Genomic DNA, 72,089 nt, shown 5'->3' with positions numbered 1-72,089 from the left:
CACTTTGAGCATTTGGGTCAAAGGAATGAATTATATGGTAACCATATATCAATAGGTTCTTGAATGATGCTTTGCAATCTTTCGATCTATCCAGACATCGGGTATCATTGTTAGATAATCACTTTGATTGGTATAGGAAGATTGCTCTCATACTATCGACTTAGGTTCAAACCTATAGGATCATACTCAAAAGAAGTTTCTGACTGATCGTATGGCTAATCAACGATTAAGAATCATTCAGGGTAAAATAGTCAATTTGATTGATGATTAATCCTGTGCAAAAGTTATAATAAATCAATTTGCTAATTATTGGTGAATTATGAAAAGATTGATTAGTAATTAGATTACTAATTAATTTAATTTGATTGAACATTAAGGTTTGGATCAAATCTAATTGAATTAGATTCAATTTGATTTGACCTGATTAGATTATGAGATAACCTAATCGCTAAGGATGTTCGATTCCTGATATGATCAGAACTTGAGCTTGATTAATTTTTGATTTGATTAAGATTTGATCAAAACTATTTACTACATAATTAGATTAGATTTAATGGTTCAATTGGGTTTAACCTAGTTTGGTTGGGTTAAAAAACTAATTGGATGAGAAAAACAATTCGAATTCGAATCTCTTGCACCACCTTTATCTATGCCTTCTTATTCTTCACATGAGAAATATTTTACGTAATTTTTTCTCATGCCCAAAATTTTTTTTCATATTCTCATCTAAGTTTTTTAAAATTAAAAATTGGTTGGTTTAAATTTGAATTCAAATTGGTTTGAATTTGAATGAAAATCTAGAGTCCAAATTGAGTTGGACTCTCCTCTTCACACCACCACATTCTCCATGCATAAAATACTTTTGTGTGAGATTTTTTACACCATTCTGACGTTGGTCAACTCCTCTCTGAGTTCATAAGATAAAGATAAAGTTTGGTTTAAAATTTAATTCAAATTTGATTTGAATTGGTAATAAGGATTAACCAACACTTGAATTTAAACCGAAACTATCTTATTTTTATCCTTATCTTCTATAGGACATCAACCTTAAAAGAGGATCAGTTTTGTGTGAGATTAAAAGTGATTTTTGATGTGAGAAACCTAAGAGAGGAGACATAAAAAGTTAAGAGTGGGTTGGGCTTTCGTGCATGAGAAACAGAGGAAGTGTTCTTCCTCTCGGGCGTGAGCTGTGGGTTCTAGGATTTCATCTCTAGATTTTGTGAGAAGAAAAATACAAGAGTGAGTCTTGTCCAATCTTTTACACTATCACCTCCTTGTAAAGGTTTATCTTCTGATCTAGAAGAGTTCAAAAGATCTGAAGAAAAGAGCTTGGATCAACCATCCAGAGCCTTCGACGTGAGCTAGCACTCCCGTGAAGGAAGATTCGATCAGAGCTTCGAGTGGATGATCTGTAGAGACCGATGATCTGTGTGGCTGCTCGACATCAGTAAGAGCTTTGTACCATGCTTATCAGTAGTAAAGATCATCAACCCATAAAAAAGTGATGAGTTCTGAACTCTACCGACATAATCTAAAAATTAGATCAGATTTAGGATATCGATGTAATTGATGCAGTTTTCTATTTTATATTAGATTTTATCTGTAAATTTTTTATGTCATAGATGAAGGAAAAACTATCTTTTTCCTGTGTAGGATCTTCCAGATCTCATCAAATCTGGGGTAGAATAAATTAAAATTTTTTATCCTACGCTATTTTAGATCTAATGTCTATTAGATTTAATTTTATTATCTAATATTTAAAATCTAAAATTAAATCTAAAAGTATAAGAAATATAGACATACCTCAAGGGTAATCTAATTACCTTGTAGATGATCGCAGCACTGCCTGAGGTTCTGATGTAGCCACGCAAGCGCCTGGCCTCTACCAATATCCACTTAGGTAGGATCTAGAATGTCTTCTCCTTGTGATTCTACGCTCCAAAAATTAGATCAATATCTAATTTGAAAGTACTTCAGAACTCCTTCTGAAGTTGGAGCAGCAGCCTGTCGAAGATGTCCTGTAGCCTTCTGTTCCAGACGTCACCACGCCTTGTACCTTTGCCAGATGAACATCTAACTTCTTGGACATGAAGAGGGGAGAAAGGAGAGCATGGAGGATGTGGATAAGAGGGGAGGGGGCAGCAGCTAATGGGTTTTTTGCATAAAACAAGTTCTATCTCAAAATCTTAGGTGCAGTAGGGTTTATATAGATCCTGTATGCTGCGCAGTGCCACATCATTCGACCAATCAGAAAATTCCAATAAATTCTAAAAAAATTTTGATTGGTGGAGTGATATCATCTGATCACATCAGATAAGAATCTCCATGCTCTCTCCTATGTTGGTGCCAACATTGGATAAGCACAAATAAAGTGGCACCAAAGAGTCCAAGTTTATCAGGACTCTTTGGTTCTTATCCATTTGGGGCGCCCACTTAAATCCAATTGAGCTCACGCCATAATCTGATTATGGCACCTAATTTGAAGTGGTTTGGACATGTGGACACTCCACAAAAATCTTCCAATAAATTCTCTTCAGTTTAAGATCCATATATCAACTTTTGACAGATATCTTAAAATAAAATTGATAGAGGCTAGAATTAGCAGGTATTGTCTTAAATTCATCTCATGAATTAAGACAAGCCTTTTCTAAGCTGAAAAAGCTTTAATTAGACTAAGAGAAACCTTTTCAAGGTTCTCTGGATGAGCTAGATCACATTTGGCTCAGTAGAGACAGAAAAGATTACACAAGGAGAAAGTTAGGCTCAATCGAGTGCTAGCACGATTTCTTTGAACCTAATTGGATCTTATCCAAATCAATTGGGGTAGCTCAATTGATGACATCCAGATCCTAACCCTTGTTTGTGTGACCCAGTTAGGTTCAATTCTTTATGGTAATGACATGTCATGATCTCATCATCGATATCATCGAAACTCCTTTTGATGAATCAGAACTCTTCTGATTCAAACAATTAGAATGATCGATCATCAAAATCATTCTAATTGCTTCCAAAATCCATCAGTGATACCTAGCAGTATATGGTGACAACCCATCAGAACTGAAGATGAACCTCTTGGTGCAGCTACCTATGTGATTGAGTTTCTCTATCATGAGTCCCGACTGAATTAGGGTTAAGGTGAACTCGTCAAACCCAACATCAGTCATATGAATCAATCGATCGATCCGAGTCTAATGTGAAACCCAATGGAAAACTCTTTTCCATTATTTCACTTTGACATGGCCATGGGCTTAAGGACTCAATCTTTCGATCATTATAGGACTACTCCTCTCATCTACCGAGGTTGATAGATCCCATCTTGGTGCAATCTGGTTCCTACAATGGATATGCTACAGCCAACATACACCTCAGAATTCTGAATGGTTAGGAGATCGAGTTATGATGTAGTTAAACTATAACACACTCAAGGTGAACTGTCGATGCACCTCAGATCAAAGAACTAGACACATAACTGCAGCATCGAGCTAGTCATCGACGAGAAGGTAGACTTCCTTATGACTGCTCGAGCTGGTCATGCTCAGTACTCTCATTCTCAACGAATATCTGTACTCTTACTCTGGTGTCTCCACACCATAGACTCAAGACTCATCTATCCTAAGGAAGCAATCATACATCAACCTTCCAGATCGATCACCATCCTCGTGATGATCCTATGGTCAGGAGAAATTTATGAGTTAGTTATGTAAATTCATGCCTTAAATTTTTAACTCTTAAAAATATGAATTTATATTTTTCACTAACTCAAAAGATATATCACAGACATAATGTACATAATGTGATAGAAGAATAACCCTTTTATTCATTTATAGTCAAAATTACAAATTTGCCCTTAGTTCTGTACAGGAATGTGTCAGCCGATCTGACATCTAGGGCACACATCTAACAATAGATCCTTAATGATAGTTTAAATCTAATCTAAAATATATTTAAAAAATTAAAATATTAATCTTTTATTATTTCACTGTAAAATTTTAAAAATACATGCTTTGAACTGTCTATTTTCTCTTCAGATGGTATCAGAGCAAGGTTTCTTATAACATAAATTTTTTGTATATAATTTAATTTTAATTATTTAGATGAGATCTAAATAATTAATTTTGAATCTGAGTAGTATAATAATTTGATTGGATAGATCCTCATAGTCGTTCGGTCATAGGAGAAATCAGGATTTCACTATCCTATTTATCCATTCGATGGGATCTCCTATAGTATGTAGGAATGCTGCACGAACTTTTTCATGATGATGAATAATAAAAAAAAAATTAAAATTTTATTTTATATTTAAAATAATGTATATTAGATCTAAAATTAGAGTCTTGATCATTAGATGATTGATTGTAAAAATATTTTATAAAATTAAAAATAATTTTCAAACATCAAATCTGAACCCATATCAGCCCAAAATTTAATTAAAAATTAAACTATCTAGATTTGAGAATCAAAGATCTAAGGTATTAATTTTATAACTCATAGGTTAATGGTTAGCTTGAGTCAAGTCCATTTAACTGGGTTAGACCTAGGGCTAGAAATCATTGATAATGGACCATGTTAGTAATTGATCAAATCTAATTAAAAGTTAATTCTGATTCGGTCAATTTTTTCTCTTGATCAATTTCAATAGATGTAGTGAGTCAAGTTCATGTCTTTGATTAGACCAATATGAACTTTGATTGTAGCTCTGTGGTCGACTCCAAATCTATAAGTTGATCAAATTGAAAATGACTAACTAGTTGGTGCCTAAGGTAAGTATGGCAGCTTTAATCGGTGATCATTAATTGAGAGCTACTCGCATAGATTGAGTCTATGTCAAGTTAATGGCATATCCCTCCCATCGATCTCACTTATCTGGCTAACATAGTGAATTATGTTTTGATTAGATCACTTAATGATTGGAGTTAACCCATACTAACTAGAAAATCAGTGTGACTGATTTAGGTGCCCCTAGTTTGACTTGTCTTGAGTCCTCTTCATGACTTGGTAAAGTCAGTGGGAGGATTTATGATTGGTTTGTTGGATCAGTTTTTTTCTAATCTTCTTTAATTTGACTTGGTGAAGTCAGTGAGAGAATTAAGATTAACTGATCAAGTCTTTTTTTATCTCTCAATTTAACTAATTAAATCTTTTAAAATTGTTAGGTCCCTAAAAATGAAATAGTTATGGTGATAACTAGATCCTAGCCTCCCATTAAGTTGGATAATAATGAGTCCAACGATTTAGATGATCATTGGAGGTGCCACACATCTGATGCTCATCTGGCTGTCAAAATTATTATTTATAATATATTATTTTAGTTATGTCTTTCTGATGATGGTCAGGTTGGCCAAGCCACACTCGAACCTGAACACTCATTTGTTAGATACACTAAATTTTGGTATATTAATGGTTGGACCTAACCAAAACTTTCAGTGGAGGCACCACACGCCTGCTGAAGAGGTGTCTAGGACAAAATTGAATACTAAAAATTATTTGATGAAATAATTGGTTAAGAACCTACCCATGGATACACAAGGATTGGCCAAGCCACACTCGAGCCCATGTGCAGTCTATGTGGATTCTAGTACCCACCAAAAAATTAGTGTAATTTTTTGAATTGAAGGTAGAGGCTATAAATTCAAATAAAATAGTGGGAGAACTTTTAGACTAAAATTTATGTCTTTAGGCTTAATCAATTCATATACTAATTAGGTTTTGATTTTTTTTTACAGTTATGACCACTATCTTGTCACTCCGATCACTATTAGATAGTGATAAATTGATGGTACCAAATTTTGATAGTTGGTATCAAAAGTTCAAAATTATCTTAGAGCATGAATGGATCTTGTATGTGTTAACTGATCTGGCACCTGAGGAGCTAGCTCCAAATGCACGTAGCTTGATCAGAGACACTTATCAGAAGTGGCTCAATGATCGGACTACTATTTATTGTATTATGCTGGCGGTGATGAATGATGAGTTTAGCCATCGTTTTGAGAGTGCTCAACTACAGGATATGTTGCAAATATTGAATGAGTCTTTTAGCATATCCGGTGATGTTGAGAGGCACAAGACTAGTTGTGCCATCTTCAACGCTCGAATGAGGGAAGGAGCATCAGTCACTGATCATGTATTATACATGATCGAGATGATTGAGTACCTAAGCAAGCTCGACTTTCTCCTGCATGAGCAGTTGAAGAAAGATGCTATTCTGAACTCTCTACCCAAGTTTTACCTTCCTTTTCTTACTTATTTTTGAATGACAAAGCCTACAGTTAACTACCACAGTTTGCTGGGGTTACTGCAAAACTTTGAGAAGGATTATTAGCTCCAAAAGGAGTCGATGAATGTTATGGGAGGGTCCTCTTCTGGACGTCAATCCATTAAGAAAGGAAAGAAGAATAAGAAGAACAAGAAAAGGATGCAAAGTGTTGGGGCACCCAAGCCCAGTCAAACCAAAAAATCTAAGTCCGACCAGAGTCAGACAGAATGCTTCTACTGCAAGAAGCAAAGGCACTAAAAAAAAAATTATCCTCAATACATTGCCTCTCTGGATCCGAACAGATCGAGAAAGAAGCAAGTTATTGCTTGACAAGATAATTATATGATAAGACCTTGTAATTTCTTAATTTATGATTCTACTATCTGGGTATCAGATATTGAAAGTTCTTTTAATATTTGCAATTCGTTACAGGATCTGCAGGTCGGTAGGAGATTTGAAGAAGACGAAAGGTTCCTTAATATTAGAGATGAAAGATCAGTTTCAGTTCTAGTGTTATGGACTATTAAGCTTGTATTCAAGTCTAATGTAATTATTCTAAGTGAATGTCACTTTTGTCCTTCTTTTTTATTGAATATTATTTCTGTAGGCCTTTTGGCCATGCACGATTATAAAATTTCAATATAAAAAAATAATTTTAATATCATTATGAATGATGTTGATGTGATAAATGGACAGCTGAACAATGGTATTTACATATTATCATAATCTATTAGTGTAATATACACATCTAACAAACATCCTAAAATTAGTGATATCTTCGATATCTATCTTTGGCATTGTAGATTAGGTCATGTTAACAAGAACAAAATAAATAGGTTGATACAAGAGAAAATCTTCGAAGTCAGTGATTGTGAATTACTCTCAACCTGTGAGTCCTATCTTCTTGAAAAAATGATCAAATCACTTTTTACTAAAAAAGATGAGCGAGCTAGTGAAGTTCTAGGTCTGATACATACTGATATATGTAGATCAATAAATACTAGTGCCAGAAGTGGATATTATTATTTTATTATATTTATAGATGATCTATCGAGGTATGAGTACGTCTACTTAATGACACATAAGTCAAAATCATTTGAAATATTCAAACGATTCTGTAATGAAGTAGAGAAATAAACTGAAAAGAGTATTAAAACTCTTCGATCCGATCAAGGAGGAGAATACCTCTCTAATGAGTTTCTGATATACTTAGAAGAGAATGAGATTCTTTTATAATGGACCCCTCTTGAAATACCACAGCATAATGGTGTATCAAAAAGGAGGAATCGAATCCTGTTAGACATGGTTCAGTCCATGATGGGCTTTACAAGTCTATCGATTTTTTTTTGAAGATACGTACTCAAGTCGGCTTGTTATATTTTAAATAAAGTTTTGAGTATGTCTGTAAGTAAAATACCACATAAGATGTGGACAGGACATAAGCCAGCACTCTCTCACCTTAGGATTTGGGAATGCCCGGCTTATGTCAAATGTTTGAAAACTGACAAGTTTGGACCTAGGTCTGACAAATATCTATTTATAAAATATCCAAAAAAAATCAAGAGATATTACTTCTACCTTACTAATGAATAGAAGATGTTCATCAGCAATAGGACAGTCTTTTTAGAAAAGAAGTTCTTTGACGAAGGAACTAATGCCTCAAAGATTGAACTTGATGAAGTTCGATTGGTAGAAGAACTGACACAATCTAGTAAATCCATAGAGTCAGACTTGATTAGATCAAATCCAAAACCTATTGTAAAAATATTTTTAAGAAGATCTGGTAGAGTACCACATCAACCGGATAGATACTACGATTTCTTAGTCTGAAACGAGGATCCAATTAAACTCGATGAGAATAATGAAGATTCTATTGGAAATAGTGTCCCAAAGTCAATCGTCAGCTTGTTGACGGTTGTACTCATTTTTGTATATGTACATGAATTATGAATTAATAAAAATTATTTTGGTATTTTTCATCACAAAATGTTTCATCTTCTAATGAACTCCTATGCTGTGGTGAAGTCCTTAGGACTATTTAGACTCGACAAAGGAGGATTTATCATTTAGTTCTTAAATTTATTCGCGACCAAATGATACGTTGTTACCAAGGATGATAATATTTATCAACCATAGGTCGTTGTGTGCCATATAGGTTGGTTGTCCTCTTAACTAATGAGTGTGGGACACTGGTATGACATACAGGTGAGATGTAAGGGTACATCTGCACTGAACGTGACAGACTCTGGAGCTATTTCTGCTGTCAAAATTTACTCCGATGGAATATGGGTATAAATGTCTCTCCAACCTGAGACCACCACGGTGACTTGCAAGCAACTCACTGCACTTAGGTACTGGACTACCTGAATTTCTAATTCTGTGACGGAAGGCTGCTGGGTGTAGTCAAGTACTTGACTTGTCGGTGCATGTGTCAAGATGGGATTGACCACTCTAGTTTAGGAGCTGTGTACAATCATGTTTCAATTTAGCAAAACCTTAGCCAGGGTATCCTTGTGAGGAGTCACTGGACTGTTTGAGTTGAGCACGATTCGGATGATCTGATCAGGGTTGACAGTTTAACCCTGAGTCATCCTAAACACAGGGGTCAAAAGGATGAATTATACAGTAACCATATTCATGTAGGTTCTGAGTGTTGTGATTGTGACTATTTGACCTATCCAGATGTCGGGTACCATTGCTAGATGGTCACTTCGATTAGTGTAGGAATTGATTCCTGTGCTATCGGCTTAGGTTCGAACCTGTGGGGTCACACACATTAGAGGTTCCTATCTGATCTGATGGCTGGTATAGAATCTTACATGTTTGAGACTCAGTGATCGAGAATCAGGATTCTCTGATCACGAGTTCCACACATTATGGGTACCGGGGTCAAGAGTCCCACTAGTTGGGACTTTTCGATCAGGGTTACATATCGATGAATTCTGATGCCCGATTGCCAATCGGATTTGGACTCAGTATTTATGAGAGGTTTAATTAGTGATTTGATCACTAATTTTTTCAATTTGATTGAGTAATTATTTTTGGATCAAGTCCAATTGAATTGGATTCAGTTGGGTTTGACCCGATTAGGTTAAGAGTTGACCTAATTGTCAAGATGGTTTGGTCTCTGTTTTGATCGGGGGTTGGGCTTAGTCAATTCTTGATTTGATTAGGATTTTATTGAGCCTAATTAAGTCTAATTTAGTTAAATTTAAATTAGTCTAATTGGACCTAACTTATTTGGTTCAATTAGGTTGGTTTAAATAATTAAACCACCTTGACCCAATCTCCATGCGCCACCTCACTTCCATTGCACCCATTTGAATTCATGAGAAGAAACTTCCCATGAATTATTTTCTCACATCAAGCCCTCTCCATGCCCCACTTTAATGTGCCATATGAATGGATAAGGATGATTGGTTGGCCATTCAAATTCAAAATAAAGTTTGAATTTGAATGGGCAATCAATCTTTGCACCTTATCCCTTTTTTTATGCCCCATTTATTACATGAGAAAAGATTTCTCATGAAATCACTTCACACACAATTTAAGCCACGCCTCACACCTTTAGTGGATAAGGGATGAGTTGGTGTCCATTTGAATTCAAAATTTGATTTGAATTCAAATGTGCAATTACTCATCTTTATCCTTTCTTTTGGATAAGACGTTTGACGTTGTTATAAAAGGAGGAGAAGAGTGGGGCATGCAAGAAGAAGATTTTTGGAGAAAAATTTTGGGGCGTGAGGAAGTCTTGTGCGTGAGAAGGAAGTCCATATCCTTCCAAGAGAAAAAGAAAGAAAAGAAAGAAAAGTGGGTGCAAGGTTTCAGGTGAATTCCCTAGAGTTTTAACCTGGGGTTCGGGAAGTGAGAAAGTGAGCTACGAGTGTTGTGAGCCCACAAAATCTCAGAGAGATCTTCAATATCCTCTCAAGCATGTCTGTTGACAATCCAGAGTATCCGAAGAATCGACAGACATCGATCGAAGGAGTTCGATTAGCATCCACCGTCAAAAGGGCTCTACAACGAGCTAGCACTTGTGAGGAGTCGGTCAGATCGGGAGCTTCGTGTGGATGATCCACAGAGGCCAGATGTACTGTGTGACTATATCATAACGATCAGACTCTCCCAACGGTGATCAGATTACGGCGATCTACTACCCGCACAAAGGTATTGTGTTCTGAACATATTACAGTAAAGTGTTTACTGTTCGAATCTGAATTTTAAATTTAAATACATGCATGCTATATATCATATTTAGATCCTAGTATAAGATAAATTTATATTAATTAATTAGATTAATTAATATTTTTCTACTATAAAATCATAATTTAGAAAAAGTTTTAAAATTACCATTTTACCCCTGCACTGAATTTTCCCACAAATGGTATCAGAGTGGGTTCTTAGATATGATATATATATTTGCATGCATAGATTAAGTTGTAATCTAAAAGTTTAAATTTGAAATTTGAAATTCAAAATTCAAAAATTTGAAATTCAAAATTTAAAATTTAGATTTTGAAAATTATTCGAAATTCAAAATTCAAAAATTTAAAATTCAAAATTTGAAATTTGAATTTTAAATTTTAAAATTTAAAATTTAAAATTTAAAATTCAAAATTTGAAATTCAAAATTTGAAATTTGTAATTTGAAATTTAATTGAAATTTCAAATTTGAAATTAAAAATTTAAAATTTAAATTTTGAAATTCAAAATTTGAAATTCAAAATTTTGAAATTTGAAATTTATTTGAAATTTGAAATTCAAAATTTAAAATTTGAAATTTAAAATTTAAAATTTAAATTTTAAAATTGGTATATTTAGATATACTTGATCCAAGTAGCAAGTAATCGAATTGGATTGGTTGCCATGGCCGTCCGATCATAGGAGAAAAGTAGGGTTTAAAGGCCCTCTCCTCCCATTCGATGGGGTCTCCTATGGCGGTAGGGGTGCCGCTGCAATTATATCCCATGTAGATGAAGCAAAGAAAGGAATTAATTGTAAATGTTCAATTGTGAAATTTATCATGAATATGTTAGATTAGATCTAAAAGAATATTCATGATTTATTTTGATTAAGTTATTTTTTGTTATGTAATTAGCAATAAGATTGCTATTTATGAAATGTGCTGATCTATTTGTGAAATGAGTCAACATATTTGGTGAACAAAAAATAAAATCTTTCAAATTTGAAAATTATTTTTGAAATGCCAAACCCTGACCCATCAGCCCAAATACTTAATTAAAAGAATTAAGTGTTGTCTAGTAGATCTAGAATTGTGAATTAAGACCTAAGACAATTGCATAAACTTGTGGGTCAATGAGTTAGATGGATTAGATCCATAATTGGGTTAGACCTAAGGTTAGCTTAAAGAAATAGACTAAATTAGAGTAATTGATCAAATCTAATCAAAAGTTGAATTAGATTAGGTCAAAGATACTCTAGACTCAACTCCAATAGTTGTAGTTGAATGGGTCCATGTCTTTAACTAGATCAAGATGGACTTAATTCATGGCTATGCGGTGGAACCCAATTTACTAAGTTGATCAAATTAAAACTAATGAACTGGTTGGTATCTAAGGTAAGTTTGGCAGTTTGACCAGTGATTTTTAAGTAGGAGCTACTCGCAGTGATTCGATCTCTGACGAGTTAATGGCATATCCCCACCACTGATCTCACTTACCTGGCCAACCTAGTGAATTAGGTTTTGATTAGATCACTTTGTGATTAGGGCTCACCCATGTCATTAGGTAAATCAGTTTGACTGATTTAGGTGCTCCTAATGCTGGCTTAATTAAATCTTTTTTAATCTGACTTGGTGAAGTCAGTGGGAGGATTGAAATTGGCTAGTAATTTATCTTCTCATCCATTCTTTAATAAAATCTTCAAAAATTATTAGGTCCTAAAAATGATTAAGTTATATTGATAACTAAGTCATAGCCTCCCATTAAGTGAGTGATAATAAGTCTATTAGTTTAATAATCATTGGAGGCCCAAAGGCCTGGTGCTTATTGACTAATGGAATTATCATTCATAATATGATAATTTGGTTTGAGTCTTTCTGATGGTGGTCAGATTGGCCGGCCAAAGTCGGGCCTGATCATTTATTGATCTGATTCACCAAATCAAATCATGTTAATGGTTGGACCTAACCAGATCTTTTTAGTGGAGGCCAAAGCCTACAGATTAGGTTTTGGGGCAAAATCAATTATTAGAAGTTGTTTAGAGAAACAATTAGTTATGAACCTACCCATAGATATATATGGGTTGACCAACCAAAGTTGGACTCGTGTGTAGTCTGTGTGGATTCTAGTACCCACTAAGGAATTAAAGTAATTCTTCGAATTAGAGGTTGAGGCTACCAGTTCATAAAAATACTGGGAGAAACTTTAGACTAAAGTCCAAGTCTTTAGTATTTATAATTTATGTACTAATAGAGGTCTGGTTTTCTTTTATCCAGCTATGGCCACTACCCTGTTCTTTCGATCATTATTAGATAATGACAAGCTCATGGGACCTAATTTTGATAGCTGGTATCGAAAATTAAAAATCATCCTTGAGCATGAGCAGATCCTTTATGTAGTAACAGATCCGACACCTGAGGAGCCAGCCCCGAATGTTAGAGGGACGGTCCGAGACACTTATCAGAAGTGGCTCAACGACCGCACCACCGTTCGGTGCATTATGCTGGCGGCAATGAATGATGAGTTCAGTCGCAGGTTCGAGAATGCCCAGCCACAGGAGATGCTTCAAATATTGAATGACTCCTTTGGCACGCCTGACGATGTTGAAAGGTACAAAACTAGTTGTGCTATTTTCAATGCTCGGATGAGGGATGGAGTCTCAGTCACTGATCATGTACTGTACATGATCGAAATGATTGAGCGCCTAAGTAAACTGAGTTTTTTCCTGCACGAGCAGCTCGGTAAGGATGCGATCCTTAATTCTCTGCCCAAGTCCTTCCTTCCCTTCCTTACTCATTTTCGAATGATAAAGCCTGCAGTGAACTACCACGACTTGTTGGGGTTGCTGCAGAACTTTGAGAAGGATCACCAGCTCCATAAGGAATCGGTGAATGTTGTGGGAGGGTCTTCTTCTGGTCGTTGATCCTTTAAGAAAGGGAAGAAGAAGAACAAGAAGAAGAAGAATAAGAAGGTGCAGCTGCATGCTGGGATGTTTGCACAGAGTCGACCAAGAAGTGCAAGCCCGATCAGAGCCAAGTGGAGTGCTTCTTTTGCAAGAAGCAGGGGCACTGAAAGAGGAACTGTCCTCTATACATTGTTTCCCTAGACCCAAACAGGCCGAAGAAGAAGCAAGGTACTTATATGATAACACCTTGCAACTTTTCCATTTGTGATACTACTGCCTGGGTATTGGATACCGGAAGCCCTTATCATATTTGCAATTCGATGCAGGGTCTGTAGGTCAGTAGGAGATTTGATGAAGGCGATAGATTCCTGAATGTTGGAGATAGAAGCAAAGTTCCAGTTCTAGCATTAGAAATCATGAACCTTGTAATCAATTCTCGAAATATAATTCTGAGTGAATGTCACTATTGTCCAAGCTTTTTATTAAATATTATTTCGGTAGGCCTTTTGGCCATGAACGGTTATCAATTTTTAATAAAAAAAAATATTTGCAATATCATTTTGAATGGTGGTACAATATTTGTTGGACAACTTAATGGAATTTACTTTCTATCACAACCTATTAATGTGGTTCAAACCTCCGGTAAACGTTCTAGAATAGATAATGTGTTAGAAGTCTACCTTTGGCACTATAGGCTAGGTCATATCAATAAGAACAGGATAAACAGGTTGGCTCAAGAAGAAATTCTTGAAGTAGGTGATTGTGAATCACTTCCAACCTGTGAGTCCTGTCTTCTTGGTAAAATGACCAAATCATCTTTTACTGAAAAAGGTGAGTGAGCCAGTGAACTCTTGGGTTTGGTACATTCTGATGTATGTGGACCCATGAGCTCAAGTATAAAAGATGCATATTTCTACTTCATAACCTTCATAGACGACCTATCGAGGTATGGGTATGTCTATTTAATAAAGCATAAATTGGAGTCATTTGAAATGTTCAAACTATTCTAAAATGAGGTAGAAAAATAAACTGAAAAGTGTATTAAAACTCTTCGATCTGATCGAGGAGGTGAATACCTTTCCAATAATTTTCTGACATATCTTGGGGAGAATGGGATTCTCTCTCAGTGGACTCCTCCTGGAATACCACAACATAATGGTGTATTTGAAAGGAGGAATCAGACCTTGTTGGACATGGTTCGATCTATGATGGGGTTTGCTGGTCTGCCGATCTTCCTCTAGGGATATGCGCTCGAATCAGCTTGTTACCTTCTAAATAGAGTTCCGAGTGAGTCTGTAACCAAAATGCCATATAAGATATGGATAGGACGTAAGCCAGTACTCTCGCACCTTAGGGTTTGGGGGTGTCCGGCTTATGTTAAACATTTAATTACGGACAAGCTTGGACCTAGGTCTGACAAATGTAATTTTATAGGATACCCAAAAGAGACCAAAGGATATTACTTCTACCTAGCTAATGAGCAAAAAGTGTTTGTCAGCCTTAAGGCAATCTTTTTGGAAAAGGAGTTTCTTGGTGAAGGGACTGTTGCCTCTAAGGTCGAACTTGACGAAGTTCGACAGGTGGAAAAACCGACACAAGTTGCTGAACCTGAACCGAATTTGGTTAGATCAGATCCGGAGTCCATTGTTCAAGCACCCTTAAGGCGATCTGGTAGAGTATCACGTCAATCGGACAGATACTATGGTTTCTTGGTCCGAGACGGCGATCCTATCGAACTTGATGAAAATGATGAAGATTCGATCACCTACATAGATGCAATACAGAGATCCGACTCTGAGAAATGGCTGGAGGCCATGAAATCTGAAATGGAGTCCATGAAGGTCAACGATGTGTGGACATTGGTTGACCCACCCGAAGGAATAAAACCCATAGAGTGTAAGTGGGTCTTCAAGACGAAGAGAGGCATAGACGGAAAGGTGGAAACCTATAAAGCCCATCTGGTTGCCAAGGGATATCATCAATGTTATGGTATAGACTATGACGAGATATTTTCTCCTGTGGCAATGCTCAAATCCATTCGAATTATGCTTGCGATAGCTGCCCATCTGGACTATGAAATCTGGCAGATGGATGTGAAGATAGCTTTTCTAAATGGAGAGCTGGATGAAGAGGTGTATATGATACAACCTGAAGGATTCACATCCACAGATGAGTCTAAGGTGTGTAGGCTATAGTGGTCCATTTATGGACTTAAGCAGGCATCACGGAGTTGGAACATACGTTTTGATAAAATGATCAAGACGTATGGCTTCATTAAGAATGGAGAAGAGCCATGCATTTATAAGTGGGCTAATGGTCCAGTAGTAGTATTTCTTATATTGTATGTGGATGATATTCTCTTAATCGAAAATGATGTCCCTGCATTATAGGGAATAAAGATTTGGCTGTCGTCACAGTTCTCCATGAAGGATCTGGGAGAAGCTTCCTACATCCTAGGGATGAGGATCTATAGGGATAGATCTAAAAGGTTGCTTGGTTTATCACAGTCCACGTACATTGATACTATGCTGAAGAGGTTCAGCATGGAGAATTCCAAGAAAGGCTATCTTCCGATAGGTCATGGAATTTCTCTCTCGAAGAGGGATTATCCGACAACACCACAAGAGAGAGAGCGTATGGGTAGGATTCCATATGCTTCGGTAGTGGGATCTATCATGTACGCCATGACATGTACACGACCAGATGTGGCATACTCACTATGGGTAGTGAGTAGATACCAATTTGATCCAGGGGAGAATCACTAGAAGGTTGTTAAAACCATCCTGAAGTATTTAAGAAATACTAAAGACTAGTGGCTTGTTTATGGTGAATCAGACTTGAGACTTATAGGGTTTACAGACTCTAGTTTCCAGTCTGATCACGATGATAGCAAAAGTATGTCGGGATTTATTTTTACCCTTAATGATGGGGCTATCTACTGGAAAAGTTTCAAGTAGCATACAGAGGCTGATTCAGTTTGCGAGGTGGAGTATGTCGCTGCATCAGATGCTGCCAAAGAAGTGGTGTGGCTGAGAAAATTCATCACCGAGCTCGGAGTAGCACCCTCCCTTGTTGGTCCAGTTCTGTTCTACTGTGACAGCTCTGGAGCCATTGCTCAGGTGAAGGAACCAAAGGCACACCAGCGGACGAAGCATATTCTGCGCCGCTACCATCTCATCTGAGAAATTATGGATCGAGGTGACATCGATCTTTAGAAGATCGACGGGAAGGAGAACCTGGCCGACCAATTCACTAAAGCCATTACGGTGAAGGAGTTCGACGACTACAAGTCGAAGATGGGTTTTAGATACTGCACCGATTGGCTTTAGGCCAAGTGAGAGATTGTTGGGAATAGTATCCCAAAGCCAATCGTCAGTCTGTTGACGGTTGTGCTCATTTTTGTATATGTACATGAATTATGAATTAATAAAAATTATTTTGATATTTTTCATCATAAAATATTTCATCTTCTAATAAACTCCTATGCTATGGTGAAGTCCTTAGGACTATTTAGATTCGACAAAGGAGGATTTATCGTTTAGTCCTTAAATTTGTTCGCGACCAAATGATACGTTGTTACCAAGGATGACAATGTTTATCAAGTATAGGTCGTTGTGTGCCATATAGGTTGGTTGTCCTCTTAACCAATGAGTGTGAAGACACTGGTATGGCATACAAGTGAGATGTAAGGGTACATCTGCACTGAACGTGACCGACTTCGGAGCTATGTCTGCTGTCAAGATTTGCTCTGATGGAATATGAGTATAAATGTCCCTCCGACCTAAGATCACCATGGTGACTTGTTAGCAACTCACTGCACTTAGGCACTGGACTACCTGAATTTCTAATTCAGTGACGGAAGGCTGCTGGGTGTAGTCAAGTACTTGACTTATCGGTGCATGTGTCATGATGGGATTGACCACTTCAGTTTAGGAGCTGTGTATAGTTGTATTTCAATTTAGCAAAACCTTGGCCAGGGTAGTCCTTGTGAGGAGTCACAGGACTGTTTGAGTTGAGCATGATTCGGATGATCTGATCAGGTTTGACAGTTTAACCCTGAGTCATCCTAAACACAAGGGTCAAAAGGATGAATTATACAGTAACCATATTCATGTAGATTCTGAGTGTTGCGATTGCGACTATTCGATCTATCCGAACGTCGGGTACCACTGCTAGATGGTCACTTCGATTAGTACAGGAATTGATTCCTGTGCTACCGACTTAGGTTCGAACCTTCAGGGTCACACACATTAGAGGTTCCTATCTGATCTGATGGCTGGTGTAGAATCCTACATGTTTGAGACTCAGTGATCGAGAATCAGGATTCTCTGATCATGAGTTCCACACATTATGGGTACCGGGCTCAAGAGTCCCACTGGTTGGGACTTTTCGATCAGGGTTACATATCGATGAATTCTGATGTCCGATTGCCCATCGGATTTGGACTCAAATTTATGATAGATTTAATTAATGATTTGATCACTAATTAACTCAATTTGATTGAGTAATTATTTTTGGATCAAGTTCAATTGAATTGGATCAGTTGGGTTTGACCCGATTAGGTTAAGAGTTGACCTAATCGTCAAGATGGTTTGGTCTCCGATTTGATCGGGGGTTGGGCTTAGTCAATTCTTGATTTGATTAAGATTTTATTGAGTCTAATTAAGCCTAATTTAGTTGGGTTTAATTAGTCTAATTGGACCTAACTTATTTGGTTCAATTAGGTTGGTTTAAATAATTAAACCACCTTGACCCAATCTCCATGCGCCACCTCACTTCTATTGCACCCATTTGAATTCATGAGAAGAAACTTCTCATGAATTATTTCCTCACGCCAAGCCCTCTCCACACCCCACTTTAATGTGCCATATGAATGGATAAGGATGATTGGTTGGCCATTCAAATTCAAAATAAAGTTTGAATTTGAATGGGCAATCAATCTTTGCACCTTATCCCTTTTTTTACGCCTCATTTATTATATGAGAAAAGGTTTCTCATGAAATCACTCCATGCATAATTTAAGCCACGCCTCACGCCTTTAGTGGATAAGGGATGAGTTGGTGTCCATTTGAATTCAAAATTTGATTTGAATTCAAATGTGCAATTACTCATCTTTATCCTTTCTTTTGGATAAGATGTTTGACGTTGTTATAAAAGGAGGAGAAGAGTAGGGCGTGCAAGAAGAAGATTTTTGGAGAAAAATTTTGGGGCATGAGGAAGTCTTGTGCATGAGAAGGAAGTCCATATCCTTCTAAGAGAAAAAAAGAAAATAAAGAAAAATGGGTGCAAGGTTTCCGATGAATTCTCTAGAGTTTTAACCTGGGGTTTGGAAAGTGAGCTACGAGTATCGTGAGCCCACAAAATCTCAGGAAGATCTTCAACATCCTCTCAAGCACATCTGTTGACGATCCAGAGCATCCAAAGAATCGATAGACATCGATTGAAGGAGTTCGATCAGCATCCACCGTCAAAAGGGCTCTACAACGAGCTAGCACTTGTGAGGAGTCGATCAGACCAAAAGCTTTGTGTGGATGATCCATAAAGGCCAGACACACTGTGTGACTGCATCGCGATGATCAGACTCTCCCGACGGTGATCTGATTGCGGTGATCTACTACCTGCACAAAGGTATTGTGTTCTGAACACATTACAGTAAAGTATTTACTGTTTGAATTTGAATTTCAAATTTAAATGCATGCATGCTATATATCTTATTTAGATCCTAGTGTAGGATAAAATCATATTAATTAATTAGATTAATTAATATTTTTTCACTATAAAATCATAATTTTGAAAAAGTTTTAAAATTATCATTTAACCCCTACACTGAATTTTTCCACAGATTCGATCACCTATATGGATGCGATGCAGAGGTCTAACTCCGATAAGTGGCTGGAAGCTATGAAATCTAAAATGGAGTCTATGAAAATCAACAATGTATGGACATTGGTTGACCCATCTGAAGGGGTAAAATTCATAGGGTGTAAGTGGATCTTCAAAAAGAAGAGGGACATAGATGAAAAAGTGGAGACCTATAAAGCCAGTCTAGTTACCAAGGGTTACCGTCAGTGTTGTGGTATTGACTATGATGAGATATTTTCTCCTGTGACAATAGTCAAATCTATTCAAATTATGCTTGAGGTAGCAACATATCTGGACTATGAAATCTGGCAAATAAATGTAAAAACAATCTTTCTAAATGGAGAGCTAGAAGAAGAGGTGTATATGATACAACCTGAAGATTTTATATCCACAGATAAGTCTAAGGTATGCAAGCTTCAAAGGTCCATCTATGGATTTAAGCAAGCATCTTGGAGTTAGAGCATGCATTTTGATAAAGTGATCCAAACGTATGGCTTCATTAAGAATGGAAAGGGACCCTGTATATACAAATAGATTAATAACTTTGTGGTAGTATTTCTTATTTTATATATTGATGACATTCTCTTAATCGAGAATGACATCCTGCATTATAGAGAATAAAATTTGGTTGTCATCACAGTTCTCCATGAAAGACTTGAGAGAAAATTCTTCATCCTTGAGATGAAGATCTATAAAGATTGATCTAAAAGGTTGCTTGGATTATCCCAATCGACATACACTGATACTGTGCTGAAAAGGTTCAGTATGGAGAATTGCAAGAAAGGCTATCTTCTGATAGACCAAGAAATTTCTCTCTCAAAGAGTGATTGTTCGACAACTTCTCAAAAGAGAAAGCGTATGAGTAGAATTTCATATGCTTTGGTAGTGGGATCTATTATATACATCATGATATGTACGCAACCGGATGTGGCAAACTCATTAGGAGTAGTGAGCAGATACAAGTTTGATTCAGATGAGAATCACTGGAAGGTCGTAAAGACCATCCTTAAGTATTTAAGACATACTAAATATCAATGGCTTATCTATGGAGAATCTGATTTAAAACTTATGGGGTTTACAGACTCTAATTTCATTCAGATTATGACGACAGCAAGAGTGTGTCGGGATATATTTATACCTTGAACGATGGAGTAATCTACTGAAAAAGTTTCAAACAACACACTGTGACCGACTTTACTTGTGAGGCGAAATATATCGCGGCATCCGATGCTGTAAAAGAAGCTGTGTGGTTACGAAAGTTCATCAACAATCTCAGAGTGGCACCCTCCCTTAATGGCCCTGTCTTGTTGTACTGTGACAGTACTGGTGTCATTGCTCAAGCAAAAGAATCAAAGTCACATCAGTGGATCAAGCACATTCTACACCATTACCATCTGGTCCGAGAGATCGTTGATCAAGGTGACGTCGAGCTTCAAAAGATCAACGGAGAGGAGAATCTGACTGACCCATTTACTATAGATCTCAATGTCAAGGAGTTTGAAGACTACAAATCAAAGATGGGTATACGATACTGTACCGATTGGCTTTAGTCCAAGTGAGAGTTGTTGAAAATTGTATCCTAAAGCCAATCATCAGCCTGTTGACGGTTGTGCTTATCATTATAATTATATATAAATTATTAAATTAATAAATATTATTTAATTTTTTCATCACTGTATACATCTCATTTTGAACTCCTATTATATGATGAAGTCCTTAGGACTATTTGATTCAATATAGAAAGATATATCGTTTAGTCCTTAAATCTTAAGTTCATGATCAAATGATATACTATTATTAGGACAATAGCTATATCAAGTATAGATCATTATGTGCCATGTACTTTGGTTATCCTTTTAACCAAGGAGTGTGAAAACACTGGTATGGCATGCAAGTGAGATGTAAGAGTACATCTTACTGAACGTGATCAATTACTAAGCACTCTGCTATCAAGGATAGCTCATGAAGGATATGGATATAAGTGTCCCTCCGATCTGAGATCACCATGGTGACTTACAAGCAACTCACTATACTTTGATGCCGGACTATCTAAATTTTTAATTCAGTAATAAAAGATTTCTGGGCATAGTCAAGTACTTGCGAAGTCGGTGTATGAGTTCAGATGGAATTGATCCCTCTGAATAAGTAGGAGTTAATGTATCAGTGTATTTCAATTCAGTAAAACTTTGGTCGGGATAACTCATGTGATGGATTTTAAAAATTAAAATATAATGTGGATGACCATATTAGGGTTAACAGTTAAATCCTAAGTTACCTTGAGCATTTGGGTCAAAAGGATGAATTATACAGTAACCATATGCTAATAGGTTATTGAATGATGCTTTACAATCTTTCAACCTATCTGAACGTCATGGTATCATTGCTAGATGGTCACTGTTGGTGCAAAAATCCGCTTGCGTCGGAGAAGCTGGAGTCGCGGTCGCCGCTGGGACCTGCAAAAGAAGTCTAAACCAGAGGTGGGGTTGCTCTGGCAAGACCCTCCGATGCTCAAGTCAGTTCTCTACCTCAACAAGAATGGAGTGCTCGAACGAAAATTTTAGCAGAGTTTCTAGGTAAAAATGAGAGCTTAGAGAATAACGTATCTAGGGTCCCCTATTTATAGGCGGAGGGAGCAACAGATTGATAGTGATGTTTGTAACCATCTGGCAGTGGGCTGCCCATGGTCAGGAGGAGTTTATCATGAAGAGTAATGGGGTGGAGTCGTGGCTGTAATCATGGCTCGCCATGTGGAATCAGTTGCGGGGGGTGGAGCGGCGTCCGTTGTCGCGACTCACCAGGGAGTGATGGAATCGCACAAGATCCATCGCAGGGAGTGGAGCAGAATCGTGGCCGTTAGTATGGCCTGCCAGGAAGTAATGGAGCTGTGTAGGGTCCACCGTGGGGAGTGGAGCAGAATCGTGGTCATTATTGTGGCCTACCAGGGGGTCCAGACTTGTCGGCAGAAGTTCGGTTGGAGTCGGTAGCGAAGTCCGGAACCTGTAGGAGCTCGGATGAGGTCTTCCTGCAGTCGAAATAGAAGACGGAGTCCGGCTCACATAGGAGTCCAGATGAAGTCTGCCTGCAGTCGGAGTAGAAGATGGAGCCTGGCTCCCGTAGAGGTCCGAACAAAGTCTGCCTGTAGTCGGAGTAGAAGACAGAGTCCGGCTCCCGTAGGAGTCCGGACGAAGTCTTCCTGCAGTCGGAGTAGAAGACGGAGTCCGGCTCCCGTAGGAGTCCGGACGAAGTCTGCCTGTAGCTGGCGAGATTAGGCTCCCGTAGGAGTTCGGTCAAAGTCTACCTGCAATTAAAGTCAGAGGCGAAGTTCGGCTCCCGTAGGAGTCCGGATGAAGTTTACCTGCAAGCGAAGTCGTGGGCGGAGCCCGGCTCCCGTAGGAGCCCAGGCGAAGCCTTCCCACAGTCGGGGTCGAGGATGGAGCCCAGCTCCCGTAGGAGTCCGGGTGAAGCCTTCCAGCAGTTGAGGTTGGGGACGAAGTTCGGCTCCCGTAGGAATCCGGACGAGGTCTGCCTGTGGCTGGAGTCGGAGACGAGATCTGGCTCCCGTAGGAGTCCGGACGAAGTCTTCCTGCAGTCAGAGTAGAAGGCAGAGTCTGGCTCCCGTAGGAGTCCAGACGAAGTCTTCCTGCAGTCGGAGTAGAAGGTGGAGTCCGGCTTCCGTAGGAGTCCGGACGAAGTCTGCAAGCGAAGTCATGGGCGGAGCCCGGCTTCCATAGGAACCCAGGCGAAGCCTTCCCACAGTCGGGGTCGAGGACGGAGCCCGGCTCCCGTAGGAGTCCGGGCGAAGTCTGCCTGTGGCTGGAGTCGGAGACAAGATCTGGCTCTTGTAAAAGTCTGGATGAAGTCTTTCTACAGTCGGAGTAGAAGGCGAAGTCCGGCTCCCGTAGGAGTCCGGACGAAGTCTGCCTGTAGCTGGCGAGATCAGGCTCCCATAGGAGTCTGGACGTCGCAAAGAATCTGGTCGGTGCTGGCGGGGTCCTGCTCGTCGACAAAACTTGGGGGTGTGGCGGAGGCTCGGTCATCTGGGAGGTTTGAAGAGACGTTGCCAGAGGTCGAAAGTCAGTTGGATCCCCGGAGGGTCACTCCCATCGTGAACTTCGGCTGGGGGGTATTTTATACTCAACACCAGTCCCCCTACTTCCGAGTTCGAATTTTGAATGAAGAAAGTACAGAAAGATTGTTGCAGCTGAAGTTCTTCCCTCGACGTCCGCGCACGATCGTCCTCAGATATGTTGGCATTTAATGCGCGCATGCTGGAGCCTTTTTTCAATTAGGGCGACCTGAAGAGTCTTTTTGGAACTCTCATCGGGACGTGATCCCAAGCATCGTGCCATGAAAGTTTGCGAACGGTCAACCCCAGGTCGCGGTGAGCGGGACATGCGGGACACATGGTGGGCATTGGTTGGCCTAGGGACACCTGCCGCCATAACTGCGCCAGGCCCCATTGCCTATTTAAGCCCCCACCTTTCCTCCATGGGCTTCACGACATCCTTCTTTCGCCTGAGAGCTTAGCCACTCAGCCACTCCATCGGTGCCCCTTCCAACTCCGAGCGTCTTTCGCGTCGGTCTTTGCCATCTCTGCTGGCTTTCCGCCGCTTCCGATCCCCCGAGTCTCTCCAAGGGGTTCCCCCGCTGGGACCTCCACCTTGGAGGCCAATCTCGAGATGATGTCACAGACTAAGAAGAGTGCAAGGAGGAGAACAGCAGTCTGCGAGTTCTCCAATTGTCAAGCCGCTGCCGAGGGTTCCCGCCACTTTAACTGGGGCTCAAGGGAGAATTCCTTCAACAACATGGGTTTAATAACGGAGGCAACCGGTGAAGACGTTCCGCCTGAGAACTTCAGAGTAGCCGAACGGGGCGACACTGGTCAAGGGGGTAGAGCCTTCGTCACATGCCGTGGCGGGATCCTTGATGCCGTCGGGGCCGAGGGACCAGAAGCGGTCGGCACCGACGGTGGGGCAGCAGAACTTGTTGCGGGGATGGTGGAAGTAGCGCATGCCGACCTTACCGGAACACCCAGGACAGTGGTTGTCATGGAGCACATGGCGGTGGTGCATGCCTTCGGGGTAATTTCGGTTCTTCTTGAAACAGGTCGTCGTCGCCGCTGCCGTTGCCCTTGCTACCCCCTGGAATCTATCCCATCCTTTTCCCCCTAGAGTTGGGATTTCGGAGGTGGAGCGGAACGAGGCGGGGGGCGAGAGCCGAGAGGCTTGTCACACGTGCTGGAAAATACTGCTGGGAAGGATAGAACAGAGAAGAGAAGTCTACAGCTCGAAGTAGCCTCCGGTGTGTCCCTTTCAAGTCTTGTAATAATGTTTTATTTTTCTGGCCCTCTGGGTCTTGTAACGTACATCGAGAAATGAGAAGGAGATTTTGTTACCTCATTTATGCTTTGCGTCGAATTGTTGTCTGTCGAACTTCCTTTCTTTACCATTGTTATGGTTGTATTCTCTTCTCTTTACTTCTCTTCTTTTTTCTCTCTTTTCTCTTCTCTTTTTTTTTTTCGTTTGGAATTTTTCCTCCGCTCTTGGCGGGGCTACGGGAGTTCGGCTCCCATGAGCGAAGTCGGGGCGAAGTCCGGCTCCCGTGGGAGTCCGAACGGAGTTTACCTGCGATTGAAGTCAGAGGCAAAATCTGGCTCCCGGACGGAACTTACCAGTGGTCGAAGTTGGGGATGAGGTTCCGGCTCCCATAAGAGTCCGGAAGAAGCCTGCCCGTAGCTGGAGTCGGAGACTAGATCTGGCTCCCGTAGGAGTCCGATCGAAATCCGCCTGCAATCAAGGTCAGGGACGAAGCTCGGCTCCCATAGGAGTCCGGGTGAAGTTTGTCCGCAGTTGAAGTTGGAGGTGGAGTCCGGCCTCCGTGGGAATCCGGACGGAGTTTATCGACGACCGAAGTCAGGGACGAAGTCTGGCTCCCGTAGGAGTCCAGACGGAGCCTTATTGCGAAGGGGCCGCTGGGGAAGGTCCCCCCTTCCGGTCTAAAAGGAACCGGACCTTCGACTTTGCTCGAGTTAGGGCGAGGTTCTCCTCCTATCCCTAACAGGGCTGTGGGGGCGCATATGGGCGTTGCAGGGCCTCTCCCCCCATTCGGTCTAAAGAGAACCGGGCCTTCGACTTTGCTCAAGTTAGGGCGAGGTTCTCCTCCTGTCCGTAACAGGGCTGTGGGGGCGTATATGGGCGTTGAAGGGCCTCTCCCCCCATCCGGTCTAAAGAGAACCGAACCTTCGACTTTGCTCAAGTTAGGGCGAGGTTCTCCTCCTGTCCCTAACAAGGCTGTGGGGGCGCATATGGGTGTTGCAGGGCCTCTCCCCCATCCGGTCTAAAGAGAACCGGACCTTCGACTTTGTCGAGACGAGGTTCCCCTCTTGCTTCTGATACAATTTGTTTGGACTGCCCTATCGATGTAAGATAGTGCCAAAGGGGGGAGACATGTAGATAGACAACTTTTAATTAAAATAAAGTTATTGGTAGTACATCCGTAAGTTTTTCAAGCTTCAGGGTCGCGGGAGGTCGGCTCCTCTGAGTTCCTTAAGATAATAAGTTTCGGGTCGGACTATTTCTTTGACCTCATACAGGCCCTCCCAGTTTGGGGCGAGCTTCCCTCGATCCTGAGGTTGCGAGATAGTGGCCCGTCGAAGCACTAGATCTCCTGCTCTAAAGACTTTGTTCTTGATCCTGGAGTTGTAATAGCGAGCGACTTTCTGTCTGTAGGCTGCCATTCGAACCTGAGCTACCTCCCGCTTTTCTTCCAGCAGGTCGAGGTTGGCTTTAAGACCTTGCGAATTTTGATGTTCGTCGAATGCCACGACTCGTGCCGACGGGAGTTTAAGCTCAATTGAGATGACGGCCTCCGTTCCGAAGGCCAAAGCAAAGGGGGTCTCCTCTGTGGGCAGTCTTTGGGTAGTTCGATACGCCCACAACACATGATAAAGTTCATCCGTCCAAGTTTCCTTCGCCTTTTCGAGCCTTGTCTTAATCCCCTGTAGAAGGGTTCTGTTAGTCACCTCAGCTTCGCCGTTCGTCTGAGGATGGGCTACTGATGTGAAGTTGTGGGAGATGTTTAGATCTTCACAGAATTCGGCAAATCTTGCTCCCGCGAATTGTCGCCCATTATCAGTGATTAGGGTCCTAGGCAGACCGAACCTACATACGATCGACTTCCAAATGAAATCTTGCACTTTTGCTTCTGTGATTTTTGCTAGTGGTTCGGCTTCGACCCATTTGGTGAAGTAGTCGATCGCTACAAGGAGAAATTTTCTCTGCCCCGATGCCATGGGAAAGGGGCCAAGGATGTCCAACCCCCATTACGCAAAAGGCCATGGGGCACTCAAGGGTGTAAGCTCGGTGGCGGGCTGTCTCTGGATATTGGCATATCTCTGGCATCGATCACACTTTCTGACATATTCAATCGAATCATGATGCATTGTCGGCCAATAATATTCTTGGCGGAGCAACTTGTGGGATAAAGATCTAGCCCCCAGATGGTTTCTGCAGATTCCTTCATGCACCTCCCACAAGGCGTAGTCATCTTCTGAAGGTCGGAGACATTTCAAAAGGGGCAAAGAGTATGATCTCTTGTACAACTTGCCCTCATAAAGGATGTATCGGGAGGCTTGATTTCTGAGCTTCCGAGCCTCTTTTGCATCCTGGGGGAGAACCCCATCTCTGAGATAGGTTATCAGTGGGTCGACCCAGCTGGGCTCGTGGTCAATTTCCATCACGGGCCGCGATTCTTCTATACTCGGGCACTTTAGAACTTCAAAAAGAATGCCTTTGGGCAATTCGGCTGGAGCCAATGTTGCCAGCTTGGAGAGAAGGTCAGTCCTAATATTTTCCAACCTCGGAATCTGTCTGATGTTGAAGCTGCTGAAGGCGGGGACGAGCTCCTTTACCCTTTCAAGGTATTTAGCCATGCTGTCCTCCCACGCTTCGTAATTTCTGTTGACTTGTCCCACTATCAGTTGAGAGTCGCTGTGGACCCGGAGTCGATTTATTCCCAGCTCTTTGGTGATCCTCAGTCCTGCGATCAGAGCTTCATATTTCGCTCCATTGTTCGTTGCGGGGAACTCAAAATGCAGAGCATACTCCACGACGATTCCCTCCGGACTGATCAAGATCAGGCCCGCACCTGTGCCTGACATGTTGGAAGACTCGTCCACATAGAGGGCCCAAAAGCGATCAGAGGGATCTGCTTCTTCTTTGGGGGAGTTCGGTCGGGGCTTCAGACCGTCAATTTCGCCTTGTTCAGGTTCGGCCTCCTCTGGGATGGTACACTCCACTATGAAATCTGCCAATATTTGGGCCTTCATTGCTGGCCTGGGTCGATAGTTGATGTTGAATTCTGTGAGCTCGATCGCCCATTTTGCCATCCTCCCGGAGGCGTCCGCCCGGTGCAAAATCACCTTGATCGGTTGGTCGGTGTGCAGCGTTACGGTGTGCCCTTGAAAGTAGGGTCGTAGCCTCTGGGCTGCAATCAACAAGGCATAAGTCAGTTTTTCTAATTTGGTATACCTGGTCTCAGCGTCTCTCAACGCGTGACTGACGTAGTAGATCGACCGTTGGACTTTCGCTTCTTCTTTGACAAGGACAACCGCGAGAGCCATGGGAGAGACCGCCAGGTATAAAAATAGTTCCTCCCCAGGCTCCAGCTTTGCCAACAGTGGGGGTGAGCCGAGGTAGCTCCTTAGTTCTTCGAATGCCTGCTGGTACTCAGAGGTCCAACAGAAGTTCTTCGGCTGCTTAAGGGTTTGAAAGAAGGGTAAGCACCGTTCGGCCGACCTTGCGACGAAGCGATTCAGGGCCGCTACTCTCCCTGTAAGGCACTGAACCTCTTTTATCGACTTTGGGACGGCCATCTCCTGGATGGCGCAAATTTTTTCTGGATTGGCCTCAATCCCGTGCCCTGACACCATGAAGCCCAGGAACTTTTCTGAGGTTACTCCGAAAGCGCATTTAGTCAGGTTCAGCTTCATTTTATATTTTCGAAGAGCGTCGAAGGTCTCCTCGAGGTCGGTGACGTGGTCCACGAAAGATTTGCTTTTTACGAGCATGTCGTCCACGTAGACCTCCATATTGTGGCCGATCTGCTCCTTGAAGATTTTGTTCACCAACCGCTGGTAGGTTGCGCCTGCATTTTTGAGACCGAAAGGCATGACCCTATAACAGTAAAGGCCACGGTTAGTAATGAAAGCGGTCTTTTCTTCATCTTTCGATGCCATCCTGATTTGATTATAGCCGGAGAATGCATCCATGAAGGTAAGGAGCTCATGGCCCGAGGTCGCATCCACCAGTTGATTGATTCTGAGAAGGAGGTAGCTGTCCTTTAGGCAGGCCTTATTCAGCTTTTTAAAGTCTATGCACATCCTCCACTTGCCATTTGCTTTTTTGACTAGGACAACGTTGGAAATCCAATCAAGATAATTGACTTCCCTAATGAATTTGGCTTTAAGGAGCTTGTCCACTTTCTCGGCTATCGCTCTCTGCCTCTCTGGCGCATGACCTCGAATTTTTTCTTTCATCGATCGATGCTTTGGATCGACGGCCAGGCAGTGCTCCATGACTTCCGTGTCAATATCCGGCATGTCTGCTGGAACCCAAGCGAAAATGTCCGTGTTCTTTCATAGAAAATTGATGAGACACATCCGCACCCCCTCCCCCAGGTTGGAGCCGATCATCGCTACATGCTCTGCATTTCCGTTGTTCAAAGGGATCGGTACCAGATCTTCGATTGGAACGCCCCTCTCTTCAGTGAGGTCGTCGCGAGCATCCAGTCCATCGACTGGACAGGGGTCAGATTGGTTGCTTCTTTGCAAGGCTATGTTGTAGCAGTGTCTGGCCAGGGCTTGGTCTCCTCAGACCTCTCTGATCCCCTGGTTGGTGGGGAATTTCAACTTCAAATGGTAGGTTGATACGATGGCTCAGAGAGCATTGAGGCCAGGTCGATCAAGGATTGCGTTGTAGGCTGACAGCGCCTTCACCACCAGGAAATTCACCAGAGCCCTGGATTGCCTTGGATATCGACCTGCGGCCACAGTCAAAATTATTATTCCCTCCGTCGGAACAGCATCGTCGGTAAACCCTACTAGAGGGGAGCTAATCGGTCTCAAATGGCCGTCAAGGATGGGCATTCTTGAAAAGGCATCGTAGAACAAAATATCGGCCGAACTTCCATTGTCGATAAGAATGCGGCAGACGTCGTAATTTGCTATATTCAAAAAAACTACAACCATGTCGTTATGAGAGAATTGAACTCCTTGAGCGTCTTCTTCAGTAAAGGTTATGGGCTCCTCAATCTTTTGTCGCTTGGGGGGTACGGCCAGTACGTTGGTTGCTTCTTGTCGGGATCCTCCCGAGATGGTGTTGGCGAAATCCATCGACCACTCCATGCCGGCGACCATTGCTGGAGGATGTGGGGCCCGGGAACCCAGAGGCGAGATAGGAGCCTGAGATCTGGCTGCGGAGGCCGTAGGTCACCGTGTGGATGCTTCGCGAGAAGTCATCGGGCGAGGATCCAGTGGGGGGAAGGAGGAGCGGATGTCGAAGAAGATGACCAGAGACGGTTCCGTTGAGCGCTCCTTTAAGAACAAGGGTACTGCGAAGGTTCACGCCCTTCCTCTAGCGCCAATCCTGTTGGTGCAAAAATCCGCTTGCGCTGGAGAAGCTGGAGTCGCAGTCGCCGTCGGGACCTGCAAAAGAAGTCTAAACCGGAGGTGGGGTTGCTCCGGCAAGACCCTCCAATGCTCAAGTTAGTTCTCTGCCTCAACAAGAATGGAGTGCTTGAACGAAAATTTTAGCAGAATTTCTAGGTAAAAATGAGAGCTTAGAGAATAACGTATCTGGGGTCCTCTTTTTATAGGCGGAGGGAGCAACAGATTGATAGTGATGTTTGTAACCGTCTGGCAGTGGGCTATCCATGGTCAGGAGGAGTTTATCATGAAGAGTAATGGGGTGGAGTCATGGCTGTAATCATGGCTCGCCACGTGGAATTAGTTGCGGGGGGTGGAGCGGTGTCTGTTGTTGCGACTCGCCAGGGAGTGGTGGAATCGCACAGGATTCGCCGCAGGGAGTGGAGCAGAATCGTGGCCGTTAGTACGGCCTGCTAGGGAGTAATGGAGCTGCGTAGGATCCGTCGTGGGGAGTGGAGCAGAATCGTGGTAATTATTGTGGCCTGCCAGGGGGTCCAGACTTGTCGGCAGAAGTTCGGTTGGAGTCGGTAGCGAAGTTCGGAACCTGTAGGAGCTCGGACGAGGTCTTCCTGTAGTTGAAATAGAAGATGAAGTCCGGCTCACATAGGAGTCCAGACGAAGTCTGCCTGCAGTCGGAGTAGAAGATGGAGTCCGGCTCCCGTAGAGGTCCGAACGAAGTCTGCCTATAGTCGGAGTAGAAGATGGAGTCTGGAGTAGAAGACGGAGTCCGGCTCCCATAGGAGTCCGGATGAAGTCTTCCTGCTGTCAGAGTAGAAGATGGAGTCCGGCTCCCGTAAGAGTCCGGACGAAGTCTGCCTGTAGCTGGCGAGATCAGGCTCCCGTAGGAATCTGGTCAAAGTCTACCTGCAATTAAAGTCAAAGGTGAAGTCCGGCTCCCGTAGGAGTCCGGACGAAGTTTGCCTGCAAGCGAAGTCGTGGGTGGAGCCCGGCTCCCGTAGGATCCCGAGCGAAGCCTTCCCGCAGTCAGGGTCGAGGACGGAGCCCGGCTCCCGTAGGAGTCTGGGTGAAGCCTTCCAGCAGTTGAGGTTGGGGACGAAGTTCGGCTCCCGTAGGAATCCGGACGAAGTCTGCCTGTGGCTGGAGTCGGAGATGAGATCTGGCTCCCGTAGGAGTCCGAACGAAGTCTTCCTGCAGTCGGAGTAGAAGGCAGAGTTCGGCTCCCATAGGAGTCCAGACGAAGTCTTCCTGCAGTCGGAGTAGAAGGCGGAGTCTGGCTCCCGTAGGAGTCCGGACGAAGTCTGCAAGCGAAGTCGTGGGCGGAGCCCGGCTCCCGTAGGAACCCGGGCGAAGCCTTCCCGCAGTCGGGGTCGAGGACGGAGCCCGACTCCCGTAGGATTTCGGGCAAAGTCTGCCTGTGACTGGAGTCGGAGACGAGATCTGGCTCCCGTAGGAGTCCAGACGAAGTCTTCCTGCAGTCGGAGTAGAAGGCGGAGTCCGGCTCTCGTAGGAGTCCGGACGAAGTTTGCTTGTAGCTGGCGAGATCAGGCTCCCGTAGGAGTCCGAACGTCGCGAAGAATCTGGTCGGCGATGGCGGGGTCCTGCTCGTCGACAAAACTTGGGGGTGTGGCGGAGGCTCGATCATCTGGGAGGTTTGAAGAGACGTTGCCGGAGGTCGAAAGTCAGTTGGATCCCCGGAGGGTCACTCCCATCGCGAACTTCGGCTGGGGGGTATTTTATATCCAACAGTCACTTTGATTGGTATAGGAAGATTATTCTCATACTACCAGTTTAGGTTCGAACCTATGGGGTGACACTCAAAAAAAATTTCTAACTAATCATATGGCTGATCAACGATTAAGAATCGTTCTATGGTAAAACAGTCAATTTGATTGATAATTAACCCTATGCAAAAATTATAATAAATCAATTTGCTAATTGTTGATGAATTATAGAAAGATTGATTAGTAATAGATTATTAATTAATTCAATTTGATTAAACATTGAGGTTTAGATCGAATCTAATTGAATTAGTTTCAATTTGGTTTGACTCGATTAGGTTATGAGATGACCTAATCGCTAAGGATATTCGATTTCTGATATGATCAGGACTTGAAATCAATTAATTTTTTATTTGATTATGATTTGATCAAAGCTATTTGCTATCTAATTATATTGGGTTTAATGGTCCAATTGGGTTTAATCTAATTTGGTTGGGTTAAGAATTTAATTGGATAAGAAAAATAATTCGAATTCGAATCTCTTGTACCTCCTTTATCTATGCCCTCTTATTCTTCACATAAGAATTATTTTACATAATTTTTTCTCATGCCCAAGAGCCTTTCCCACATCCTCATCTAAGTCCTTTTGAATTAAAAATTGGTTGGTTTAAATTTGAGATCAAATTGGTTTGAATTTGAATGAAAACTTAGAGTCCAAATTGAGTTAGACTCTCCTCTTCATGCCATCATATTTCTCCATGCATAAAGTATTTTTGCATGAGATTTTTTGCACCATTCTGATGTTGGTCGATTTCTCTCTGAGTTTATAAAATAAAGATAAAGTTTGGTTCAAAATTTAATTCAAATTTGATTTGAATTGGTGATAAGGATCAACCAACACTTGAATTTAAACCGAAACTATCTTATTCTTAACCTTATTTTCTATAGGATGCCAACCTTAAAAGGGGATCAGTTTTGTGCGAGATTAGAAGTGATTTTTGGCATAAAAAAATTGAGAGAGGGGACGTAAAAAGTTGAGAGTGGGTTGGGCTTCCATGCATGAGAAACAGAGGAAGTGTTCTTCCTCTCGGGCGTGAGCTGTGGGTTCTAGAGTTTCATATCTAGATTTTGTGAGAAGAAAAATACAAAAGTCTTGTCTAATCTTTTACACCATCATCTTCTCATAAAGCTTCATCTTCTGATCTAGAAGAGTTCGGAAGATTCGAAGAAAGGAGCTTGGATCAGCCATCCAGAGCCTTCAATGCGAGCTAGCACTCCGATGAAAGAAGATCTGATCAAAGCTTCGAGTGGACGATCTGTAGAGGTCGGACGACCTGTGCGGCTGCTCAGCATCAGTGGGAGCTTTGTACCATGCTTACCAGCAGCAGAGATCATCGATCCATAAAAAGATGATGAGTTCTGAACTCTACCGATATAATCTAAAAGTTAGATCAGATTCAGGGCATCGATGTGATCGATGCAGTTTTCTATTTTATATCAGATTTTATATGTAAATTTTTCATGTCATAGATCCTTAATAGTAGTTTAGATCTAATCTAAGGTATGTTTAGAAGATTAAAATGTTTAATCTTTTATTATTCCGCTGTATTTTAAAAATATATGCTTCGAACTACCCATTTTTCCTTCACAATCCTCTGGTCCGAATTTTTTTGCAGGTTGCTATAGTGCTATGCCTCCTTGTCTCCCGACACCAATCAGAAACAAGCTGCAACAGCTGTGGTCAGGGTCCGCACCTACTAAACAAGTAGATTGAACTATGCTCACTGCCAATGCGGGTTGAGGTGGTGGACCTATTGGAGTGATACGAAGCATTGGATCCCTCTTGAAGTGTTGGATTTCTTTCTTCTAAAATGAGCGAATGGCTCTTCTTTTAGCACAAATTTATTATTATTAATCTCGAAGGTGAAATTGAAGTCGGTTGGGCCAAGGTGACATTAATCGATGGAGTGGCTAAAGATCCCAAATAAAGGATCGGACCCACAAAGAAGTTCCTTGCTAGAGATTTTTGATGGGATTCTTCGGTGCTCAAGTTATGTAAAAATTAAAAAATAATAGAAAAGAGAATGACGAGGATAAGAGAGTGAGAGAGGCTTTCGACTTTCTTAAGGATCACTTCTCTCCCTTTAGTTATAGAGGAGGTTGATGGCTGTTTCTACGATGTGGTGTGGCTATCTCCATGGTGATTGTGCACGTGATGATTACATCCCGCAGTTAATATGTGATTGGGATGAATTGTCATCTGGCAGTCTCGGATGCTCTCTCCATGCCATAACGATTAGATAACGATCCTGAGCATAATTGCCACCGAGTATAGCAGACTAGGGGGATCATAACTTTGGGTCATCTGTGGCTGAGGTGGACAGGTCGGCCATCTCTTTCTGGCTTCTCCTTGGTAGGCACCGAGGTCAGGGGAAATACTCCCCACATCACCTTTCATAATAAATCTTTTTTTCTTTTGTTAAACATAATATATCTTTCAATAAAATTGGTAACTGACATCCATGGTGGAAGACCGGATATAACTGGGGAATTTGGATTCATCTCTCAATACGCGGCGTTTTCTCCAAAGTCTTTTCAACTTTAGTACAATTACCCACTTCTTACTATTATAATTGCTTTGAAATGCGCACACAAAGAAAATGTATACAAGCAAAGGCATCAACAGCCCTATTTGCTTGTTTGTTATTGTATGTGAACAAATTTTCAGCAGCGCATGGTATAGAAATCAGCAAAATTTAGCCGGCTGCCACCTGGTGCGATGACCCAATCGGTGAACTTTCTGGTTTTGGTAGAGCGGCCGTCCAACCATTCATGGTGTTGCCAGGGCAATTGACTAGGCCAGCCATTGGTAGAGACCTGCGTTCGGCCTGATGTTGCGTTAGGTGAGAGCTTTCCCATTTGGTCAATGAAGTAAGCCAAAAAGAGGTTGATAATTGACATCTATATATGCAACATCTGTGTCATAACAAATGTTTATTAGCAGACTTTTGATACCCCATTTTTTCCGAACAGATAGTTCATGAACAGATTGAGTTCATCAAGGAAATAATTAAGCCGAGCCTCGAATTGGTTTTCTTATTCCCCTAATCGCCCCATCAGGTCGCCTGGCTTAAAAACAATTCATAGCTGATCAAGTCGGCCACGCGCAATTGGACCGTCTTGACCTCTCCTAAACGCTGCTTTTCAATGTCATATTAGGGAGCAGCTAGCTCATTGCTTCCTCCTTACTCATCCCTTATCTCCATGCTTCATTCTGGCATGAAAACTTGCCAATGATCTTTGCTTACCTTTCAGCCATGGTTCCCTCCAGTTCAAGAATTTTCTCCACCCTGATCTTCTTTTCCATCTTGGTTCCCTTTGCAAGCTCGCTTGCCTTCAACTTCTCCAGTTTCGATCAGAACACGCCGGTGAGGATCGAGTTCCAGGGCGATGCTTTCTTCGACAAGGAGATCAGGCTCACCAAGAACGAGCTCAACACACCAATCACCAACAGCGTTGGCAGAGCGGTGTACAAGGAGCCGCTTCTCCTTTGGAACTCTGGCACCGGAGAGCTGACCGACTTCATCACCCATTTTTCGTTCGTCATCGACTCCTTCAACGAATCAGTGTATGGCCATGGACTAGCTTTCTTCCTCACGCCATACCCTTCCAGCATCCCTGACAATTCCTCCGGTGGCTACCTCGGCCTCTTCAGCGAGCAGCCAACTCCAAACACGTCACCGAATCGCACCGTGGCCGTCGAGTTTGACAGCTTTCGGAATGACTGGGATCCAAGCCCGAATCACATTGGAATCGACATCGATTCAATCAAATCTAATGCCACCGTGGTCTGGAACAGCAGCGTCAAGAATGGTAGAACGGCGAATGCATGGATCAGCTACACTGCTAGTACTAGAAACTTGAGCGTCTTCTTAACCTATGCTAAAAATCCAACTTTTGGCGGGAATTCGAGCCTGTCTTGCATCGTTGATCTAAAGGAAATCTTGCCGGAGAATGTGGCTATCGGCTTCTCAGCCGCGACAGGCGATGCGGTCGAGATCCACAACCTCCTATCCTGGGATTTCAGTTCAACCCTGGAGCCCAGAAAGAAAAGCAGAACCGGACTGCTGGTAGGGTTGGCTTCTGGCGTGGGAGTGCTGATGGCCGTGTTGGTATTGTCGTGTGTAGTTTTGTGGAGGAGGAAGGCAAGAAGAGGGAGAGATGAAGAGGACCAGGATTACGATGAGAGCATTGATGATGAGTTTGAGCAAGGCAGGGGGCCAAGGAGGTTTCCTAACAGTGCATTGGTGAGCGCGACCAAGAATTTCTCCGAGGAGGGGAAGCTTGGAGAGGGAGGATTTGGAGCAGTCTACAGAGGCTTATTGAGTGACCCAAAACTAGAAGTGGCGATCAAGAGGGTCTCGAAAGGTTCGAAACAGGGGCGAAAGGAGTATGTCTCCGAGGTTAAGATTATCAGCCGGCTGAGGCACCGGCATTTGGTGCAGCTCGTTGGCTGGTGCCATGGTCGAGGTGAATTCTTGCTGGTTTATGAATTCATGCCCAATGGAAGTCTTGATCAACATCTATATAGCACGGAACGGATCCTCACTTGGGCGATGAGGTATAAGATTGCACTTGGCTTGGCCTCGGCGTTGCTCTATCTACACGAAGAATGGGAGCAATGTGTGGTGCACCGGGATGTCAAACCAAGCAATGTGATGCTGGATTCCACATTCAGTGCTAAACTCGGTGATTTCGGGCTGGCAAGGCTCATCGACCATGATCGTGGCTCGCAGACAACAGTCCTAGCCGGGACCATGGGATACCTGGCGCCTGAATGTGTCACCACCGGCAAAGCCAGCAAGGAGTCTGATGTCTATAGCTTTGGAGTGGTAGCACTGGAAATTGCCTGCGGCCGAAGGCCGGTGGAGCCTAGGGAGAACCTAAGCAAGGTAAGATTGGTTGAATGGGTTTGGGAGCTTTATGGGGGGAAGATGATTCTCGAAGCGGCTGACGAGAGACTAGCTGGTGAGTTTGACGAGCAACAAATTGAGCGCTTGATGATTGTTGGGCTATGGTGTGCACATCCAGATTATAATCTAAGGCCATCTATTAGGCAGGTGATCAGCGTGTTGAACTTTGAAGCTCCTCTGGCTGATCTTCCTCCGAAAATGCCTGTGCCGATGTACTATGCACCTCCAATGGATATTTGTCGATTCACATTTACATCATCAGTTGCAACTTCAACTGATATGAATTCTACATCAAGAGGCAGCACCACTAATTCTTCCAACTCAACCATGTCCCAGAGTTCATCTTCCACAGCTTGCCTAATGAAATCACATAAATCTGACATGTAACACAGCATCATGCAGTTCAAAAGTTCTATAGCTGTTCCCTGCAGATTGTTATGTCTCTGATTGTTGGTGTTTCATGGTGTGAAAAGTCTGCAGCTTTTGAGCAATAAATTTTCTATTTTCTGATCCAAATGCTCACAAGTAATTATTTCTACATATTAGTCAATTAACTATACTGAGCTAACTAATTACTCCATATAAGGTGGAACATAGACATCTGTAGCCTGTGAGGTACATAATTTTTCATACAATTTTTCTGGAAAAACAAGGAAAAAGAAAAAACTTGAGGTATGTCAGCATGGTTTCAAATTCAGGGAAATTTGTTTTCACATTGTTTGTCCTACTTTTCTTTGCCTTGAACATATATGCATAAAAGTAGCAACGATGCGAGGTGGAAGACAGAATTTAAAAAAACCATATATGTAGTTTCTCAGACATTGCTATTGTCTCTCAATTTTAGAGATGCAAGCCACAGTTTGAAAGCTCATACATCTTTTGGAAATTCCAATGATCCAGGGTATACATCTCCATTGCTTTAAAGTAAGAAACATTGGTTGCTTGGAGACCTTCACTTCCACACAAACCATAAAACAAAGGTAAGTCGAACAGATTGCCTCCAAATCCAGGTGACAGATGATTGGTTCAGCCACTTGCTTTGATATCTCCGTCAATGATACCATGCCGCATCAGGACAATTTCCTTGACAAGATTCCGGTAAGTAAAAGGCCGGACGGCAGCTCTCAAGAACAGTCCACTAGGTTTCTTGCTCTTGCTCCCTCCCTCCTTGGGATCTTCATCCCCTTCACTATCGAACTCTTCATTGCGCTCCTCCTGATCCAAAACAGCAGTGCGCAGATTCCCATCTTTCATCCTCTCCTTCATTCGCTGCTCTTCCATCATCTGCCTCTCATATAATTCATCAGAAATCTCGATGCTTTTCTTCACGAAATTCTCCATTTCATCCGAGCTCCTCATAGCCTTCTTCCACTGCTCGATCCAATACTCGGCGCTCTCTTTTCGATCAGTTGCCACTTCCTCATTGTCCTCCTCTTCTCCAACATCGATCACTGCATCATCCTCATCCTCCTCATCGTCCTCGCTCCAAGCTGTAACCTGACTCTCGACCTGATCACCATTTTCGGACTCGCTATCGTCGGGGGCATCGCAGCCCAGCTCCATCTCCTCCAGCTTGGCCTTCCACTCCTTGGTATATGGATGAAGGAGCTCCATGGGGTGGTTGGTCAGCAAAAACTCCAAGCACCTCGACTTCCCCTTATCGCCGAGCTTCTGGTATGCCTTCACGACGTCGTCGACGTAGGCCTTGGGGCTTATCTTCACGATCTTGCAGAGCCCGCCGAAGTAGGTGCAGGTTTCGACCCGGCCACCCTCTGTCTTGAGCTCGCAGGGGTATTCGTTCTCCGTGGTCGGGTCGAGCAGCGGGCCGAGCAGCTTGAAGAAGTCGTCCTGGGGCTCGAACCGGCTCTGGTACACGGGGCGCTTGACGTAAATGATGTCGGGCCGCATCCAGGCGGCGCACTGGGTGATCATGGCCCTCGTCTTGTTGCCGAGTCGGGCCATGAGGCTCCACTTGTCGAGCCTCTCCTCCTTCCCGGCTTCCAGCGCCACCTCGCACACCAGCGTCCACTGCTGCCACGGGAGCTCGGTGGGCCGCCATTTCGGGTGGCGGACGAAGACCCAGTAGTACCGGAAGCCGATGCTGGAATCGAGGGCGGCGAGGCGTTTGGAGAAGTCGGAGGACATCTCGAATTGCTCGATCTCTTCGAATTCTTCGTGGTCGCGGACCTCGCCGTAGATGGAGACGCGGTCGTCGGTGAAGCGGCCACGGATGGGGGGGCCGATGACGATGCCGCGCCAGGAGTAAGGGCCGTAGCGGCCGTACTTGTACCAGTCGTAGGGGTGGCGGAGGTCGGGGTCGTCTTTCTGGAGGAAGCGGACAGAGCGGTCGTAGCCGAGGCCGATCATCTGGAGCTCATCCTCGGTGAAGTGGTCGGCGTAGTTACCGTTAGAGCGGTTGCGGCGGTAGAAGCGGTTCTCGGCGCGGCGGCGGGACCGTCGGCGGGCGTTCTCCTTGGCCTGCCGCCGGACCTCCGCGTTGCCCTCGATGCGGCCCGGGGAAGGGCCGCCGGGCTTCTTCTTGCTGCGGCCAGCGGAGACGGTGGTGGGAGCGGTGGTGATGGTGGGCTGGATGGGGTGGAGGGAGAGGGGGAAGGGGTGGTGGTAATGGTTTTGGTGGGAGATTGCTTGGATAGGGAATGGGATTGGGATTGGCCTCTTGGGGCGAAGGGCGATTGGGAGGGAGGAAGGGGAGAAGGGGCTTATCTTCAGACCTGTCCACTGAGTTGAGAGTGGGGAGGGGGTTTCGGTGGCTTTTGGGAGGACAAAGTCGAAAGCGGTCGACATGGGGGGCACGGCTTGGGAGCTCGATGGATTGGGGTTGGGCAGATGGATGCTCTTAGGGTTCTGGGGCTCAGCGGAGAAATTATATCGTGCACCAGATACACCATATGGTGGTGCACCGCATCAATGGGCTCCATGTATTATCGTATGCCTATCTCGAAAAGAAATTGTTACTGTTCAGATCCACGGTCAACTTAGACAGAAATCATTCTAGGTCCATTCATCTGATCTTAATTTGAAATTATTAGATGTGTTATAGGTAGAACACTGGTGCTTGAATCAAAAATGTGGCTAGGGTTGTAATCGACCACATATATGGATATACTTCGGTTGTGACCGGCCTCGTAGGATTGTAACTGACCACGTATATGGATATACTTCGGTTGTGACCAACCAACGAGGATGGTCATTGACCCACACATCGGTCACCGACTGGCACCCCAACCACTGACTCTTATTATCTACAACCTATGTTGGGCTTCGATCTGCTGTACGGTTGCTGACCCCTGCACTAGTTCCAACCCTCATCTCCATGCACATCAGGTTGCATATCTGTACATCGACTGTTGTTCGCATCATCAAAACGATCTTCAGACATCAAATACTAGTTTAGATTTCAAGCTTTGACTCCCACATCAGCTCCGGCCCATGCATCTACCATCGGTCCTTATCTCCAAGAGCACATGTGGCAAGCTGCTGACATACGCTATCTTCGACTTCTACTTTAATCGTCATACTCAAAAAGGTTGATAGAAAACTCTCATACAATCCCTTCAAATCATGCAATTGATAGGAGCAGCTAGTTACAGGCCAGATAAGACAGCCACAACTATCTAATCCTGAAAAATCAGACCGAAGATCTCGGGATAGCACATTCAAAGAAGACAAAATGACCTCCAACTCTTCTTTCTCACAGGTCTCACCTCAATCTATAAATAAAGATAACCAGCAGAACCCCAAGGTAGGAAATTCTTCTCCTCTCTCGAGCACTCCTTTCCATCTATTCTATTGATTCATGATTTAAGCATCGGAGGGTCTCTGCCGGAGCCAACTCTAGCCATGGATTTATTTTGTAGGTTCGATCATCACCGTCTTGTTAGGCATTGCATCACTCCAGTCAATCCGGCCCAAAATAGGGATCTGTAGCAGCAAGATGAATTGGCCTCATTGCCTATAATATTAATTTGACTTGATCCATTTGATCGATGTAGGTAGTTCGAATGGCCCAAAATTAGCCCAAAACTCACCATGGCCCAAACTCAGTATAAGGAATTGCAAAAGAAAAAAAGCCTGGCATGTGCATGGCACGTGCAGGATGAGGGACGAACTTATGATGGGAGTCATCTCCTTCTGTAACTCCTCATTGGAGTCCGATGCCAAGAAGGATTTTGATGCCTCCCATTGCTTTATTTAGGTCCTTTGGCATTCCTTCAACCTTCCCCCATCAGCAATCTCAACCTCTAGTGGAGATCCTCATTATTTCTCGAGCTTCAATTTGACCACTATTCACCACCAATGTGGCCTAAAAAACTATCAGAAATAATGTATTGATCCCCTATACCTCTTATAATCCTTTTCCACACCCTCCTTAGCCCTTAAACACAAACTCCATCTGACTAGTTATTGGGGGTTTTGTCAAGAAAAGGGGTGTTTTGTTTTGTTCTGGATTCCTATTTCGAATTGTTATCAAAAAAAATGGCTGCTGTCCAGAAAGATAGCAACCCAAGAGGGGGGGAAGGGGAGGTGAATTGGATTCTTTAAACATTTTAACCAAATTTAAGCTCTTAACAAGTATATGCTTCAAAGTAACTTAACGTAGTGTGGTTGTGAGGTGAATGCAATAAACTACAGTAGAATTAAGATATTAAAGCCATAAGGCAAGAATTAAATGCAAGTAAAGAAAGCAAGATGATGAAGTAAAGAAGAACTAAGAGCACAACACAAACATACAAAAATTTTATAGTGGTTCGGTGCAACTCCGCATCTATATCCATTGCCTAAGCTCTCCTTAAAAATTTTATTATAATCAGTCCGATTACAGTGCATTTATTTTTTGAATTTATAAATAAATCCAGTTGATTTTTTGAAATCATCAATCAAAATCTTACATCGATTATTTTTTGAGCTCATAATCAACCCAATAAATTTTTGGACTCACCAATCAAAACCTACAATATCCAATTCTAGACTTAGATAGACATAATCTTTAAGTTTCTTTTCTCTAAAGAAACTTATAAAACAAACAAAATATAATGTATGAATTTTAGTACAGAAAATAAAAATAAAAAAATAAACTCTTTAAGCGTGAAGAAGAGTTTGAAGGATTGGCTCTTTGAAGCTTTGCTTTCTCTTCTTTGAAGCTTGAGAAGATGTGCTAGATATCGGTGAAGATTGCTCTTAAATGTCCTCTGATTTTTCATCTTGGTTTCTCTCTTTTTCTTCTCTTTTTGATGTACAATGAAAACCACTCTAATCTGAAATGTTTTATCTTTGATCTCCCTTCCTCTTCCTTTCAAATTGATTCTCTAGGCTTAAATACTCTTGAGGAAGGCTGGAGAGTGAGTTCAGCCATTGGAAGGGCTAATTTAGTCATTAGAAATAAAAACTATCCATGGAAGAAGTGCAGAAAAACTAGCCATAATAGTCTGTCGCATGTCACGAGTCGACTCAATTTTCTTTAGAGTCGGCTCAATTTTATTTTAAGTTGACTCGATTTCATTTCAAGTTAGCTCGATCTCAGACATGCAGAATTCAGCTTTCTGTCTGAAAAATAGAGTTTGCTCGGACTTTTTTTGAGTTGATTCAAATTCGTGACAGTCTTCTTCCAACATGCTAGAATCGACTCCAATCTTTCTGAGGTTGACTTCAATCTTCTTGAAACTTGACATATATCATTTTAATGTCTGTTTTAGTGAAGGGGTCGGCTCTTTTTGCTCTAGAGTCGATTCCATTAAGTTTGAACTTAAATTTTCCTTCTTTGAAGACCTTGACTTAGTAAATTTTGTAGAGGTCTTTTTCAAGAATTATTTCTTTAATTTTAACATCTGAAAATATATTATTAGTATTATTTATAATCAATATTTTGAAGTCATCAAAATCAATCATAGGATCAATAATCTCTTCCTTTTTGATGATGATAAAATATTGAGTATATACACAATAAAAATAAATAATATATTTCTGTATATTTTACAAAATATATCATGAAGTACTAGATTAAATACATGAATGCACATTTCATGAATATTCTCAATTAGTCTTTGGTTCATTGCACATATTTTATATACTCATTTTAAATTAATATCTTAATTCAAATCAATGAGTATTAAGGTTTCATTTTAAGTATTGATTTATTAAGTTTCTTGAGCATTAATTTTTTAAGCATATACTCAACATTCTTCTCTATTAGAATGTGCTATGATTTCAAACATGTAGTTTAAATTTTTTTTAAAAAAAATTTATGCAGTGAAAGTAAATAAATTAAAATATTTTTAATTTAATACATGTATCAGATCTGATCTGAAAACTATGCTTAGGATCTTAACACGAACATGTTACCTTGATCTGAAATCTGAAAAGAAAATAATCATTAGTAAAATAAAATTGGAGATCAGATTTCCATACCATCAAATCCTACAGATGTTTGGGGTTTTGATCGTAGCAATGTATGCGTCCGACCTCTACTGATATCCACACGAAGGTGTCTGATTGGAGTACCGAGATCATCAATCTACTAGCACCTTACAGATCTCACTCCTCAGCCTTGGATCTGAATCTTTTCTTCTAGATCTCGAAGAAGATGATCTCTATGTGAACTCCTTTACATAGATTCGACAGGATCTGAACCAGATCATCAAGAAAGAAAGAAAAACTTTTCATCTTCTCTTCCTCTCTCTCTTTTTCTCTGTTAGATCTGATCACCATCAAGTCTTGGATGTTGGGGTGAAGGAAGAAACAAAAAGGGCATTGAGAAAGATTTTTAGGCAAAAAAGAAAAACCTCTCCTAAAAAGTGCATGCCACCTCTCTTCTCTCTTAATTTTTGTCACACAAAAAGAAAGCCCTCATGCCCCAAAAGATATGGGATCAGATCTTATCAAATAAAGTAAGTGTGTCATGGTAAAAATGGAAGAAAAGAGGATGTGCGACAAAGAAAAAACACGTGAGATTTCTCATGTAATTTCTTAGCACACAACCCCACCTTTTCCAATGTTTTTATCGTACAAAAAAAATATTCCACAATCCTTTCTAATTAGATTAGAATATCTTCTTTATAAGGTATCTATTCAAATTAAATTTGGATAGTTATCTTAAGGTGAGAGAGTCTCAGAAAGATGGGGTGCCAACTATTGGCACCCCTCCATCCTTCACATGCATAAAATAAAAAGGGGGTGCATCTTCATGCACTCCCTCCCCTTTTATATGTGAGATTTAGAGAGAGAGTCTCAAAAAATCTGAGCTCTATGAGTCATGGTTCATCTGGTTCAAATTAGATCTCAATCAGGTTCAAATCGAGTCCGAATCGAGTCGAATTCGAAAGACTGTCAAACCTGATCCTATCAAGTTGGAAATCTAAATCTAATTTGGATAATTAAACCTAATTAGTATTAAATTAAATCAAGCTTAATTAAATTAAATCTAGTTTAAATTAATAAAAACTTGATCCATAATTTAATTAGTCTCAATAAAATTATAACATTTGCAATTAAGTCTCTGCGCTAATAATTAGCAGCTGTCAAAACTATAACACTTACAAATTAGTAGTTTCTAAAATTCAAACTATCAATCTGATTGATAATTCAAATATCATCCAAGTCATTGATCAGGTCATGCTCCTTTTGTATGTGACTCTTTAGATTTTATTCTATCGGTAGTGAGACATACCGTGATCTCTATCGCAGTATCATTGAAACTCCTTTTGATAGATTGAAACGATTCCAACTCATCTCAACAAAGATTGTTGATCCGAAAATGATCCTAGTGAGTTCTCACGATCCACCAGTGATGCCTAACAGTATATAGTGACAATCTAGCAGAATAAAAAATATGAATGCCTAGGTACAGTTATTGTGTGATACAATCTATCTATCATAAGTTTCGACTAGACGAAGGTCATGAAGAACTCATCAAACTTCATCGTCAGTCATATGCCAGATTGGCTCAACTCGAGTTCATTTGTGAATCCCGTGGAAGCACTTTTTCAGTCTTCACTCTTGCTCTAGCCAAAGACTTTCTGAACTTAGTCTTGCGAATCATATAGGACTACTCTTTTTCTAACAAGGTCGATAGATTTCATCTAGGTGCATCCTACTTCAAACAACGAATTTGAACCTACAATAGCCAACATATATAGCAAGGATCCGAATGGCTAGGGATCAAGAAAATGTGCAGTCAAACTAAGTAGCCTCACTGTGAATAGCCAACACACTGTTGGTCAAAGGACCAGTCACACCACTACAGCATCGAAAAAAATCACCAACGAGTGAGTAAACATCTAAGTGATTTCTCGCATTATTCATGCTTAGTGTGAGTTGTTCTCTAACAACCATTTTCACTCTCATTCCAATATCTCCACACTGCAGACTCGAGACTTATCTGCCCAAAAGGGAGGTGATCCATGCATTAATCCTGAATGGATTGATCACTATCCTCTATGACAATCCTTCGATCAAGAGTATTTAAAAATTAACCACTAATGATGTATGTCTCAAATTTTCAACACTTGAAAAATATACAAAATCATCTTTGTTAATTTTTAGAATAAATTATGAACACATATGACATGATTAATTATAAAGACTGCCTGTCAAGTACAAAATATCTCTTAGAGAGAGATATATGTCGGCCAAGATTAACTTCTAAAGTACGTATCTAACAAACTCTTACTTGTACTAAAGTCAATCTACCATATACCTGAGCTCCATCTTCTGAAAACAGGCTTCGGTGTTTAACTCGCTAAGTGACTCGGGCCCATCATATCTTATATAGAGTCTACTCTCTGCACCTCAATGTATTTCTACTTGAGGTAATCGTGTATATCCCTGCTCTATGTGCATAAATTTTTGGTAAGATCTTGGCTCTTTAGCAAGGGCTATGTACCATTATCTTTGTAGTACAATATCATAGCATCTAATGGTATGACATCCAGTTCTACAACTATCATAATAACTAGAACGCATCTTGTACATCTATAGCATATTCAGCTTTCATTGATCGATTGTCTGAAATTCTTCCAACATACCGAACCAACATAACTCAAGAATACATGCTGATGTAGATATTCTACCATCAGCATCAGTGTATCTTCCCACTCTTAGCTTTAACCCTTCTTTAAAGATGAGGAATAATCTCTTAGTACTTCTCTAATACTTAGGGATATTTTCATAGCAATCTAATATTTTCAGTCTGGATTCGACTAATATCTGCTCATGACTCTCATAACAAAATATACCAAGTCGAGTACATAGCATGGCATACATCTATGCCCAAGAGGATAACAGATCTCTCTGGAGGTTTCAATACTGAACCCTTTCAACACCTCTTCTATATTTTTGTCTGTGAAACACAAACATCCTTTCAGTATCTATCTCTATAGACCTTTATTTCTAGAATACAGAATGTTTGACCTAGGTCTTTAAAAAGAAAATTCTATATACAACCACATCATAGCCTATGTTAGTATGGGATCCTCTCACTGACCTTCATGTAACTATATGATTCCTCTTTATTTTTGATGAAATCAAATAATTTGATCACATCATTAAAATAATTATTCCAACTCTGAGATTTTAGCTTAAATCTATAAATAGATTTTTGCAGTATGATCTCTATCATTGAAAATAAAATTCATAGTGTTAGAAAATGCTATGGTTTCGTACATATAGTTTAAAATTTTTTTCTAAACCTCTGTGTAGTGAAAATAAATAAATTAAAATATTTTTAATTTAAACACATAACAGATCTGAACTGAAAATCATAGCTAGAATCTTGACACGAACATGCTACCTTGATATGAAATCTGAAAATAAAATAATCATCAGTGAAATAAAATTGGAGATTAGATCTTCATACCTTCGGATCCTACGGATGTCCAGAGTTTCGATCGTAGCCACGTATGCACCTGATCTCTGCTGGTATCCATATAGAGATGTCTGATTAGAGCATCGAGATCATCGGTGTGCTAGCACCTTGCAGATCTCGCTCCTCAGCTTTAGATCTGCATCTCTTCTTCTAGATCTCGAAGAAGATGATCGCTGCACGAACTCTTTCACACAGATCTGACAGAATCTGAATCAGATCACCAAGAAGGGAAGAAGAATCTTTCTTCTTCTCTTGTTCTCTCTTAGATCTGATCACCATCAGATCTTGGATGTGGAGATGTTAGGAAGAAACGAGGAAGATGTTGTTGGGTTATGATAGTACAGTGGAAGTATGAATTTCATAACTTTGCATAATGAAATCATAATTATCAAATCCTAAGTTAAGACCTCCTTGGTGATTAACAATCATATATCTAAATATGCATGACACTACAGAAGATATAGAAGAATACCTGTATCGCTAAATCTAAAAAATTTCGATAGAGCTTCCACTAGGTACCCAAGCGTTCGCCCTCCAATGGTGATCCACACAGAGACTGGATCAAGACACAAGCTCCTTCAAGACTTTTCTTCTCTAATTTGGATAGCACAACACTCCGCTTGTGTTTTCTTGAACACCCTCCTTCCTTGGCTTGTCTTTCTCTACCTTTCTTATCTCTTTGTCTTCCTTTACTATCTTCCTAAGCCCTTATCCTAATTCGAACTTGCCCTTACTATATTTGGACTTGTCCTAATAAGGGAAGGAAGAAAGAAATTGGACAAACTAGAGATGAATGTAAGAAAGAAGAGATAGACTTCTGAATACCAAAACATCGGAGACTCCACGCTATTTATAATTAGCGTAGAGATGCCTATCAATGGGTGTTATCCAATCCACATGCCCCAAATCAAATTTCAGAGTTCTTTCCACATCCTAAATAGAGGAAAAGTCATATCTGATAAGAGTCCTTCTGCAGGTGAAACTCTCTTATCAGATACGACATTTTATTCTTCTTTCGCGCGCGTCCAATAAAAGATGCGATAAGCATCTTTTCGTTAATCAGATTATTGTCAAATTTTTACATGTAGAAACTCTTTCCTTAAATATATAAAAATCAAAAGATTATCTGATATAAGTGGTGTCTAAGAGACTTAAAGCAGAAGGAGTCTACGCGGTCTTTTATCGGTGTTTTCGAAGAGTCGCATAGCATCAATTTGTGGCACCCTCCTCCACCACATATCAACGCCTCATGCCATCCAAGGGCTCATATTGGAGGCACCATTTAGCTCTTTTAGGCATGGAAAAACTTAAAAATAAGGTGGCGTGGGTGTTTGATTAAGAGTCCATAACCAAATGGACTCTTTAGTCCATATCTATCCATAACACCAAGTCAAAGCTAACCCAATCCAGTTAGGCCAAACCAAATAAGCGAAATTAAATTAGGTGCCAACATTTGGCTAACCTAAATTAGACTCAAATAAATCATGAGCTTAATTAACTCAATTCTATTCAATTAGAACTGAAATCAAAACTGATTCGATTTTAAGAGCTAGTGTTTGCAACATGTGCTAGCATGTTAACTCTGCAAACTTAATCTAATCCAATTAGATTCTTGATTAGTCTTTTTTGTGTGTAACTCATTGAGTTTCTCATCTAGCTAGTAGTACATCTAGATGCAAGTGGACCAAATTTGATTAGAACCTTTCTAATCAATTTAGGTCCGAAACAAGCTAACCTAAATTCAGCGATTAGAACCCTGTCTAATTTGTGATCAAATTAAATCTTTAATTTGATCAAACCCACAAGTCAAGATTGATGTCTAACAACATATCATGACTATCTAGAAGATATAAAATTTGATAAAAAAAATTAAATATATCCTTCAGTGGTAAGTTACCGTGCAACCGAGTCTTTTGATCATCCTGCATCCTAAATATATTTATGAGTATGGAATCATGTCAAACTCAATACATATTCTTATGGATTCATTATCAATTAATGATAACTCTAATGAAGCATTAGAATCCCTATCTAACCTTTATTTGCTTTGGCCAAAGTCTTCCTGAGTTTATCAAGAGAAAAGAATACGTAGGATGTCATCTCTTCTCACTAAGAGTGATCAATTCTTTGTTGACCTACTCACAACCTCCATACATACTCCATCATATTCAGAATACCCCGTATATGATTTAATATCATGTTTGAGTGTGAACCAAAATATAGATTCATATGTACAAGATTCTATAGTGGTCTCAGGTTTAAGGACTATGTGCACAACTCCCACTTAGAGAATTATCTTTTGACATGTAAGTAAGACTCCATAAGATATTCTCTATTAGTGGATCAATTTAGTGAACTCATTCCTTAATGAGCATCCATATTTTTATATTAGTGTCTCCACACAAGTGGCATGTGAGACCAGCCGCTCTCTCTATTGAGCATACAAAGGATGTGCCAGTCTTTTCGAATATTGATCTCCGATTCAATATTCTTACGATCAAAAATATTTAAGATTAGAATTTTAAGATTTTAGATCTCATAGACATGACTCATTCATATCTTCTAAAATTATTATCCTAATCTATGGAGTTTATCATAATCTTTAATATAAAAAGATACAACTGAAATGATGAATCAAAAATATCTCATTTTTATTTATATCAAAAATAAATATCTTTACATGAATTGGAAGAATATATGAATAAATCTCATCACATAACCCTTGTGATTGGCTTGTAGGGCACTTATTCTTTCAATCTTCCACTTACACTAAAGCTAATCGCCTTTATATTTTAATCCCATACAATCAAGATGGTGATCAAACAGTTGCTGTGATAATGCCTTAGTGAATGAGTCTGCTATATTATTCTTAGTTTCTACTCATTCTAATATAACATCTTATCTTTTGATAATCTCTCGAACGAGGTGGAAGTGTCTGAGGATGTGCTTTGATCTATGATGAGATCTTGATTCTTTAGCTTGAATAATAGCACCAGTATTGTCACAATAAAGAGGTACTGGTCCTTCAATCGCAGAAAAAACTTCTAACTCCATGATGAATTTTTTCATCCAGACAGCTTCCTTAGCAGCTTCACTAGTAGCAATATACTCTGCTTCAGTAGTTGAGTCAGCTACTGTCTGCTGCTTCAAACTCTTCCAACTCACTGCTCCTTCATTCAGGGTAAAAATATATCCTAAAATTGATTTGCTATCATCTGGATCAGATTAAAAACTAGAATCTATATATCCTTCTAGCTTTAATTTCGATCCTCCATATATTAGAAAAATATCTTTTGTTCTTCTCAGATACTTAAGAATATTTTTTACAGCTTTTCAATGATCTTCTCCTGGATCAGCTTGATACCTGCTGACTATGCCTAATGCATAAGCCACATCAAGCTTGGTACATAACATGGCATACATAATAGATCCTACTGTCGAAGCATAAGGGATAGAATTTATTTTTTCTCTTTCTTCTGATGTCTTTGGACACATTTTCTTAAAGAAATGTATGCCTTGACTTATGGGTATGTAACCTATTTTACTTCCCTCCATATTGATTTTCTTCAATACTAAGTCAATGTACCTAGATTGGGATAAACTTAGCATCCTTTTAGATCTATCTCTATAGATCTTTATACCAAAAATGTAGGATACTTCACCCAAATCTTTCATAAAAAACTTATTAGATAGCCAAATTTTGACTGACTGGAGCATTGGGATATCATTCCCAATCAATAGTATGTCATCGACATACAATACTAAGAAGATTAAAGCACTCCCACTAGCCTTCTTATATACACATGGTTCATCCATAATTTTTATGAAGCCAAACTCTTTGACTGTCATATCAAATTGAATATTCCAACTCCTTGATGCCTGCTTTAATCTATAAATAGATCTTTTAAGCTTGCATACCTGGTTTGGCCTCCTATTGGAGATAAAACCTTCTGGCTGAGTCATATAGACCTCTTCCTTAAGATTACCATTAAGGAAGGTAGTCTTGACATCCATCTGTCAGATTTCGTAATCATAGAATGCAGCTACAGCAAGTAAAATTCATATAGACTTCAGCATAGCCACTGATGAAAAAGTTTCATCATAATTAGTCCCTTGCTTTTGTCTGAAACCTTTTGCCACTAACCTAGCTTTGTAGGTTTCAATTTGGCCATCTACTCCGATCTTCTTTTTGAAGACCCACATGCATCCTATTGGGGTTACACCCTCAAGTGCATAAACTAGCATTCACACTTGGTTGGAATGCATTAAGTCTATTTCAGATTTCATAGCATCAAGCCACTTGTTAGAGTCTTTACTCATGATGACTTTCGAATAAGTCAATGGATTATCATCTTGAATGATACTAGTCTCATTATTATTTTTTATGATGAAACCATATCTTGAGGGTGCATAATACACTCTATCTGACCTTCGGAGAGGAGGTGTAAATTTTGGATGTACCACATTACTCGGTACTTCTGGTTGAGAAACTTTCATTGGTAATTCTAGAAACACTTTATAGGTCTTGAACTTCCTTGAGTTCAATATTCTTCCCACTGCCTCCTTCTTGGATGAATTCTTTTTCCAAGAATATGGCATGCCTACTGACAATTACCTTTTGTTCAGTAGGGTGGTAGAAATAATATCCTCTAGTTTTCTTAGGATATCCTATAGATAAATACTTGTCTGACCTTGCACCTAGCTTATGTCCAAAAATATTTTTAACATAAGCAGGACAGCCCCATATTTTGAGATGTTTAAGATTGGGCTTCATACCATTCCATACTTCATATGGAGTGCTAGGTACTGATTTTGAAGGCACTTTATTAAGAATATATGCAGCAGTTTTCAAGGCATATCCCTAGAAAGATATTGAAAGATCAGTATAGCACATCATGGACCGTACCATTTCTATAAGAGTATGATTCCTTCTTTCTGCTACACCATACAACTGTGACATATAAGGAGGTATCCATTCAGAGAGAATTCCTTGTCCTTTAATATGATCAAAAAATTCACTAGATAAATACTCGCCACCTCAAGAATGATCGAAGGACTTTAATACCTTTTTCAGTTTGTTTTTCAACCATCTTTTGATATTCCTTAAACTTATCAAATGCATCGAATTTATGTTCCATGAGGTACACATATCCATATCTTGATAAGTCATCTGTAAAAGTTATAAAATAAGAATATCTTCTTCTAGCTAAAGTTGTCATGGGTCCACATACATCTGAATGTACTAAGACCAATAACTTATTTGCCCTTTCTCCATGTCCAGAGAATGGAGTCTTGATCATTTTTTCCATGAGACAAGATTCAGAAGTTCCATATGATTCAAAATCATATGGTTCAAAGAATTTCTCTTTGTACAACTTGCTTATCCTTGACTCACCAATATGACCAAGACGGCAATGCCAGAGAAATGATATATTTATATCTTCTCTCTTTCTTTTTATATTTTCATGAATATGAAAAATATTTTTATTAAGTAATAGAATTAGAAGATCATTATCAAAATATTTATTGCCAAAGAATTCATTTTCACAAAATATAGAGCAACCACTGCCCATAAATTTTATTTCATATCCACATTATATTAAAAGAGGTACATATATGATATTTCTCAGAATCTTTAGCATGTAATAACATTTTTCTAATTCTAGAGTTTTTTCTGATGGTAGCTCCAGCAGGTAAGTTCCCACAGCTTCAGCAGAGATTGATTCTCCACTAGCACCGAAAAGCTTGAACTCATTTTTCTTCAGTCCTTTGATTCTCTGTAACCCCTGCAATGAATTGCAAATATGAGAACCACATGCGGTATCCAATACCTATGAATTACTTGCTGAAGAACTTAGTGAAAATATAGTATGTATCATATACATACCTTTGTGTGCCACACTTGCATTTTCTTTTATCTTTGCAAGAAAACTCTTGCAATTTTTTTTCCAATGTCTCGTCTTGCCATAGTGATAACATGTCATATCTGCAGGGACATGCTTTGCCTTCTTCTTCTTGAAGGTGCTTCTTTTAGGTTTCAATTTCTTTCCTTTCTTTGAACCCTTCCTGTCATATTTATTTTTATCCACCATAAGAAGTGGACCTTTTTCTCCCTTTATATGATTTTCAGCTATTTTCAACATATTTAATAGCTCTGATAGGGAAATATCTAGTTTGTTTATATGGTAATTCACCACAAACTGGAAGAAGGATTCTAGGAGAGACTGGAGGATTAGATCTTGACTGAGTTCTGCATCTATAGTGAATCTTAATTGACCTAATCTGGTGATTAAGTCAATCATCTTGTTGCCCAGCTATGCAACCCAAGAGGGGGAGGGGGGTAAATTGAGTTTTTAAAATTTTAAAGTTAATTTAGAACTACGAGGATTAAATAACAATGAGCAGGATATATGTAGAGAGTGATTTAAGTAAGGTATAGAAATTAGATGCAAGAATACAAGAAGATAAGAAAATTTAGAAAGAGAGCAAGTAAGCACAACACAAACAAACAAGATTTATAGTAGATTGATGCCAACCTTTCTAAGTTTTGAAATCCTTCCAAAATTAAAGATCAAGACAAAATAGAGTATGTGAGTTAATCATACGAAAATATAAATTTAGCTCTTTTAATGAGCAAATAAAACTTTAAATACACTATACACAATAAGAAGAAAGCTTTTGTGATTTTTCTCAAGATGGTTGAAGACTTGAATGAGCTCTTGAGGGGTTCGTGAACTTGAATTGAAAGCTTCTTTTGCTTGAAGAGGTCATTTTGCTTAGGGCTGCAATGAATACTTGAGTCTCTTCAATCTTACTTCTTTTTTTCTCCTTTAAGTACCTTTATAACTTCAATGGATGGTAGAGAGAAATATGAACTGAAATAGAGCCATTGAAGATCATTAAAAGAGCATCAAATGCTATCAAAAAGAGCTAAAAACTAGCCGTTATGGAAGTTTTCATCATAGGAGGTCGACTCATGGGGTCGACCTCTGCACAGGGGTCGACTCATGGGGTCGACCTCTGTGGCCCAGAATAGAAAACCATTATTCTATATCTTTGGCCTGCATAGCAACAGAGGTCAACTCATAGGGTCGACCCCTTTGGGTGTGCCAACCAAACATAGCATGTCGTTCAGTCTCTTTTGACAGGAGTCGACTCATAGGATCGATCCAATTCTTTAAACTTGAATTTCTCTTAATATATCCATCCAAAAAGTATCAAATTGCCTCCAATAGATCACAAATCTTCTATTCTTACTCTTGAGACTTTTGAATCAGAACTTGATAAAATTATGATTTTGCCCCTGAAATATAATAAATCTTTTTTCAAGCCAAAGTCATTAGTAACCCCCTCAAATGTGTTGTAATCATCAAAATCAATTCATGGAGCAACAATCTCCCCCTTTTTGATGATGACAAAATACTTGAGCAAAAGCAAAACATAACATATATAAAGTATTAAACTAGAATTTTAAATTTATGAAGATGCATCACTTAAACATTATAGCCAATTATTTGAATAAAATACATCATGAGTAGTATGAAGATTAGTGTTAAAATAGCTGATAAGATTATTTTTTTTGACAAATTTACTTTGACAATTTTATTTATTGCTTGATTTTAGATAATTTTGCTTATTGCTCGATTTTAGATAATTTTGCTTATTGCTCAATTTTATTCATCTACTCCTCCTTTTTGACAACATCAATTAAGATTATTACTTCCACTTTTTAAGAAAAAAATGAAAGAGACTCTCCCTCACTATAGCAATCATAAAGGACATTTCAATTTGCTCATTTAGAAGATATTGCCATTCATAATATTTCATAACACATATATGAGGTATTTTTCATATCATATAATTAAGACACTTCAATTTATGCCATTCATAATATTTCATTAGCACATATATGAGGCATTTTTCATATTACATAATTTAGATATTTCAATTAATGCCATTCATAAAAATCAATCCAAGGATATTTATAGAAGTTAAAAGCATATATATATATATATTCAAAATGTGACATAAGTGTCACAATACATACGAGTCAAGTCAAAATACATAAGCCATACAAAAGTCATGGATAACAAAAAAAAAACAACTGTCCATAAGCCAATCAGCTAACACATACAAAGGTCATGAGTAAGATCCTAGACATAAAAGGCTAACTATGCTAGATCTAATAGATGTCATGGCTAGAGGGATCAGAATCTGAAGAGTCAGAGATATGATGAGGAGTCTCAGGATCAAGGCCACGGGCACGTCCTTAACCTCATCTACCTCGACCAAAGGTAGAAGTACCAGCACAAGCAGAAGGACGAGAAGATCCTGGAGCCTGAGAAGCTATGGACTGTGCTAGGAGAGAAAGTTTGATGGTGTCTAATTGTTCCACAGCTCTCGTCATGGACTGCATCAAAACACCAATCTGAGTAGAGACAGTCTCACTGGAGCCCCTGATCTTTCTCCTCAAAAAATCAAATCCATCCTCCAAAACTCCTAGAAGTCTAGCCACCTCTGTAGACAGGTTGGAAACCTCTGTGATGTCCTCATACGGTTGGAGATGGGCTAAGGCTAATACCTGCCTCTACAAATCTAGAACTCTGACTGTCAGTCTCAGAATACATCCCTCAAGCTCCTCAAGTCATATGGATTGAGCTGTGAGCATCTGAAAGATAGTAGAGATATGAGGGATCAAAGTCTAGTCTGAGTCAGCCTGAGATGTCGACCTCTGAGCAAAGACTGAGGTGGCAAACTGCTGAGATAAAATGGAGACAACATGTTGGGACATCAACTCAATCTGATCATCTGCAAGTCTGAACTCTGAAGAATGTACCCTGCTCCCTGACTGTAGAACTGAAGCATGCCTCCTCACTGACTCTAAGGGACCAGCCTCGTGATCAGATACGAACTGAATATCAGGAGATGCTCTGTGATCATGAGGAGGTAAAGATGGTTCCTCCTCCTCTGCTCTCTCCTCAACACCCTTCGACCAACCACTATTAGTCTTTGAGAAACCCATACGGTGCAGTGTGTGGTGGTTGATGGTGTCAGAGAATGACAATTTGGTGACTATCTCCCCCTGAAAATAGACTTCGAATCTCCTAAAGATCAGGATGAGTGCCATATCATAAGGTAAGTGAGCCTTAGACTTGTTAAGGGTCTCCCTCATGGCCTCAAACATCAAAGAAGGAAGGTTCAAGGGGGTCTCAGTGATCACATGGTATATGATGCAAATATCCCTACCAGATAAGAGGTCATGTCTGCCACTACTAGGGACAAACAGTTTAGTTACCATGTGATGTAAAAGCCTCATCTCAATAGAAAAAAAATTTACTTCTAATTTAGTCAAGTTTCTAGTAAATGCTCTCCCTAAAATAGTACTTAATCCTTCTTCTTTGATTGGGAGTTCCATATGAGTATAGCCTTCACAAGGCAAGTATAAGATTTGTTCCAAATACAATGGATCAAGAACTATGTTAACCCCTTTCACCAAGGATTTTACTATTCCATTGCAGTAACTCAAATTTAAGTAAAATTTTTTGACCAAATCAACATAAGTATTTTCTTTTAATAAATAGTAAAACTCCCATCCTTGATTTTTAATCTTTGATCTAATAGAGAACCCTTCTTTTTCAAAAAATATAAAATCTATATTCTTTTCAGGTTCCACTTTTCGATTGGAGAGAGGTACCTTGCTTGGACTGAGTGAAGACTGTGAAGAAGCTGGAGCAGGACCTGAAACTAGAGTTGGAGCAGAAGAGGACTCGGTAGCCATTCTTTTTCTGTGCACATCTTCCTCTAACCCTTGAACAGATTTTCTTCTCTATGGTAGCTTTGATTTAGGAGCCATTTTGGACAAAAGAGACTTGCAAATAGCTTAGGAGAGTTGATGAGTGGTAGAGTGGAAGAGATTTTTAGAGGAAAAGCAAAGATTTTGGGAAGATAGACCGTCGGTTTGAAGAAAAAGATTTGAAGCTAGGTAAGCTCGAACCATCCAAACGAAGAAGAATAAGAAGAGAGATTTAAATCCTAAAGGGGCGATTTAAAGGGAAAAATTTGATGGGAAGAGATATTTTGAGATGAGAGTGGAGAGAGAGGTGATCTTGTTCGGTGGAATGGAGAAGACGAATGGCAAAGGGGTCGGTTCTTTGCAATCGGTGAAATTTCAATAAAACAGAGCCCGATGGGTTTTAATAAAAAATTATAAGTTTATCCTAGGGTTGAGCCTGGGGGTCGACTCATGGTAAGAAAAATTTAAAAAAGATGATGGAAAAATTTTGAAAAAGCTTGTAACTTGAGAGAAGGATGTGCATTTGAGAGATTGATCAAATGAAGGATAGTTTTGAGCTTTTAAGAAAGGAGAGGTATGAAATTAGCTCAAAAATAAATTGATTCAATAAATTTTTGGCAAATTAAATTTGGAATCAGAAAGATACTCAAGCTGAAGGATCAAAGATTCCTAATTCTCTCCTAATTTTACAAAATCTATCTTCACTTAAGGTCTTGATAAAGATGTCAGCCAATTATTTTTCAGTATTTACATAATCAAGAATTATATCTTTGTTTTAGACATGTTCTCTTATGAAATGATGCCTAATATCAATATATTTTGATCTAGAGTGCTGAAGTAGATTTTTAGTTAGATTAATAGCACTAGTGTTATCATATCTTATGGAAGTTTTATTGAGTTTGATGCCAAAGTGCTCAAGTTGTTACTTAATCCACAGAATTTGAGCACAGAAACTTCCAGCTGCAATGTATTCGACTTCAGCCGTAGACAGTACTATCAAATTTTATTTCTTACTAAATCAAAAAATTAAGTTAACTTTAAGAAATTGACAAGTTTCACTAATATTTTTTCTATGTAATTTACATCCAGCAAAATCATCATCTGAATATCCTATTAAGTCAATTGATGAGTTCTTAGAATACCATAATCTTAGAGTTTGTGTACCTTTTTAAATATTTAAGAATTTTTTAAACTGTATTTAAGTATGTTTCTGTTGGATTTGATTGAAAGCATGCACATAAACAAATACTAAACATAATATTTGATCTACTAGCAGTTAAATATAATAAAGAACCAATCATGCCTCTATAAAATTTTGAGTCTATATTTTTACCTCCTTCATCCTTGTCAAGCTTACATGATGGTCTCATGGGTGTACCAATTACTTTGGAGCTCTCTATTACAAATCTTTTGAGTAGTTCTCTTGTGTACTTGCTTTGGATGATGGAGATCCCTTCTGTTGGTGCAAAAATCTGCTTGCGCCGGAGAAGCTGGAGTCGGGGAAGCCGCAGTCGCCGCCGGCACCTGCAAGGGAAGTCTAAACTGGAGGTGGGGTTGCTCCGGCAAGACCCTCCGATGCTCAAGTCAGTTCTCTGCCTCAACAAGAATGGAGTGCTCGAACGGAGAATTTAGCAGAGTTTTGAGACAAGAAATGAGCTTAGAGAATAACGTATCTGAGTCCCCCCTTTTTATAGGCGGAGGGAGCAACGGATTGATGGCGACACCTGTAACCGTCTGGTAGTGGGCTGCCCGTGGTCAGGAGAATTTATTGCGAGAGGTAGTGGAGTGGGATCGTGGTCATCACCGCAGCTCGCCACGTGGAATCAGTTGCAGGGAGTGGAGCAGCACCCATTGTCGTGACTTGCCAGTGGATGGGAGAATCGCCCGGTATCCGTCGCAGGAGGTGGAGCAGGTTCGTGGCCATTATCGTGGCCTGCTAGGGGGTGGTGGAGCTGTGCGGAATCCACCGCAGGAAGTGGAGCAGGGCGGCGACGGTTACTGCGGCTTGTCAGGGAAAGATGGAGCTGTGCGGAATCCGTCACAGGAAGTGGAGCAGGGTCGTGGCCGTTTTGATGGCTTGCCAGGGGGTGCGGATCTATTGATTGAAGCTCGGCGACGGTCGGAGCCTGGCCCCTGTAGAGGTCCGGGAGAGGTCCTCCTGGCGGCTGGGGCCGTGGGTGGAGCCTGACTTTCGTGGGAGTCCGGACGGAGCCGTGCTGCAGAGGATGTCGGAAGCGGAGCCTGGCTCTTGTAGGAGTTCGGGTGGAGCCCTCTCAGAGCTGAAGTTGCAGGCGGAACCCGGCTCCCGTGGGAGTCCGGGCGGAGTCCTCTGCAATCAAAGTTAGAGGTGAAGTCTGGCTCCCGTAGGAGTCCGGACGGAGCTTACCAGCAGTCAAAGTTAGAGGTGAAGTCCGGCTCCCGTAGGAGTCCGGACGGAGCTTACCAGCAGTTCATACTGAGAGCGGGGCCTGGCTCCGTAGGGGTCCGGGCGGAGCTGCTCTGTAGTTGATGTCGGAGGCGGAGCCCGACTCCCGTAGGAGTCCAGGCGGAGCTGTTCCGATGTCGGCGGCGGAGTCCGGCTCCCATAGGAGTCCGAGCGGAGCTGTTTCGATGTTGCGGCGGAGCCCGACTCCCATAGGAGTCCGGGCGGAGCTGTTCCGATGTCGGCGACAGAGCCCGGCTCCCGTAGGAGTCCGGGCGGGGCTGTTCCGATGTCGGCGGTGGAGCCCGACTCCTGTAGGAGTCCGAGCGGAGCTGTTCCGATGTTGCGGCGGAGCCCGGCTCCCGTAGGAGTCCGGGCGGGGCTGTTCCGATGTCGGCGGCGGAGCCCGGCTCCCGTAGGAGTCCGGGCAGAGCTGTTCTGATGTTGCGGTGGAGCCCGGCTCCTGTAGGAGTTCGGGCGGAGCTGTTCCGATGTCGACGGCAGAGCCCGGCTCTCGTAGGAGTCCGGGCGGGGCTGTTCTGATGTTGTGGCGGAGCCCGACTCCTGTAGGAGTCCGGGCAGGGCTGTGCCGTTGCCGATTCCGTCGAGGGTTTCGGCTGTGGGTACTTTATACCCAACACCAGTCCCCCTACTTTCGAGTTTGAATTTCAAGTGAAGGAAGTACACAGAGAGAAAGATGGATACAGCCAGAACCGTCCCTTCGAATCCTGCGCACTGCCACCTCCAGATATTTTGGCATTAAATGAGCGCGTGCCGGAGTCTTTTCGAATTGGAGCGGTACGAGGGGACGCTTCGAAAATCCCATAGGTACACTGGTCTAGGTACGGTGCAATTATGATCCTGCCAACCGTCAGCCGCTTTTTGCCGTCTGCCAGGGGGAGTGGGACACGTGTTGGATGTGGACTGGCCAGGGGGATTCGCGATCATTATGGCGCCGGATCCCAGGGTCTATTTAAACCCGTCCTCCCCCCTTCAGGCGTCCTACTCCATTCCTGAGTTTTCGCTGGTGTCTGTCTTCTCTTCGAGAGCCTGCTCTAGTGAACGTCTTCTCGAGCCGTAGGCGCCTCCCGTTTCTCGTTCCCCAGGTCCCCAGAGCAATATAGGTTAGTGCCAACCTTCTTCTCACCGCCTAGGGGCTTCTCCTCTCTTCATTACTTTTGTGTCTCCTTCCGAGTTAGCCTTCGGCGTCTCGTTCCCCTTTCGGTCTGCTTTTTTAGGATCCTTTAGGTTCTCCCTCCGAAACTGCTCAAAATATCTTTCGACTCTTCTACTCCCATCAGTTCTGAGAGTTCTTCTGCTTCGAACCCCCAGGTCCCTGTCTCTGCGGACGAACCCGCGTCCGGGACAGGGCCTCGCCCGGTTTTTGCACCGGGCGCCATTCCATGTTCGTCGACTCCGGATGAACTCCTTCTGATAAGGGTTCGGTATGGGGTTCCTCTGGAGTACGACCTGGAGCTACCTGGCCCCTCTGACCGGGCCAGCGCTCCTCCTCCTGGTCGCTTCTGTCTGTATCAGGAGGTGTTTCGTGCTGGACTCCGGCTTCCACTTTCTGTCTTCATTGCCGCCTTCTTCCGCTTCTTAGACATTTCTCTCGCCTCCGTGGCCCCGAATTCCTTTAGGTTTTTGATAGGGTTTCTCTCTCTCTGCCACATAGCCGAGGTCCAGCCATCCCTCTCCTTGTTCAGGCATTTTTACACCTTCAAACGCCATCCTTCGGCGAAGGACTGGTGGTACTTCTCCCCCCAGTTTGGTAAGAAGGGGTTGCTGAAGGGCGCCCCTTCCTCGATTCACAATTGGAAGGGGAAATTTCTCTTTGTCTACTGCCCGACCCTGGAACTGGGCCTGCCCCCTTGGGGGTCTCTGAGGGATTCCGTCCGCCGGGCTCCCAGCCTGGGAGAGGACGACCTCCAGGCCGCCCAGAAGCTTCTAAGTTATCCCGCTCCTTCCCTTCCTAATCTTCTGAAGGAGCAGCTTCTTTTCAACATCGGCCTGAGCCCTCAGGATCCAGCAAGTACTTATCTTTTCTTTTTTTGCCTCCTTCTTCTTCTCTTTACTTTTTCCTTCCCGCTCTTTTCTTTCCCTTTCTTTCTCTCTTCTTTTCTCTTCCTTTCTTTTTTTTTTTTTTTTTTTTTTTTTTGGCTCTGGACTGATCGGTGTTGCTTCTTCTTTCTTTTTTCTTTTTCTCTCTTTTCTTCTCTTTTTTTTTTTTTTTTTTTTTTTAGCAATGGACACCGAAGCCACGCGGATGCTCGCCAAGGGCATGAGAGCTCAGAAGAGGAAGGGCGCGACGGCCTTCGGATCGGCGAAGAGGGCCAGGGCGGAGGAGACGAGCTTGGCTGCGCCCATCCAGGCGACCCCGGCCATCGACATTCCTTCAGATGCCGAGCCAGCAGCCCCCCGGGCCTCCTCAAGGAGCCCGTCGACTGGGGCCCCCATTCTGGGGGCTCGCCCCACGGAGGCGCCCGCCGCGGGGAGGAGGAGGAAATCGGTGGCTCGCAGGGCGAGCAGCCACCGAGCTGCTGCAGATGAGTCCGTCTGCTCCGAGGGGGGATCAGAGAACCCCTTCAACGACAAGGACCTGATCAGGCGGCTGCTTGATGGCTGCATTCTGTCCGACGTCATGGAGAGGATCGACCGTGCCGATCCCGAGCAGCGGGCTTGGGATTCTTTGGGGTCCTTCCTTGAGGTAAGCGGATGCTTATTTGCAAGGTCACTCGGCCTTTGTTGTAATTCTCTATCTGTCTTTGCAGATTGGGCACCAGCTCTTCGCCTATGTCGAGGCGACGAGCCGCATGAGAAGGGACCTCCTTCAGGCAGAGGAACGCTGCCAGGCCGAGGTTGCTCGCCTCCAAGCGAAGACGGCCGAAGTAGCCGCCCTCCAGGAGGCCTTGGAGAGAGAGAGGCAGGCTCGGGAGGAGGAGAGACAAGCCCGGGAGGAGGAGAGACGAATCTTGGAGGAGTCGGCGAGGAAGGCGGAGGCCGAGGTCGCCCATTTGGTCAAGCAGACTCCGGTTCTGGTCTCGGAGCCCAGGGCCCTTGCGGTGGAGGAGTTCAAGGCTTCCGCAGAGATGAGGGAACTGAACGTTCAGTTCGGCCAGGAGGCGTTCACCAAGGGGTTCGAGCTCTGCCAAGAGAAGGTGGCCAGCAGATACCCGAACCTCGATCTCAGCTTTCTTGAGGAATCTGAAGACGAGGCCGGCCCTTCGTCCGCCGCCACCGCAGTCGCACCCCCCGCGCCGAGTCCTCCACCTCCTGCCCCTGAGGTCTGAGACCTCCGATCTTGTGCCCTTATTTTGTCACCATATTTCCTTTCTGTTTGTCTTCAAAATTAATCAATAAAGTCGAATTTCTTGTTGTGGATGGTCTCTCCTTCCCCCTCCTCCTCCTTTCTTTCTTTCTTCTTGTAATGAGTCGGTCTTTGACGCTCGCACCTTCCGATGGCAGTGCCCTGCTGAAGCACTTCCCTTGCCCCTGGGGGTCCCGCTGAAGTCAACTATCCAGTGGCTAAAAAAGGAGGTCCTCCACCTGACGAAGAAGTTGAAGAAGTCGGAGGGCGAGCTCCGCAAGTCGAGAGAATGTCATTCCAAAGCCGTCGGTGAGGCCGCCCACTTTAGGAGTCTCCAAGTGAAGGCCATCATGGATTACAGCCGGAGGAAGGCAAACTTCACAAAGGAGCTCGAGGAATGTAAGAAAAGCACCAGCGACCGAACTTGGGCTCAAGAAGCCAGGATCAGCGCCCTTAAGGTGGAGCTATCAGCTGCGAAGAGGAAGATCGGCCAGCTGGAAGGGAACTCATCCCGGCTCCTGGCACGGGTTGATGATGAACAGAAGTGGTCGCAGAAGGTCTCCGACCTCCAGAAGCAGCTTCAAGATGCTGAGATGAGCCATGATGTGCAGCGGGCCAGCTGGCGCCGGCAAGTGGAAGAGTACAAAGGGAGATTCTGGAAGGCGGCGGACAAGGTCGTTCGTCTCCAGAGGCAACTGGTTACTAGGGCGCAGCTTACTTCCGCCCAAGATACCGAAGAGCTCCAAGCTCTGAGAGGCACCGTCGAAGGGATTTCTGTCTCCCTTGGGGAGAAGACAGCCGAGCTGCAACAAGTAAAAATCCAACTGGCGCTTGAGCGAAAGGCCGTCGCGGACGCAGAGGCGGAGTCCGAAGTTTTGCGGAAGTGGCGTCGAGAAGCGGAGGCTGAGAGCCGGCAACTTCGTCAGGCGCTCCAGGATACGCTGCGGAAGAAAAAAGAACTAGAAGAAGCAATGGAGAACCTGAGGCAGTCTTGATTGAGGGATGGAGGTGACAACCCTAGGTCGGAGGGAGCAGGGCTTCCTTAGAGCTCTTTTGTCTTTATGTAGTTACTTTCTTTTTATCGTTTTGTCCTTCTTTCCCTGGCCGTCCTGGCCCTGTAGTACGTATATCGGAAATGGAAAAAAAAGTGCTTTGTGTTACCTTGTCCACGCGTAGCACTGATATTGTCATCTGTTGACCCTTTCTTGTCGTTTGGCTTGTTTGACATAGATGCCGTCGTGGGGGGGGCTCTTTCCTTTCATCCGACCTTGTCATGCGGCTGAGTCTCGCCACCATTATTAACCCTTGCTGCCGAAGTAGCAGATGGAGCCCGACTTCCGTAGGAGTCCGGGCGAAGTCTTCCTTGGCGGCGGAACCCGGCTCCCGTAGGAGTCCGGGTGAAGTCTTCCTTGGCGGCGGAACCCGGCTCCCGTAGGAGTCCGGGTGAAGTCTTCCTTGGCGGCAGAACCCGGCTCCCGTAGGAGTCCGGGTGAAGTCTTCCTTGGCGACGGAACCTGGCTCCCGTAGGAGTCCGGGTGAAGTCTTCCTCGGCGACGGAACCCGGCTCCCGTAGGAGTCCGGGTGAAGTCTTCCTCGGCGGCGGAACCCGGCTCCCGTAGGAGTCCGGGTGAAGTCTTCCTCGGCGTAGGAACCCGGCTCCCGTAGGAGTCCGGGTGAAGTCTTCCTTGGCGTAGGAACCCGGCTCCCGTAGGAGTCCGGGTGAAGTCTTCCTTGGTGGTGAAACCCGGCTCCTGTAGGAGTCCGGGTGAAGTCTTCCTTGGCGGCGGAACCCAGCTCCCGTAGGAGTCCGAACCTTCCATTTTGCTCAAGCCGGTGCGAGGTTCTCCTCTCGTTACCAGCCTGGCTTGTGGGGGCGCGTTAGGGCACTGTAAGGCCTCTCCCCCCTCCGGTCTAAAAGAACCGGGCCTTCAACTTTGCTCATGTCAGGATGAGGTTCTCCTCCTGTTCCTGACATGGCTGTGGGGGCACATTAGGGCGTTGCAAGGCCTCTCCCCCCATCCGGTCTAAAAGAATCGGGCCTTTGACTTTGCTCAAGTTAGGGCGAGGTTTTCCTCCTGTCCCTAACAGGGCTGTGGGGGTACATTAGGGCGTTGTAAGGCCTCTCCCCCCATCCGGTCTAAAAGAACCGGGCCTTTGACTTTGCTCAAGTTAGGGTGAGGTTTTCCTCCTGTCTCTAACAAGGCTGTGGGGGCACATTAGGGCGTTGTGAGGCCTCACCCTCCATCCGGTCTAAAAGAACCGGGCCTTTGACCCTGCTCATGTCAGGATGAGGTTCTCCTCCTGTTCCTGACATGGCTGTATTTTTGGAGGGATCATATCCAGTCATAATACATCCACGCTAGGTGGGAGGAGCATGTTAGCTAAAAAAAAAAGTAGATTCAAGGCGAAATAGTAAGTGACACATTTACAGTTTTTCTGCTCCTCCTTGAGGCCCTCCGGTGATTGAGTCGATGGTCTCGATGGGAGGCCGGTCCCCGGACTATTCCTCCCTTTTCTGCGGTTCAGGCGGTGGGAGGGCTCTTGGCCGGTCTCCTCCACCCTCAGGCCTGCGACGGACAAATCTGTCGAGTCGACCTCGCCGGATGAGCTCCTCAATCTCATCCTGGAGCTGGATGCATTCCTCCGTGTCGTGACCGTGGTCACGGTGGTAGAGACAGAACTTGTTGGGGTTGCGCTTCCCGGGGTGTGTGCGCATCCTCTCCGGCCTAGGGAGCTGCTCCCTAACCTCCATCAGCACCTGGGCCTTCGAGGCGTTGAGGGGGGCATAGTTGCGGAATTTTCCTGGTGGGGAACCCCACCGAAGCCTGCTGTCTGGGCTCCTCTGCCTACGTGCCCGGGGCGGAGTATGGGCGCGCTTATATCCAGGAGGGGATCGGGAGCGAGGCCGGGCTTCCTTTGGCCTCTTCTCAACTGCGGGCTTACTAGAATCTCCCGCCTGATGCTCCCTTGCTGTCTCTTCGTCCTTCATTTTGAAGGCTTCTTCCGCTCGGGCGTATCCTTCAGCCCGAGCCAGCAGATCAGCAAAATCCCTGGGGTACTTCTTCTCCAGGGAGTACAAAAGATCATTCTTCTGAAGGCCACCTTTCAGGGCGGCCATGGCAACTGACTGGTCCAAGTTCCGGACCTCCAATGCCGCGATGTTGAAGCGGTTGACGTAGGCCCGTATGGACTCCCCCTCCCTCTGCTTGATGTTGATGAGGGACTCCGAACCCTTCCGGGGACGCCGGCTGCTGACAAAATGGGCCACAAATTGGTGGCTCATTTGATCGAAGGAAAATATGGTACCCGACTTCAGAGCCGAGTACCAGTTCCTTGCTGCTCCCTTCAAAGTAGACGAGAAAGCCCGGCACAAGATGGCGTCAGGAGCACCATGAAGCAGCATCATCGTTCGGAAGGCCTCCAGATGATCAACCGGGTCCGACGTCCCGTCGTAGCTTTCAAACTGGGGAAGCTTGAAGTTCGGCGGGATCGGTTCCTGCATAATCATTTGGGAGAAGGGAGGGTCAGTGCAAATATCCTCACCATAAGCGGGAGGTGCGTGGCGGAGTTCTTCGATCCGTCGGTTCATCTCCTGGAGCCTCCGGTCTAGGAAATCCTCTCGACTTCGAGTCTCGAGGGTCCTTTGGCAGAACGGAGGTAGGGGTCTTCCAGGGGGGGAGTCGTGATCCGACTGAGGGCTCTCTACCCTCGGATTCGCCTTCCCGGGAAGGACGGGGCGGCTGGCCCAGGTGGCCCGCCCCGCCGCCGGGTTCTGGCATTCCGGAGACGCCCCCTCCGGATGCGCCGACGCCTGCGGTTGCTGCTGCTGCATCTCTTGTACAGCTTCGATGAGACCCTTGACCTGCTGCACCAGCAAGTCAAATTGCTCCGCGCCGACCGCCGCCGTCGGAGGGGGAGGAGGAGGAGGCTGAGAAACTGGAGGGGAGGCCGGAGCCTGAGATCTGGCCGCGGAGGCCATAGACCGTCGGGTGGACGCCTTGCGCGGAGGCATCGAGTGCTGATCTCGCGGGGGAAGATTAGGAGTGGGTGACGGAGAGGCGGTCGGAGATGGCTCCGTTGAACACTCCTTCAAGAACAAGGGTGCTGCGAAGACACAGCCCTTCTTCTAGCGCCAATCCTGGTTGGTGCAAAAATCTGCTTGCACTGGAGAAGCTGGAGTCGGGGAAGCCGCGGTCGCCGTCGGGACCTGCAAGGGAAGTCTAAATCGGAGGTGGGGTTGCTCTGGCAAGACCCTCCGACGCTCAAGTCAGTTCTCTGCCTCAACAAGAATGGAGTGCTCGAACGGAGAATTTAGCAGAGTTTTGAGATAAGAAATGAGCTTAGAGAATAACGTATATGAGTCCCCCCTTTTTATAGACGGAGGGGGCAACGGATTGATGGTGACACCTGTAACCGTCTGGTAGTGGGCCGCCCGTGGTCAGGGGAATTTATTGCGAGAGGTAGTGGAGTGGGATCGTGGTCATCACCGCAGCTCGCCATGTGGAATCAGTTGCAGGGAGTGGAGCAGCGCCCGTTGTCGTGACTTGCCAGCGGATGGGAGAATCGTCCGGTATCTATCGCAGGAGGTGGAGCAGGTTCGTGGCCGTTATCGTGGCCTGCCAGGGGGTGGTGGAGCTGTGCGGAATCCACCGCAGGAAGTGGAGCAGGGCGGCGACGGTTACTGCGGCTTGTCAGGGAATGATGGAGCTGTACGGAATCCGTCACAGGAAGTGGAGCAGGGTCGTGGCCATTTTGGTGGCTTGCCAGGGGGCGCGGATCTGTTGATTGAAGCTCGGCGACGGTCGGAGCCTGACCCCTGTAGAGGTCCGGGAGAGGTCCTCCTGGCGGTTGGGGCCGTGGGCGGAGCCTGACTTCCGTGGGAGTTCGGGCGGAGCCGTGCTGCAGAGGATGTCGGAAGCGGAGCCTGGCTCTTGTAGGAGTCTGGGTGGAGCCCTCTCAGAGCTGAAGTTGCGGGCGGAACCCGGCTCCCGTGGGAGTCCGGGCGGAGTCCTCTGCAATCAAAGTTAGAGGTGAAGTCCGGCTCCCGTAGGAGTCCGGACGGAGCTTACCAGCAGTCAAAGTTAGAGGTGAAGTCCGGCTCCCGTAGGAGTCCGGACGGAGCTTACCAGCAGTTCATACTGAGAGCGGGGCCTGGCTCCGTAGGGGTCCGGGCAGAGCTGCTCTGTAGTTGATGTCGGAGGCAGAGCCCGGCTCCCGTAGGAGTCCGGGCGGAGCTGTTCCGATGTCGGCGGTGGAGCCCGGCTCCCGTAGGAGTCCGGGTGGAGCTGTTCCGATGTTGCGATGGAGCCTGGCTCCCGTAGGAGTCCGGGCGGAGCTGTTCCGATGTCGGCGGTGGAGCCCGACTCCCGTAGGAGTCCGGGCGGGGCTGTTCTGATGTTGCGGCAGAGCCCGGCTCCCGTAGGAGTCCGAGCGGGGCTGTTCCGATGTCGGCGGCGGAGCCCGGCTCCTGTAGGAGTCTGGGCGGAGCTGTTCCGATGTTGCGGTGGAGCCCGGCTCCCGTAGGAGTCCGGGCGGGGCTGTTTCGATGTCGGCGGCGGAGCCCGGCTCCCGTAGGAGTCCGGGCGGAGCTGTTCTGATGTTGCGGTGGAGCCCGGCTCCTGTAGGAGTCCGGGCGGAGCTGTTCCGATGTCGGCGGCGGAGCCCAGCTCCCGTAGGAGTCCGGGCGGGGCTGTTCTGATGTTGCGGCAGAGCCCGACTCCCGTAGGAGTCCAGGCGGGGCTGTGCCGTTGCCGATTCCGTCGAGGGTTTCGACTGTGGGTACTTTATACCCAACACCTTCCTTTGTTTGTTTGATTTGGAGTCCGAAGAGGAATGTAAGTTCTCCCATCATGCTCATCTCAAACTCCTCCTACATGAGCTTAGAAAAATCTTGACAAAGAGTTTCATTAGTAGACCCAAATATAATATCATCAATGTATATTTGTATAACTAAGATATCATCATGTTTTCTTTTAATGAAAAGGGTTGTATCTATATTTTCTCTTGAAAAATTATTATTAAGCAAGAATTTACTTAACCTTTCATACCAAGCCCTAGGTGCTTGCTTTAAACCATATAGAGCTTTGTTTAATTTAAAAATATGATTAGGAAAAGCATGATTTTCAAAATGGGGGGTTGTTCTACAAAAATTTCTTCAGCAATATAACTATTTAGAAAAATACTTTTGACATCTATTTGGAATAACTTAAAATTCATAAAGCATACATATGCAAGTAAAAATCTAATTGCTTCTAATCTAGCAACAGGTGCAAAGATCTCATCAAAATCAATTCTCTCTTCTTGATTATAACCTTTTGCAACCAATCTTGCTTTATTCCTAATTATATTTTCATGTTCATCCAATTTATTCCTATATATCCATTTTGTACCAATTACTGGATAATTTATAGGTCTCGATACTAAAGTCCATACATTATTTTTTTCAAATTGATTAAGTTCTTCTTGCATTGCATTAATCCAATTATAGTCTTTTTCAGCTTCATCTATGGTTTTAGGTTCAAAATGAAAAATAAATACAAAATAATTGTATGCATCTCTAAGTGAAGAACGAGTTCTTACTCTATGTGTAGGATCACCAATAATTAGTTCTTTAGGGTGATTGTGATCATACTTCTATTCTTTGGGTAGATCATTTGTATCTTGAGGTTATTCTTGTTGTTCTTCACCTTCATCATCTTGTTTATTTTTATGTTTTTCTTTATTTTGAATTGTTGAGTCTTTTAGGGTGAGCTCCTTCATTCCTTCTATAAGAGGACCTACATCATCAATACCTTCATTCTTTCTTGAAGGAAGATCATTAGTCTCATCAAAAACAACATGTATTGACTCCTCTACTACCAAAATTTTTTTGTTGAAAACTCTAAAAGCTTTGTTAGAAGAAGAGTAACCAAGAAAAATAGCTTCATCAAATTTTGCATCAAATTTTTTTAATCTTTCTTTACCATTGTTCAAAATAAAACATCGGCAACCAAAAATATGAAAAAAATACAATGTTTGATTTTCTTCCTTTCCAAAGCTCATAGGGTGTTTTCTTTAGAATTGGTCTAATTAAAGCATGATTTAAAATGTAGCATGCCGTGTTAATTACTTCCATCCAAAAGTATCTTGGGAGGTTGCTTTCACATAGCATGGTATGGGCTATTTCTTCAAGGGTTCTATTTTTTCTTTCTACTACCCCATTTTGTTGGGTATTCTAGTTGTTGAAAAGTTATGGTCAATGCCTTTTTCATCACAAAATTTTTTAAAATTTTGATTTTCAAATTTGATTCCATGATCACTTTGAATTGAAATTTTTTTTTTCATTAATAACTCTTCGATAAAATTTTAAGAATACATGAAAAGTTTCATCCTTATGTGCCAGAAAGAAAACCCATGTAAAACAAGAGAAATCATCAATAATTACAAAGTCATAATATTTTTTACCTAAACTAGTAGTTCTAGTGGATCCAAATAAATTCATGTGCAATAATTCTAATGGCCTAGAAGTTGAAACGATATTTTTAGATTTGAATGAGACTTTTGTTTGTTTACCCAGTTGGCACGCATCACAAATTTTATTTTTTTTTAAATTCAATTTAGGTAAATCGATAATCAATTCCTTTTTAATAAATTTTGAAAGTGAATGCATGCTAATATGTGCAAGCCTACGATGCCAAAGCTAACTAGTCTCATTAATTTTGGCATTCAAGGCTACTAGACATTGCATATTTATCTTAAAAAAATTATTCAAATCTATCATATAAATATTACCATGTCTATGTCTAACAAATTTAATGCCTTCATCATCGAGACTAGTTACTATGCATAATGAAGATTCAAAAATAATTTTGTACCTTTTATCACAAACTTGACTAATGCTTAATAGATTATGTTTCAAACAATCTACTAATAAAATATTTTCAATATACTTGGAGGGAGTGATACCAATATTACCTATATCGATGATCTTTTCCTTACTATTGTCTCTAAAGGTGACCATGCCTCTATCTTTTGCATCAAGTGTGATGAATTGGGATTCATCACCGATCATGTGTCTTGAGCATCCACTATCAAGATACCATTTTTGATTTGTTCCTTGGGATGCAAGACACATCTGCATGCAAAAATCAAGTTTTCACTTTAGGTACCCAAGCTTTCTTGGGTCCTTTTTGGTTAGTCACAATGGTTTTTTTGAAACTCATATTTTCTTCACATTAGAATTTTTAGATTTGTTAGAGAAACAAGTATAGAACTTGTGTCTTACTTTACTATATTTAAAGTAAGTAATATTTAAAAATTTATTGCTTGATGAGTTCACATAGATATTTTTTAAAAATTTTTATTTCTTTAAAGGGTTGTAGCCAAGACCGATTTTATCATAAATAGTCTTTTAATTATCAAGTATCATTTGAAGTTTATTTGAACTTAGAGTGAACTTTTCTACTATAGATTTTAACTTAACAATTTTATTTTTTAAATTTTGATTTTCCTATGTCAAGATAGATTTTTTATTTGAAATAATCTCATTTTCTTTTAATAAAGATTGATTCTTTGATTTTAATTCTTTATTCTTTACTCCTAACTTCTTTAGATCATCAATTAGATCATAAAATACTTCTTGAAGTTCTTCAAAAGTTAAGTCACTAGGAGTTTCAGTATTTACCTCATTTTCATGAGCCATAAGGCACAAGTTGGCTTATTCATGAGACTTTTTTTCTTCGAAGCTTAACTCATCACTATCACTCCATGTAGCCACCATAGTCTTTTTCTTATACTTCTTGGGGCCCTTCTTAAATTATGGATATTCGGATTTAAAGTACCCCAGCTTCTTACATTCATAATAAATAAGGGGTTGCTCCTTATCCTTCTCCTTGCTATGCTTTCTTTTTGTAGGTGGCCTTTTTCTTATCCCTTATTTTTTTTTTCTTCAAAAATTTTTTAAACTTTCTAGTGATGAGGGTCATTTCTTTATCTTGCTCTTCATTTTTTATTTCTTTGGATTCCTCATCGAGTTGAGTAGTGGACTTGAGGGTAATTATCCTCTTCTTCTTGACATCTTTTTTTTGATGTTATTTTATGCTTAGCTCGTGTGTCATTAGTGATCCTAGAAGCTCCTTCAAGGATAAAACATTCAGATCTTTGGCTTCTTGGATTGCGGTTATTTTGGCCTTCCAAGTCCTTAGTAAAGACCTAAGAATCTTTCTCACAAGATCAGTGTTAGAATAAGACTTACCAAGACTTTTTAGACCATTAATAATATCTGTAAAATGAGTAAATATTTCAGTTATTGATTCTTCATACTCCATTTTAAGGAGTTCATATTTGTGCACAAGCATGTTAATTTTTGATTCTTTAACTTGATTAGTACTTTCATGTGTTACTTCTAATCTATCTCATATTTTTTTAGCTGATATGTATGTTGAAATGTGATTAAACTCATTAGTATCTAAAGCACCATATAAAATATTCATGGCTTTAGCATTGAGTTGAGCTATTTTCTTGTCAACCTCATCCCATTCTCTTTTGGGTTTGATTGATTCTACACCATCAATTATCTAAGTGGATGTGTGTGGTCCATTAACTATAATACTCCACATATCATGTCAAGTGCTTGGATAAAAATTTTTATTTGAGCTTTCCAATAGGTGTAGTTTGACCTATTAAAAAGTAGAGATCAGTTTGTGGACTGCCCCTCGGCTAGTAAAGCACCAACTTGAGTTGCCATAGATCTTTGGCTCTTTGATGGTTAAATCAAAAAAAGGCTAGAGCACCGAGCTCTGATATCACTTGTTGCCCAGCTATGCAACCCAAGAGGGGAGAGTGAATTGAGTTTTTAAAATTTTAAAGTTAATTTAGAACTACGAGGATTAAATAACAATGAGCAGGATATATGTAGAGAGTGATTTAAGCAAAGTATAGAAATTAGATGTAATAATGCAAGAAGATAAGAAAATTTAAAAAGAGAGCAAGTAAGTGCAACACAAACAAACAAGATTTATAATGGTTCGATGCCAACCTTTCCAAGTTTTGGAATCCTTCCAAAACTAAAGATCAAGATAAAACAGAGTAGGTGAGTTAATCATATAAAAATACAAATTTAGCTTCTTTAATGAGTAAATAAAACTTTAAATAC

The 72,089-nt window shown here is 42.3% G+C and overlaps 2 protein-coding genes across 2 annotated transcripts; one reads left to right on the top strand and one right to left on the bottom strand.

The window, feature by feature from the left end:
* Nucleotides 1–34,608: 34,608 nt before the first annotated feature.
* LOC105036224 (L-type lectin-domain containing receptor kinase IX.1) lies at nt 34,609–37,220 on the top strand. The gene has a single exon (XM_010911990.4). It carries the CDS (start codon nt 34,876–34,878, stop codon nt 36,940–36,942), a length of 2,067 nt encoding a protein of 688 aa, XP_010910292.2. The 5' UTR covers nt 34,609–34,875; the 3' UTR covers nt 36,943–37,220.
* Nucleotides 37,221–37,343: 123 nt separating this feature from the next.
* On the bottom strand, nt 37,344–39,431 carry LOC105036225 (uncharacterized). The gene has a single exon (XM_010911991.4). It carries the CDS (start codon nt 39,358–39,360, stop codon nt 37,582–37,584), a length of 1,779 nt encoding a protein of 592 aa, XP_010910293.1. The 5' UTR covers nt 39,361–39,431; the 3' UTR covers nt 37,344–37,581.
* Nucleotides 39,432–72,089: the final 32,658 nt, after the last annotated feature.

This window comes from Elaeis guineensis, chromosome 6, assembly GCF_000442705.2.
Source record: "Elaeis guineensis isolate ETL-2024a chromosome 6, EG11, whole genome shotgun sequence".
Classification (NCBI taxonomy): Eukaryota; Viridiplantae; Streptophyta; class Magnoliopsida; order Arecales; family Arecaceae; genus Elaeis; species Elaeis guineensis.
Note: the sequence above shows the minus strand (reverse complement) of the source record. Positions and strands in the feature narration are given on the sequence as shown.

What these genes read in the sequence shown, in the direction of transcription:
- LOC105036224 (XM_010911990.4), top strand. Translation starts at nt 34,876, where the DNA reads ATGATCTTTGCTTACCTTTCAGCCATGGTTCCCTCCAGTTCAAGAATT.
- LOC105036225 (XM_010911991.4), bottom strand. Translation starts at nt 39,360, where the DNA reads ATGTCGACCGCTTTCGACTTTGTCCTCCCAAAAGCCACCGAAACCCCC.